The sequence below is a fragment of the Corythoichthys intestinalis genome, chromosome 11 (assembly GCF_030265065.1).
Source record: "Corythoichthys intestinalis isolate RoL2023-P3 chromosome 11, ASM3026506v1, whole genome shotgun sequence".
NCBI classification, from domain to species: Eukaryota; Metazoa; Chordata; class Actinopteri; order Syngnathiformes; family Syngnathidae; genus Corythoichthys; species Corythoichthys intestinalis.
Window position 1 is genome coordinate 56265001 of NC_080405.1, and position 59243 is coordinate 56324243.

The following is a 59243-nucleotide window of genomic DNA, read 5'->3' on the forward strand; positions in this document are numbered from 1 at the left end:
CTCTGATCAGTTTTGTCCTTGTTTGAGAAGAAAGTTTGGAAGGACGGCCTGGTCTTGGTAGATTTGCAGTGGTCTGATGCTCCTTCCATTTCAATATGATGGCTTGCACAGTGCTCCTTGAGATGTTTAAAGCTTGGGAAATCTTTTTGTATCCAAATCCGGCTTGAAACTTCTCCACAACAGTATCTCGGACCTGCCTGGTGTGTTCCTTGGTTTTCATAATGCTCTCTGCACTTTAAACAGAACCCTGAGACTATCACAGAGCAGGTGCATTTATACGGAGACTTGATTACACACAGGTGGATTCTATTTATCATCATCGGTCATTTAGGACAACATTGGATCATTCAGAGATCCTCACTGAACTTCTGGAGTGAGTTTGCTGCACTGAAAGTAAAGGGGCCGAATAATATTGCACGCCCCACTTTTCAGTTTTTTATTTGTGAAAAAAGTTTAAATTATCCAATAAATGTTGTTCCACTTCACTATTGTGTCCCACTTGTTGTTGATTCTTGACAAAAAAATTCAATTTCATATCTTTATGTTTGAAGCCTGAAATGTGGCGAAAGGTTGCAAGATTCAAGGGGGCCAAATACTTTTGCAAGGCACTGTAATTATATTAATTATGTATGCATAAAGAATTATACATAGAGAACATTTTTTCTGTAATTTTTTTTATTTTTTAATATCAAATATATTTTTTTCCAGATTTTTTTTTTCTTTTTAAACAAATGCACAAAGTTTCTTTCACACAAAATAGATTAGTTAGCTTTTTCTTTTCTTTTTTTTGGTAAATTTAAATATCTATCAAAAAATTACAAATATTCAACAAATAAAACGAGAACACTTGCAGTTTTTATGTTCAAGAAAAAAATGACTAATTACATTTAAAAATTCCATTAAATTTGAAGCCTTTCCCATCTTCATTCAAATGTTTTCTGTACATTCAGTACCCAAGAAATCCACTTTTTTTCCAAAACGTCGGGAGGGGTCTAATGATGCGAAATCCACTAAACAAACTCAACTTTGGAGATTGTTTGCACTTTGCAAACACTCCTAAGTTCCTAAAGGGACATCTCATCTCTTCTTAGCGAGTGAGCGTTCGCTGTGAGCTTCCATTGTTGTGGAATTCCGTCTCCCGACGAATGAATTATTCCACAAAAGCTCTTTTGTTTGGCTTGTCTCCCGCAGACATCGGAAGCCACTGAGAAAAGCGCTCCTGGCCTCATTTCAACGTCAACAACGCGGAAAGTTCTTCGTCTGATTCTTTCTCAGTTTTGAATTTAAGCGACTGTTCTCGCCATACTAAGGTTTTCGACCCCATATCAATTACTCAAATTTTAAAAAAATAAATAAATAGGGCTGTCAAAATGATCGCGTTAACGGGCGGTAATTAATTTTTTAAAATGAATCACGTTAAAATATTCGACGCAATTAACGCACATGCCCCGCTCAAACAGATTAAAATGACAGTACAGTGTTATCTCCGCTTGTTACTTGGTTTTTGGTGTTTGGCTCCCTCTTCTGGCGCTCGGTTCCAATTGATTTTATGGGTTAGTGCCATGACTGAGCATTGTGTAATTATTGACATCAACAATGGCGAGCTACTAGTTTATTTTTTGATTGAATATTTTAGAAATTTTAATAAAACAAAAACATTAAGAGGGGTTTTAATATAAAATTTCTATAACTTGTACTAACATTTATCTTTTAAGAACTACAAGTCTTTCTATCCATGGATCGCTTTAAGAGAATGTTAGTAATGTTAATGCCATCTTGTTAATTTTTTGTTATAATTAACAAATACAGTACTTATGTGCCGTATGTTGAATGTATATATCCGTCTTGTGTCTTATCTTTCCATTCCAACAATAATTTACGAAAAAATATGGCATATTTTATAGATGGTTTGAATTGCGATTAATTACGATTAATAAATTTTTAAGCTATAATCAACTCGAATAAAACATTTTTATTGTTTGACAGCCCTAAAAATAAAATTTTCAACATTAAATAATTTTTTAAAAAACTACATTATTACAATTTCTTTTTTAAATACATTTTTTTCAGTGTTTCTCCATTGTGAATTTTTTATTTAATTCTTCAAATTCCTCCAAAAAGAACAGGGAGGGACCCAAAATCAACAGAAAGCTACCCAAAATGAACAGCAAGTCACCTGGAAATGCACTGAAATGAACAGAATGTCAGAAGGTCACCCCAGAATGCGCCATAATGTACCAGAAGTGGCCAAAATTCAACAGCAAGTGACCTACAATGAACAGGAAGTAACCCAAATCAACAGAAAGTGACCCGAAATGAGCAGGATGTGACCTGACATGCACTGAAATCAACAGAATGTACAGAAAGTGACCCCCAGAAGGCACCAAAATGTACAAGAAGTGGGCCAAAATCAACAGGAATGGACCTGAAATGAACAGGAAGTGACCTGGACATGCATTGAAACGACCAAAACGAACAGAAAAGTGACATCAGAATGTGCCAAAACATACCAGAAGTGGCCCAAAATCAACAGAAAGTGACCCGAAATGAGAAGGAAGTCATCTGGAAATGGACTGAAATCAACAGAATGTAAAGAAAGGGACCCTGAGATTGCACCAAAATCTACAATAAATGGCCCAAAATCAATAGGAAGTGACCTGAAATGAACATGAAGTGACCTGGACACGCACTGAAATGAACATAAGGTACAGAAAGTGACGTGAGAATGCGTGAAAACGTACCATAAGTGGCAAAAAATGAACAGGAAGTGACACGGAAGAACCCTAAAATGAAGAGAGAGTGACCCAAAATATTTCAAAAAAGTGACTCAAAATGAACAGGAATTGAACTTGAATTGAACCTGGAACTGCACTGAAATCTGCAGCGTGGACAAAAAGTGACTCCAGAATGCGCCAAAATCCACCAATTGTGGCGCAAAATGAACAAGAAGTACCTTCACCTGTACGAAATGTAAAATGAACAGGAAGTGACCCAAAGACAACAGAAAGTGATCCGAAATCAACAGGAAGGGACCTGGAAATGCATTGAAATCCCCAGAATATGCCAAAATAAACCAGAAGTGGCCCAAAATCAACAGAAAGTGATCTGAAGTGACCTGGAAATGCACTGAAATCAACAGAATGTAGAGAATACAACCACAAATGTTCCAAAATATACCGGAAGTGGCTCCAAATGAACAGGAAGTGACCCGTAAGTAACCTAATGTTAACAGAAAGTGACTTAAAATCAACAAAAAGTCATCCTAAGTGACCTGAAAATGCACTGAAATCGACAGAATGTACAGAAAGCGACCCCAAATGTGCCAAAGTATAGCAGAAGTGGCCAAAATAAACAGGAAGTGTCCCATAAATACCCCAAAATGAACAGGAAGTGACCTCAAATGAACAGGAAGTGATCCGAAGTGACCTGAAAATGCACTGAAATCAACAGAATGTACAGAAAGTGACCCCAAATGTGCCAAAATACACCAGACGTGGCCTACAAATGAACACAAAGTCGCCAAAAAGTAGCCTAAAATTAACAGCAAGTGACCCAAAATCAACGAAAAGTGACCCATAATGAATAGGAAGTGACATGGAAATGCGATAAAATCCCCTGAATGTGCCAAAATATGCCAGATGTGGCCCAAAATCAACAGGAAGTGACCTGTAGGTACCCTGGAATTAACAAGAAGTGATCCAAAAATCAACAGAAAGTGACCCATAATGAACAGGAAGTGACCTGGAAATGCACTGAAATCCCCTGAATGTGCCAAAATGTATCCGAAGACGCCTCAAATCAACAGGAAGTGACCTGTAAGTATCCTAAAATGAACAGGAAGTGACCCAAAATCAACAAAACGTGACCCTAAATCAACAAAAAGTGGCCTGGAATTGCACTAAAATCCAAAGAATGTACAGAAAGTGACTCCAGAATGCGCCAAAATCCACCAGAAGTGACCTGAAATGAACAGGAAGTGACCCCAAATGAACTCATTGTCCCTCATTGACAACACTGGTCATTTAAACTCGGAGGACTGGCTGTGACGGCACTAGCTGTCCAATCCTTTTGGACATGCAAATTTAAAGTTGCCAAATCAGATAAATAAGTGAGTATTAATACTTTTACACTCGAATATTGTATCCGGATACAACATTTCAGTTTGATATTTTTCATCGAGAAACGCTCTCCTGGCCTCCCTTTTCAATGTCAACAACCGGAAAGTTCTTTTCCGTCTGATCCGTTTCGGATTCCCGCTCACGATTGTCCGAAATGTACTCGGCCGATGTTTGTTTGTTTGTCGCTGGAAAGTTCCACAGTGGCAATAAGGCGGCATCTCTTCCAAAAATAACAACAAGTCAACACGGAAAGGTAAAAAAGCGCTTTACTCAGAGGTGACGCAAGAGCCAAACAAAGTGTTTTATTTGGAAAAGTCCCAGTTGCGCTTATAAAGTTGCTTTTTATTTCACAAAAAGCTCTGCTTCGGCCAGGAAAAGTACTTGACATCCAAATCGTTTGGACTGATTTTGACGTTTGAATGTATCAAGGAGATATTATTTTGGTTAAAATTGGTTAGCTTTGGTCAGAAATTGCTAGTTTATGGTTAAAAATTGTGACTTTTGGGGTAAAGATTTGTCATTTTTGGCCAAAAGACTTCATTTTTGCTCATACCTTTGTAAATATTGTAGTCCAAAATGGTACATTTTTGGTTCATAATGGTTCATGTAGGGTAAAAATGAATTATTGGTCCAAAATCGTAAATAGTTTTTAATCCAAAAGGGTTAGTTTTGGTCAAAAACACTTACAGTTTGGTTAAAAATGGTGACTAACACCAAACACTAACCCTAACCTAACACCTAACCCTACCTAACCCTAACCTACAAATTTTTGAGAAAAGAAAATAACACAAAAAAAGTTATGTTTTGTTCTGATTCATTTTTGGTCATACTTTAGTTAATATTTTGGTCCAAAATGATAGTTTTTGATCAAAAATTGCAAGGTTTTGGTTACAAATGGTGGCTTTTGAAGGAAAAAAATTGTCATTTTTGTCCAAAATACTTTTATTGGTCAAACCTTTGTTAATATTTCCATTCAAAATGGTAAATTTTTGGTTCATAATGGTTCATGTTGGGTAAAAATGAATTATTGGCCCAAAATAGTAAATAGTTTTTAATCCAAAAGGGTTAGTTTTGGTCAAAAACAGTTACAGTTTGGTTAAAAATGGTGGTTACAAATTTTTGAGAGAAGAAAATAACACAAAAAAAAGTTATGTTTTGTTCTGATTCATTTTTGGTCAAACTTTGGTTAATATTTTGGTCCAAAATGATAGTTTTTGATCAAAAATTGCAAGGTTTTGGTTACAAATGGTGGCTTTTGAAGGAAAAAAATTGTCATTTTTGTCCAAAATACTTTTATTGGTCAAACCTTTGTTAATATTTCCATTCAAAATGGTAAATTTTTTGGTTCATAATGGTTCATGTTGGGTAAAAATGAATTATTGGTCCAATATAGTAAATAGTTTTTAATCCAAAAGGTTAGTTTTGGTCAAAACCAGTTACAGTTTGGTTAAAATTGGTTAGTTTTGGTCAGAAATTGCTAGTTTATGGTTAAAAATGGTGACTTTTGGGGTAAAGTTTTGTCATTTTTGGCCAAAAGACTTCATTTTTGGTCATACCTTTGTAAATATTGTAGTCCAAAATGGTAAATTTTTGGTTTCATAATGGTTCATGTTGGGTAAAAATGAATTATTGGTCCAAAATCGTAAATAGTTTTTAATCCAAAAGGGTTAGTTTTGGTCAAAAACAGTTACAGTTTGGTTAAAAATGGTGATTACAAATTTTTGAAAGAAGAAAATAACACAAAAAAAGTTATGTTTTGCTCTGATTAATTTTTGGTCAAACTTTACTTAATATTTTGGTCCAAAATGATTTTGATTACAAATGGTGGCTTTTGACGGAAAAAATTGTCATTTTTGTCCAAAATACTTTTTTTGGTCGACCATTTGTTAATATTTTGATCCAAAATGGTACATGTTGGGTAAAAAAATGGGTTAAAAATAATTTATTGGTCCAAAATAGGAAATAGTTTTTGATCGAAAAGGGTTGGTTTTGGTCAAAACAAGTTGCAGTTTGGTTACAAATGTTGGTTGCAAAATTCTGAGGTAAGAAAATAACACAAAAAGTTATGTTTTGTTGTGATTAATTTTTGGTCCAAAATGGTAAATTTTTGGTCTAAAAAGGTCCGTGTTGGGGAAAAATGGGTTAATATATGAATTATTGGTTCAAAATAGTAATAGTTTTTGATCCTAAAAGGTTAGTTTTGGTAATAAACAGTTACAGTTTGGTTAAAATTGGTTAGTTTTGGTCAGAAATTGCTAGTTTATGGTTAAAAATGGTGACGTTTGGGGTACAGTTTTGTCATTTTTGGCCAAAACACTTCATTTTTGGTCATTTGTAAATATTTTAGTCCAAAATGGTAAATTTTTGGTTTCATAATAGTTCATGTTGGGTAAAAATGAATTATTGGTCCAAAATCGTAAATAGTTTTTAATCCAAAAGGGTTAGTTTTGGTCAAAAACAGTTACAGTTTGGTTAAAAATGGTGATTACAAATTTTTGAAAGAAGAAAATAACACAAAAAAATGTATGTTTTGTTCTGATTAATTTTTGGTCAAACTTTACTTAATATTTTGGTCCAAAATGATAGTTTTTGATCAAAAACTGCAAGGTTTTGGTTACAAATGTTGGCTTTTGAAGGAAAAAAATTGTCATTTTTGTCCAAAATACTTTTTTTGGTCGACCATTTGTTAGTATTTTGGTCCAAAATGGTACATGTTGGGTAGAAAAATGGATTAAAAATGATTTATTGGTCCAAAAGAGTAAATAGTTTTGATCGAAAAGGGTTGGTTTTGGTCAAAACAAGTTGCAGTTTGGTTATAAATGTTGGTTACAAAATTTTGAGGGAAGAAAATAACATTAAAAAAGTTGTTTTGTTGTAATTCATTTTTGGTCCAAAATGGTAAATTTTTGGTCTTAAAAAGGTCCGTGTTGGGTAAAAATGGGTTAATATTAGAATTATTGGTCCAAAATAGTAAGTAGTTTTTGACCCTAAAAGGTTAGTTTTGGTCAAAAACAGTTACAGTTTGGTTACAAATGGTGGTTACAAAATTTTGAGGGAAGAAAGTAACAAGAAAAGAAGTTATTTTGTTCTGATTCATTTATGTTCAAACTGTTATTATTTTTTTGGGCCCAAAAAGGTCAGTGTTTGGTAAAAAATGGGTAAAAAAAATAAAATAATAATTATTGGTCCAAAATAGTAAATAGTTTTTGATCCAAAATTGTTAGGTTTTAGGTACAAATTGTGACTTTTGAAGGAAAAAATTGTCATTTTTGTCCAAAATATTTTTTTGGGTCAAACCTTTGTTAATATTTCCATTCAAAATGGTAAATTTTTGGTCCATAATGATTCATGTTGGGTAAAAAAATGAATTATTGGTCCAAAATAGTAAATAGTTTTTGATCCAAAAGGTTAGTTTTGGTCAAAAACAGTTACAGTTTGGTTAAAAATTTTTGAGGGAAGAGAATAACAAAAAAAGAATGGTAAGCTTTGGGTCCAAAAAGGTCCATGTTGTGTAAAAAATGAATTATTGGTCCAAAATAGTAAAGTTTTTTCATTTTTGGTCAGAAAATATTCATTTTGATTTCAAATAGTCATTTTTTGGGGAGGAAAATTGTTCAGTTTTGGTCTGGCATGTTTGACTTTTGCTCAAAATGTTTATTTTTTTAGTTAGAAAATATAAATAGTAATGATAAATAGTTATACATTATGGTCAAACATGGTGAAAATTTGGGTAAAAAAACAGTTATGATTCATTTTTGGTCCAAAAGACTTCATTTTTAGTAAAACCTTTGTTAATATTTTGGTCCAAAATGGTAAATATTTTTTGGTAGATAAAGGTTAATGTTGGGTATAAACAAATGGGTTAAAAATGAATTACTGGTCCAAAATAGTTTTTTTTATCCAAATGGGTTAGTTTTGGTCAAAAACAGTTTAGTGGTGGTTTAAATGGTGGTCACAAATTTTTAAGTGAAGAATATAACCCCAAAAAAGTTATGTTTTGTTCTGATTCATTTTTGGTCCAAAATGCTTAATTTTTGGTCAAACATTGGTAATATTTTGGTCCAAAATGGTAAAAGTTTTGGTCCATAAAGATTCATGTTGGGTAAGAAAAAAAAAAAGATAAAAAAATTAATTTATCAGGCCAAAATGGTAAATAGTTTTTGATCCAAAAGTGTTAGGTTTTGGTAAAATATAGTTACAGTTTGGTTACAACTTTTAGAGAGAAGAAAATAACATACAAAAAAAAATGTTTTGTTCCTTGTCATTTTTGGTCCAAAATGTGTCATTTTTGGTAAAAATAAAAAAAAGATTAAAAAAAAAAAAAGAGAGAGAGAGAGAGAGAGAGAGAGAGAGAGAGAGAGAGAGAGAGAGAGAGATTGCTGTTGGGTAAAAAAAAAATCCAAATTTGGTCCAAAATGATAATTTTTCTTTTTTTTTTGGTCATTTGTTTGGTTACAAATGGTGAATTTGGGAGGGGGTGGGGGGGACAATATGATTTTGTTCAAATTAGCTGCTTTAAAAAAATGATAAAGTAAATATTTATCTTTATTAATTATCAAAATATTTCATTTTAGCGCCATCAATGCCAGCCAATGAGTCAACAAGACAAACACCCAAAATCCAAAATGGTAAAAGTTTTGGTCCATAAAGGTTCACGTTGGGTAAAAAATGGATCAAAAATTAATTTATCAGGCCAAAATGGTAAATAGTTTTTGATCCAAAAGGGTTAGGTTTTGGTAAAAAAAAAAAATGGTTACAGTTTGGTTACAACTTTTTGAGAGGAGAAAATAACACACAAAAAAGTTATGTTTTGTTCCTATTCATTATTGGTCCAAAATTTGTCATTTTTGGTCACTTTTGGTCAATAACAATAACTTTTTTTGTCAAAAATACTTAGTTTTTGTCAAAAATTATGATAGTTTGGTACAAATTGTGAATTTGGGAGGGTGGTGGACAATATGATCCATTTTTGGTTCAAAATATCTGCTTTAAAAAAATAATAAAGTAAAAATATATCTTTATAAATTATCAAAGTATTTCATTTTAGCGCCATCAATGGCAGCCAATGAGTCAACAAGGAAAACGCCCACAAAAAAAAAAAAAAAATCATAATTACCCAATGTCAACAAATTTTAGTTGACCAGTGCAAGTGCAAAAAAATAATAATAACAATACATCAATACTATGCAATCAAATATCATATGCAGATACAACATTTCAATACTTTGATGTTTTTGCAAAGTTTTGACAACCCGCACGAACAAAGTAGCGTCTTTTGGTGGAATTATTTTCCGGCGATTTGACGTCATTTTGCAAGCGGTGCTCACAAAGTTGCCATGGCGACGCGCATTCCTGGGAGTCGAAGTGAACACTAACAGGAGGCTGAGATCAACAAGTCCTTTCTTGACATTCCGAGTCAAACGGACGCGACCCCCCTCCCCCGGCCGACCCCTCTCTTTGCCGATGTGGCAAACCATTCTCAAACTTTGCAACAACAAAGTCAATTTGCCGTTTCTGGGTTGTGAAAAGACAAGAGACATAAGAATCCAGAGCAATTTTTTGGGGACTTTACCTTAGAGAAGCAGTGGACAAGTCAGCGTACGTGCAGCAAGAAGGTCTTTGAAGACTCCTGAAGGTTTTCTTCCCACTCTGGACATGGACTGAGTGCGGTGGGACAGGCGGGACCAGAGTCCGGGACGCCGCCCTGTCCCGCCTCCTCAATCTTTTTTTTTTTTCTTTCTCCAAGCCGCCACCGCAAATTGAGCTGCATGCCCTTGTTGACACTGAAATCCAAGATTCTGACAAAAGAACATCCATATTATTCACGGGCCATTTAGGATTGTGATGGTGTGGATGCTTTGCTCAAGAAGTGTTTTGCTGCCACTCACACACACACACAAAAAGTCCAGTATCACATTTTTATATGATATAGTTATCACGTTTTTACTTGATAAATGTCATGTAAAAACGTCCAAACTATCATGTTAAAATTTGATAGCTATCATGTAAAAATATGCTAACGATGTAAAAACGTGACAATTATCATTTTTACATGATACTTATCACGTTTTAACGAGATACATTTTCACGTTTTTACATGATATTTATCATGATTATGTAAAAACTAATAGTACTCGTTTTCACATGATAATTATCCTAACTACTACGTTTTTACATAACGATCACAGTTTTACATGATAATTATCACGTTTTTACATAAATATGATAGTTTACACGTTTTTACATAATATTTATCTTGAACAAAAGTGATAATTGCCACATTTTTACATTGTTATCATGTTATTACATGAGAGTTATCAAATTTCAACATGATAGTTTGGACGTTTTTACATGACATTTATCATAACTATATGATGTAAAGATGGGATACTGGACTTTTTTTGTGATAAGATCACATAAAAATGTGATTATAATTTTTTATGTGAAAATGATACTATCATGTAAAAACGTGATAATTTTCATGTAAAAATCAGATACTACCAAGTATAAATGTCAAAACTATCATGATAATTATGTAAAGACTTGATAATTATAATAAAACCCATGAATATCATGTAAAAATATGATCATTTTCATGTAAAATTTAGATTATCATGTAAAAACGTGATAATTACCCTGTAAAAACATGATAATTATCATGTAAAACGGGAAATCTATCATGTAAACACATGATAATATCGTGTAAAATTGGTATATTATTACGTGTTTACATGATAGTAATCCTGTAAAAATGAAAACTGTCATGATAATTATGTAAAAAATTTCATGTAGAAATGAGATACTTTCATTCAAAAATGTGACAATTATCCTGTAAAAACATGAAAACTATCATGTAAACATGTGATAATTATCATGTAAAAATTGTATAATTATAATTTTTACGAGAAAACTATCATGTAAACACGTGATAATTATGTAAAACTGGTATAATCACCACATTTTTTACATGATAGTTTTCATGTTTTAACAGGATAATTGTCACGTTTTTACATGATAATTATCCCGTGTTAACATGATAGCTTTCATGTTTTTACAGAATAATTGTCACGTTTTTACATGACAGTATCTCATTTCTAGATGAAAATGATCACGTTTTTACTTAATTATCATGATAGTTTTCACATTTTTACTGGATAACTACCATTTTAAAACATGAGAACTCTCATGCGAAAACATGATTATTATCATCTAAAAATGTGATATGTAGAAACGTGAAAACATGAAAATTATGTGAAAATGTGATAATTTTAATGTGAAAATGAGATACTATCCTGTAGAAACGTGAAACCTATCATGTTAAAATGTCATACTATCATGTAGAAACATAAAAACTATCATGAAAATGATGTAAAAACGTGATCATTTTCATGTAAAAACAACATATCCTGTAAAAGCTAGAAAACTATCATATCATGCAAAAATGTGATAATTATCACGTTTTACATGATAGTTATCAGGTAAAAACGTGAAAACTATCATGATAATTATGTAAAAACGTGATAATTATCATGTAATAACATGAAAACTATCGTGTAAACAAGTGATGATTATCATGTGAAAATGTGACAACTATAATGCAAAAACGTGATCATTATCATGTAAGAACGTGATAACTCAGGTAAAAACGTGAAAATTATCATGTAAAAACGTGAATTAAATTGTCATGTAAAAACCTGATAATTATGTAAAAACGTGATAATTATTATGTAAAAACGCATTATAATTATGTAAAAACAACATACTATCTGGTAAAAACGTGATAACTATCATATAAAAATGTGATAACTATCATGCAAAAATGTGATAATTGTCATGTTAAAACATGAAAACTCTCATACAAAAACGTGATAATTACTATCTAAAAACCTGATATCTGGTAAAAGGTGAAAATGATCATGTTAAAATGTGAATTAAATCATCATGTAAAAATGTGCTAATTATCAGGTAAAACGCATGATCATCATGTAAAACCGTCATCATTTTCATGTAAAAATGAGATTATCATGTAAAAACATGATAAATATCCTGTAAAAACACGACAACTATCATGAAAATTATGTAAAAATGTGATAATTTTAATGTAAAAATGAGATACTACCCTGTAGAGACGTGAAAACTATCATGAAAATGATGTAAAAACGTGATCATTTTCATGTAAAAACAACATATCCTGTAAAAATGTGACAACTATCACAGAAAAGCGCGAAAACTATCATATCATGAAAAAATGTTATAATTATCACGTTTTATATGATAGTTATCATGTAAAAACATGAAAACTATCATGATAATTATGTAAAAATGTGATAATTATCATGTAAAAACATGAAAACTCATGTAAACACGTGATAATTATCATGTGAAAATGTGACAACTATCATGCAAAAACATGATCATTATCATGTAAGAACCTGATAACGATCAAGTAAAAACGTGAAAATTATCACGTATAAACGTGAAAATGATCATGTAAAAACACAAACACTATCATGTTTTGCCTTCAAATCAACAGAAAGTGCTCCTGAAATGCCCCAAAAGCAACAGGAAATGAACGGTAAAATGCCCAAAATCAGCGGGAAGTGACCTGTCAATCCACCAAAGGGAAAAAGGAAGTGACTGAAAATCAACAGGAGATAATGTAAAACGCCCCATAATGAACGATTTGGCTGCCATAGAAGTCCAATCGATTTGAAGTGGGAGGGATTCGTTACCACAACTAAAAACAAGTTCCCCGCCAGTTCAAAAGGATCGGACGTTTATCGCTGTCAATGGCAGCCAACAAGTGAACATTCTCGATCGGGAGAACATCCAAAATGTTTCAAATTCCCTTAAGGAAGAAAAGGCCGTATCGTGATCCATAAAATAAAATCCAAATATTGTTGTTTACCCAGCTGCGCAATGATCCAACATTATTCCTACTTGAGAGCTTTGAGTTATGAGTTGGATGAGATTCTTTCCCCGCAGGAGGAAATGAGGAAACTCCAGAAAAACAAGACTTGATGTTGTTGATTTTTCATGTCAGAACGTGAACCGTATCGCATTAAATCGTGAAAATTATGACTTTAAAACGATTTTTTAACCAAACATTGACCATTTTCATAATATTTAATCAAATTGGGACAAAAATTAACCATTTTTTCCAACCCAACATGAACCTTTATGGAGCAAGTATTAACCATTTCGGACCCAACATAACTATTTCTGACCATAATCCTTATATTTTTGACCAAAGATGAATCAATTTATTTTTGGGGAAAAAAAAAAGTCCAATTCCAAAACGCTACTTGCCCATACGTTTTTTTCCAAATCCAAAATATACACATTAAAAAATCAGAATGTTAAGGAGCACAAAATTTATATTCGGTTTTTGCCCAAAAATTTACGGTTCAAGATCAATAGGAAGTGACCCGATAACAGGAAGTGACTTCGAAAAGCCCCCAAATCAACAAGAAGTGACCCTATTTAAACAGGAAATGACCCCGAATCGACCCCAGATCAACAAGATGTTACACGATAACGGGAAGTTACCTTGAAATGCCCCCAAATCAACAGTAAGTGACCCAATATCAACAGGATGTGACCCCGAAATGACCCAAGATCAGTAGGAAGTGTTCCAATAACAGGAAGTGACCTCGGAATGCCCCCGAATCAACAAGAAGTGGCTGGATATCAATAGTAAGTGACCGCGGAATAACCCCAGATCAATAGAAAGTGGCCCAATAACAGGAAATGACCTTGAAATGACCCCAAATAAACAGGAAGTGACCCAATGTCAACAAGAGGTGACCATGAAATGACCCAAGATCAATAGGAAGTGATCCAATAAAAGGTAGTGACCTCAAAATGCCCCCGATTCAACAGGAAGTGACCGCGAAATGACCCCAGATCAATAGGAAGTGACTGGAGAACAGGAAGTGACCTCAAAATGCTGCCAAATCAACAGTAAGTGACCCAAAATCAACAGGAAGTGACCACAAAATGACCCGAGATCAATAGGAAGTGACCCGATAACAGGAAGTGACCTTGAATGATCCCAAATCAACAGGAAGTGACCCGATATAAACAGGAGGTGACCCCGGAATTCCCCCAAATTAAATGGGATTGACCCAATATCAACGGGAAGTGACCACAAAATGACCCCAGATCAATAGGAGGTGACCCGACAATAACAAGAGGTGACCACGAAATGACCCAACATCAATAGGAAGTGATCCAATAAAACGTAATGACCTCAACATGCCCCCGATTCAACCGGAAGTGACCGCGAAGTGACCCCAGATCAACAGGAAGTGACTGGATAGCAGGAAGTGACCTTAAAATGCTGTCAAATCAACAGCAAGTGACCCAAAATCAACAGGAAGTGACCACATAATGACCCGAGATCAGTAGGAAGTGACCCTATCACAGGAAGTGACCTTGAATGATCCCAAATCAACAGGAAGTGACCCGATATAAACAGGAGGTGACCCCGGAATTCCCCCGAATTAACTGGGATTGACCCAATATCACAAGGAAGTGACCACAAAATGACCCCAGATCAATAGGAGGTGATCCGACAATAACAAGAGGTGACCATGAAATGACCCACCATCAATAGGAAGTGATCCAATAAAAGGTAGTGACCTCAAAATGCCCCCTATTCAACAGGGAGTGACCGCGAAATGACCCCAGATCAATAGGAAGTGACTAGATAACAGGACGTGACCTTAAAATGCTGCCAAATCAACAGTAAGTGACCCAAAATCAACAGGAAGTGACCACAAAATGACCCGAGATCAATAGGAAGTGACCCTATCACAGGAAGTGACCTTGAATGATCCCAAATCAACAGGAAGTGGCCCGACATAAACAGAAGGTGACCCCGGGATTCCCCAAAATTAACTGGGATTGACCCAATATCAACAGGAAGAGACCACAAAATGACTCCAAATCAATAGAAAGCGACCCAATAACAACAGGAATCCATCCATCATCTGCCGTTTAGTCCGGGGTCGAGTCGCAGGGCCAGCAGCTTTAGAAGGGAAGACCAGACTTCCCCTCCCCAGCCACTTCAACCAGCTTGTCCGGCGGGATCCCAAAGCGTTCCCAGAACCAGCCAAGAGACATGGTCTCTCCAGCGCGTCCTTGGGCATCCCCGGGGCCTCCTGCCGATGGGGCATGCCCGGAACACCTCTCCAGGGAGGCGTCCAAACCAGATGCCTGAGCCACCTCAACTGGCTCCTCTTAACGCGGAGGAGTAGCAGCTCGACACCGAGACCCTCCTGGATGACCGAGCTTCTCCCCCTATCTCTAAGGGAGAGCCCGGACACCCTGCGGAGGAAACTCATTTTGGCCGCCAACTCTTGGAACAACAGGAAGTTACCCCGAAACGCCCCCGAATCAACAGGAAGTGACCCAATACAAACAGGAACTGACCCCAGAGCAATAGTAAGACGATCCTCGTAGAATATCGTATCATTGAACAAGAATTCAAGGTTTTATAACATCATGAAATATTTGCAACCTCTCAAGAAGTTCCCCTTTAACCACCCCATAAATATTTTACTAGATCCGCCCATCCCCTTGAGTTTGACACCTGTGATTTAGTAGCATGGACTGCTTGCACTTTTTTTCCAACATTTGAAACTTATTGCACGGAGTATCTCCAGCGTCCCACATGATAAAATTTACAGGGAAGTCTTCAGCAAAGGACCACGTTGTGCCACAGTGGACTAGGGTGGCATCACTGAGCTTTACCAAGGTGCCTGGAATGACCTCACACAATGAGTTTAATATTCCATGTTTAAGTTCAAGTGGAAGCAAGCGCACCTTGTCATTATCTGTGACACGTGACCAAGTCAGTGACCTGCATGGGCGCCACGTAGACATGCCGGCAAGGGCGGAGCCAGACACTTTTTTAAAAAAAAAATGGGAATAGACTGCCTGCCAGCAAAGAAGGGGTCGAGTGAGTGAGGCCCTCCCTCCTGGCCTCCCCTCCCTTCCTCTTGTCAGCCTTTCTGGAAGCTTCGAGGCGGGATGGAAAGCGCCACGTTGCACACCGTCTGCTTCCCGTCGGGAGTGCTCGCTCAGGTGTCATTTAGCGTCCTCTTCAACCTCCTCTGAATGTGGTGCAAATCACGTTTGCCAGCCAGAAAAACTTGCGACAAAACTACAGCGCAGCTCATGTGAAATGATGCTACCCAAAAGCACTACCGAGACCAGAGCAAGGAAACCAGAAATCACTGAGACTAAGTCAAGGTCGAGTTTGATGCTGAAACAAGCTTGAGACTTTTGAGAGTTGAGACCAAAGCAAGAACTGGACTGGGACCAAGACCAGGCCTGAAAGCAAGACAAAAATCTAGACTAACACCTGCCCAAAAACTGATATAAGAGAAAACCAGGTCGAGATCAAGACTTTGAAGCAAAACCAAAACAGAACAACACAAAGACACATATCAAAACAAGACCAAAACCAGATGAAGACTTGCATGAAACCAGAACTCACTGAGATTAAGTCAAGATAAAGGCTTTTGGTGTTCAAGACCAAGACCAAAAGGGAACAAGACACATATCAAAACAAGACCAAAACCAAATCAATAATTGCCTGAAACCAGAACTCACTGAAACTAGGTCAAGATCAAGACTTTTAAGAGTCATAATAACAGGCAAAACAAGACCAGTACCAAGACTTAGACAAGATCGAGTCATACAAAACAAGCAAAACACGACCAGGACCAAGACCTAAACAAGACTGAGATAAAGATAATTACCAAAAACAGATCACAACGAACCTGAAACCAGATTTCAGTTAAGACTAATTCCATATCAAGATTTTTGAGGAAAAACCAAGACCAAAACAGAACGAGACCAAGACAATTATCAAAAAAAGACCAAGACTTGCCTGAAACCAGATTTCATTTGAGACTAAGTCAATCTCAAGACTTTTGAGACAAAACCAAGACCAAAACAACATCAAGAATTGCCTGAAACCAGAGCTCACGGAGACAAAGTCAAGATCAAGACTTTTGGGGCAAAACCAAACCATGGCCAAAAGTGAACAAGACCACAAAAAATATCAATAACAGACACAGACTTGCCTGAAACCCGATTTCAGTTGAGAACAAGTCAATATCAAGACTTTTGCGAGTCATACAAAACAAGCAAAACACGACCAGGATCAAGACCTAAACAAAACCGAGACCAAGACAACTATGAAAAACAGACCAAGATCACGACCGGGACTGAAACACGATCTAAAACTAGACCAACATTTGCCCAAAACCAGAAACCAAACAAGACCAAGTCAAGATCAAAACATTTGAGGAAAACCCAAGACCCAAACAGACCAAGACTTTTGAGGCATAACTAAAACCAAAATAAAACATTACTGAGACAAATATCAAAACAAGACCAAAACCAACTCAAGACTTATCTCAAACCAGAACTCACTGTGACTTGGACAAGATCAAGGCTTTTGGTATTCAAGACCAAGACCAACACTTGCCAAAGCCTGAAATCAGTCAAGATCAAGAATTTTGAGAGTCATGCCAACAGCAAAAAAAAGACCAAGACAACTGTCAAAAACAGACCAAGACAGGGACTGAAACACGACTCAAATCTAGACCAACGTCTGCCTAAAACCAGAAATCAGAGAAGACCAAGTCAAGACTTTAGAAGCAAAACCAAAATAGAACAAGAAACATATCAGAACAAGAATTGCCTGAAACCAGAACTCAATGAGACTAAGTCAAGATCAAGACTTTTGAGAGACACACAAAACAAGCTAAACATGACTAGGACTTAGACCTAAACAAGACCGAGACCAAGACAACTATCAAAAACAGATCAAGACTGGCCTGAAACCATAATTCAGTCGAGACCAAGTCAAGATCAAGAATTATTGGGTTTCAAAAACAAATACCGCGACTTTCGCTACCAACACTCCCAGACAAAACCATTCATTCCTAAACTAAATGAAGATGATATTGTATAATGTCATTACTTGTTCACTTTGACTCCTTCATGACTCTGCAGTTTTTCGCTTGGTATATGAAATTATTTTTCCAGCCGGCGCCAAATGTTTTCCACGTATCATAAACATGTCGGAACACGAGATCACAGCTGCGAGATGAAAAGAATTTGCAGATGCTATCAATACAGCATGTCGGGATAAGACCAGCCGCGTCGGGTGTCGAGACGACAAAGCCAAATCGGCACGTAACATTTAGTGCAAACCAATTCATCATCATCGGAGCGATCTCTGAAAGTCCTCTGAGGGCATTCAAAAGTTGCCTCTCTAGTCAGGTTTGCTTCTGACATGAGTTCATCAAATTTAGCCAAGCGTTCTGGCGCCCTCTGCTGTTTCAGGGTTGCTACAGGTTTCAGCAAATCTCATTTTATGCCCCGTACTGAGCTTTCAAGGGATGGGCTTTGTCCTATATATCATGAAATTCCAAAACAGTGTCTTATTTGGAGAACCAACAAATACTGGTATGGTGTTTTACAAGAAAAATAACTTTTCATCAATCCATCCATTATCTACTGCTTAATCCTGGGTCAGGTCGTGGGGCGGGAGCCCAGACTTCCCTCTACCAAGCCACTTCAACCAGCTCCTCCAGCGGGATCCCAAGGCGTTCCTAGGCCAACCGAGGGACAGTCTCTCCAGCGTGTCCTGGGTCGTCCCCAGGGCCTCCCGTTTGTGGGACATGCACGGAACAACTCTCCAGGGAGGCGTGTGAACCAGATGCCTGAGCCACCTCAGCTGGCTCCTCTCAATCCAGAGGAGTAGCGGCTCGACACTAAGTCCCTCCTGGATGACCGAGCTTCTCACCCTATCTCTAAGGGGAAGCAAAGACACCCTGCAGAGAAATTTCAGCCGCTTAAATGTTCTGTTCTTTCGGGCACGACCCACAGCTCATGACCATAAGTAAGGGTAGGAACGTAGATCGACTGGTAAATTGAGAGCTTCGCCTTTCAGCTCAGCTCCTTCTTCACCACGACGGACCGGTGCAGAGTTCGCATCACTGCAGACGCTACACCAATCCGCCTGTAGATCTTCCGCTCCTTCCTGCCCTCACTCGTGAACAAGACCCCAAGATACTCCTCCACTTGGGGCAGGATCTCACCCCTGACCCGGCACGCCATCATTTTCTGACTGAGGAGCACCGTTTCAGATTTGGAGGTGCTGATCTTCATCCCGACCTCTGCTGCAAACCGCTCCAGCGAGAGTTAGAGATCACGGCTTGACGAAACCAACAGCACCGCATCATCTGCAATAAGCAGAGATGCAATGCTGAGGACACCAAACTGGAGCCTCTCAACGCTTCAGCTGCACCTAGAAATTCTGTTCATAAAAGTTAGAGTTAAGAACAGAATCGGTGACAAAGAGCTTGCCTGGCGCAGCCAGACTTTTCTCCCTGTATTTTTCAAAGACTGTGAGAATAGTCTGGGACCCAGATCCTTAATGGCCTCTGGAGCCAAACCAAATCATCCGTCCAATCAGATTCGATGATTTGCGTGACATCTTAAGGAAAAACGTCACTCTTGCGCGTCAGAAGTAGTCTCCAGAACAACACAGATGGCGAACGGGAGAGCCGAGAATATGTTCCAGTCCGCGGTAAAATCAGTTTTAAATGACCAAAAACACACCGACACAAGTCATTGACAACAGTCTGTCTCGCGTAACCATGTTGAATAAACTTCTTCGTTCTCAACTCGCGCTAGTTTCCTGTTGCTTTACCAACGTCAAGTTCGCCCGTCGCTGATTGGTCCACTCCACTGTCTATTTGCTGTGGCTTGCTCCGCCCTGGAAATTTGATCCGCTCAACAGTCGCCGGACTCCATAGCTGGAACAGCGGTGAGTCTGGTGTACCAGGCTAACAAAGGGCATCCTTGGCAGATTCCAACCCTCACTGGGAACGAATGCGACTTACTGCGGGCACTGCGGACCAAACTCTGACACCTGTTGTACAAGGACCGAACAGCTCTTACCAATGGGCTCGGTACCTCGTACTCCCGAAGCACCTCCCACAGGATACAGTCGAACGGTTCTCCAAATTCACAAAACACATGTTGACCTGTCAGGTGAACTCCTATGCACCTGCGAGGACCCTGCCCAGGGTGTACAGCTGAAACCGTTGCAGAACAAACAAACATTTTGACAGCACAAACGACTAACACTATTATAAACAATTTTTAATCAAAATGGTGCACTGGTTGACCTCAGATTGACTTATAAAAGAATTGTAAATAACTAAAAAGCGACAGCATCAAAAACTATTTACAGCACAAACAGTTGACATCATTTTTAAATCAATTTGCTTCCGATGGTGGACCAACTTCATGGAGGTTAGCCGAACACATCTTTTTGGTGACGCCCGGTCCTCGTCAGAAAACTTTGGACCTGCCGGAAGAAAGGATGAGGTAGCGTTTCAAAGCCTTCACGTGAGACGGCGATCCCTTGGGTGGGCGGAGCTCACCTGGCGAAGCTGGACAACGCTAGCACGCTGAGTAGGAACTGGAGTCCATAAAAGCAAAGCAACACCGAACACAGCAGGAACTCCAGACGCAGCACGAAGGTTTGCAGCAACAGGAAGTAGACGCACAGCGTGACGCACGGTAGAAGCAGGAGCAGAGACAGTATGGTGGTTCCCGCGTGCTCGCACAGGTTGCCCTTCCACCCTGACAGCATCAAGATTGAGTTGGGTTTTGAAGATAGATTGGATGTATACTAGTGACCAACCGTAGAAGACCCGGAGACTTTCCAGACCGAGGAAGAGAACCAGCAGCGCCACATCCAGGATCAGATTATTCGTCGGGTAGGGCAGCAAAAGCCCTGGCGAGAAAGACAACTTTTTGCCGCTCACTGCGCCTCACCAGAATGTTTGCACTAGTGCTGTGCGATATGGAAAAAATCTCCTGTCACGATTGGTGATTGGAATCTCTGGGTAGCTCACGATACGATACGGCGATACAAAAATCATCACACACTACAGGCTGATCTAACTTTGATGGAATGTCCTTTAAACAAGTCAAAATGAGGCTCAGTGTGGCCTCCGCGTGCCTGTATGACCTGCCTAAACCCCCTGGGCATGTTTCTAACCTCCTCCCAGATCTGGACCAGGGTATCACTGAGCTCCTGGACAGTCTGAGGAGCAACCTGGCAGCGCCGGATGGACCTGAACATAAGGTCCCAGAGGTGTTCTATTGAATTTAGGTAAGGCAAACATGAGACCCAGTCAATATTTTCAATTCCTTCGACTTTCAAGAACTGCTTGCATACTCCATCCATGAGGTTGGGCATTGTTGTGGACCAGGAGGAACCCAGGTCCCCTGCACAAGCGCAGCCTATGACAATAGGTCCAAGGATTTCATCCCGATACCGAATAGCAGTCAGGGTGCCATTATCTAACTTGTCTACAACGCCTTGGCATGCTTCTTATCTCTTTCCAGATCCAGACCAGGGCATTACTGAGCTCCTGGACAGCCTGAGAAGCAACCTGGCAGCGACAGATGGAACTAAACATAATGTCCCAGAGGGGTTCTATTGGATTTAGGACGGGCAAACATGAGACCTAGTCAATGTTTTCAATTTCTTCTTCTTTCAAGAAGTGATTGCATACTCCAGCCACATGAGGTTGGGCATTGTCATGGACCAGGAGGAACCCAGGTCCCACAGCACCAGTGTAGCTTATGACAATGGCTCCAAGGATTTCATCCCGATACCGAATAGCAGTCCGGGTGCCATTATCTAACCTGTCTACAAAGCCTGGGCATGCTTCTGATCTCCTCCCAGATCTGGACCAGGGCATCACTGAGCTCCTGGGCTCCTGGACAGTCTGAGGGGCAACCTGGCAGTGCCAGATGGACCTAAACATAATGTCCCAGAGGTGTTCTATTGGATTTATGTCAGGCAAACGTGGGGGCCAGTCAATGTTATAAATTCCTTCTTCCTTCAGGAACTGCTTGCATACTCCAGCCACATGAGGTTGGGCATTGTCATGGACCAGGAGGAACCCAGGTCCCAGTGCACCAGCGTAGCTTATGACAATGGGTCCAAGGATGTCATCCTGATACCTAATAGCAGTCAGGGTGCCATTATCTAACCTGTAGAGGTCTGTGTGTCCTTCTAGGGATATACCTCCCCTGACCATCACCACCACACCGGTCATGCTGAATGATGTTGCAGGCAGCATAACGTTCTCCACGGCATCTCCGGACCCTTCACATCTGTCGCATGTGCTCAGGTTGAACCTACTTTCATCGTTGAAGAGCATAGAGCCAGTGGCGTAGTTGCAAATTCTGGTGGTCAGGATGTCAAGCCCTCAGGCCAGCCCGTTTCTGATGGTTTGGTCAGAAACATTCACACCAGTGGCCTGCTGGAGGTCATTTTGTAGGGCCTCCTTGAACAAAGGAGTGGATACCAATCCTGCTGAGGGTTTAAGGACCTTCTACGGCCCTGTGCAGCTCTCCTAGAGTAACTACTTATCTCCTGGAATCTCCAACAAGCCACCAGGTTGCTCCTCAGCTGTCCCGGAGGTCAGTGATGCCCTGGTCCAGATCTAGAAGGTGCTCCCTCCCTTAAATAGTCATTCAGATCTACACTGTGTCCCCTATATTTTTTTAAGCTGTGTACATCATCATATCCTTCAGCACTAGTGTGAGGCGCCAGCGCCATGCCACCTTTGTAGACGAACATGAGGACATCCGCCAGGAAGAAAGCGCCAAAGTACCAGCAGTTGAGATACAGGAGCACTTGCAGGGGGACCGACGACAGCTGACCAGCGTGTTAAGGTCACGCGCGTGAGGGTCAAGGACACACATAATCATGCCACAGCAGAAGGATACAATTGGCTGCTTACCTGGAGAAAAACGATGACATCAGTCAAAACAAGTTTAAGTTTTTAACATTTATTTCTTATTATTTTTAATGTTTTAATGTTTTTTTAAACATTTTCTAACTTTTAGCCGTATTTCTTTTTTTGTTTTTTAATTCCTATATTTAGTACAGAGCAACCGCCCCGCCCAAAAAAAGTCTAGTATCACGTCTTCACTAGATAGTTAGCACATTTTTACATGATAGCACATTTTAAAATGTTAAATATCACGTTTTTACAGCATGTTTTTACATAATTATCACGTTTTCACGTGATAATTATCACGTTTTAGCATGATTGTTATCACGTTTTTACATGAGAGTTATCATGTTTCAACATGATAGTTATCACATTTTTACATAATTATCACGTCTTTACATGATAATTATCACTAACATAATAGTTATAAGGTTTTCACATAATTATCTCGTTTTAACATGATAGTAATCACATTTTTACATAATTATAACGATAGTTATCACGTTTTCACATGATAATTATCACGTTTTAGCATGATAACAATCACGTTTTAACATAATTATGTACAAACGAGACAACTATCACGTTTGTACATAATTATCACGGTTTTATCATGAAACATAGTATCATGTTTTAGTTTCTACATGACAAAAATCACGTTTTAAATGACGGTATCACGTTTTTACATTATAGTTATCATGTTTTTACATATCACGCATAGGTGTGTAAAAATGTATTTCTTGTTGTTGTTTGTTCCTCTCCTCTTCATAATAGTCAACCAGTACTGTAAGTACTGTAATTTTCGGACTATAAGGCGAAGATTGATGATATTTGTCCTTAGTTTGAGTGTTTTAAGTGGTAATATTCCAAAGTTACTGTGTGGTCAATGTAAAACAGCTCATATTTAAAGCAACTTTCGTTTTTCTCGTAGCTACCTTCAATCACTGCTAATGAGTTAAATTGTCTTAAAGCACGCCGTGTGCATTAAAAGGCGTTCATGTAAGCAAAACATAGATCAATTCAAGCTTATGTGGCGTTAATGGCGCTCTATTTCAATGGTTATCTTCATATTTAACGAGCGTGGAACTTACCAGGCGCCATGTTTGGCTACCATGGAAACGGTTTAGCGGAAGTGACGTTTATTCGCTTGTTTCCTTTGTTTGGCTGCTTACAAACGGCGCCCTTTTTAAGAATGACAAACATTTTCGCACCATGCTTTTTTTTGTTGAATTTCTCCCATTATTGTGTCTTTCTTGTGTTTGAACTCAAAAATATGACAAATATTGAAAATGTTAAAAATGCATAAAAAGAAAAGGCGCTGATTGGCCAGGACTCGGCTTCGCTCGGTTGACGTGGCGCTGCCGCTCGTGCGCAGGCGCAGTCTGTGGCGTTTTCCCCGACAGGCAAGATGGCTGCCGTCAGGATGTGCTCGACTCTCATGACGTTTTTACTTCTCCACGTTTTTTACGGCCTCGTACCTGCTTTGTACTTCCACATCGGAGAAACGGAGAAGAAATGTTTCATCGAAGAAATCCCAGATGATACGATGATTACCGGTGAGCGCCCGTCTTGCTAATGCTAATGTCTAGCTCGCTAACTTTAGAGATTGAAATCATCGTGTTTTTCTTTAAATTGCTGAACATTATGGCAACAAAGTCGACGTCAAACTTGACGTTATTTAACTTTTGAACAATTTAAGTATGCACATTTCCCCTGTGTGATGTAGCGGGTAACTTTAAAGCTATGAAGTACTTTAAAAATTTACTTCTTTGAACAGCATTTAATCTTTTTTTTTTTTTTTTTTTTTTTAATGGGCAACCCAGAAAATGCACGAACACAAATTCATGAACATTTATCAACTTTTTTTCGGGGTTCATAAGTCTGTTAATTAACTAACGTATTGATTTTTTATTTTATTTATCAGAGTGCAAACATATGTTTGAATGTGTCTTATTTTGAAAGACTGCTTTCATGGCGGATGACAGAAGACGCTGACAGCGCGACATTAACATGAACAAAACTTAATCCGATCAGTCTTCAGATTAAAAATATGATCGGGTTATTGCTGCAACAATTAATCGAATAACTCGAGTAATTCGATTAGAAAAAAAAGCTTCGAATCAAAGTTTGCTGCTTCAAGTATTTGTTTAGAGTGACAATGTAATGGTTTTGAAAGTGCATGCATTTAGTTTTATTGGGTGGATACACTGCCCTCTAGTGGCAACAGTAAGTATGACATAAATCATTTAACATGGCTGAATCCAGCTGCTCCCTGTTACAAACAACATAAGGTACGTTTTTGTTTGAGTTAATGTTTTTTTTAAGAATCTGTAATTTAGTTTCAAGGTAAATTTAGTGGCTTATATATATATATATATATATATATATATATATATATATATATACACACGTACATACAAACGTTAGCATTTGATAGCATTTAAGCTAGCCGACTTTTGCTATGCAAGCTTGTTTCTGGTAGTTAGAGGTAGTTTCTGGTAAACATTAGCATTATATAGCATATAAACTAGCCGACTTTTGCTATGCAAGTTAGTTTCTGGTGTGAGCCAGGTAGTTTCTAAACATTAGCATTATACAGAATTTAAGCCATTTAGGCAATTGTTGCATTGTTGCAATTGGCTAACTTGCGTAGCAAAAGTCCACTAGATTAAACGCTATACAATGCTAATGTTTACAATTAATGGCTAACTTAGATTGTAAAAGTCAGCTAGCTTATATGCTATGTAATGCTAATGTTTACCAGGTAGTTTCTGGTGCGGACTAGAAACAGTCTGGTAAACATTAGCAATTGGCTAACTTGCATAGCAAAAGTCCGCTAGCTTAAATGCTATATAATGCTAATGTTTACAACAATTGGCTAACTTGCATAGCAAAAATTTGCTAGCTTAAATGCTATATAATGCTAATGTTTACCAGGTAGTTTCTGGTGCGCACCAGAAAGTCTGGTAAACATTAGCAATTGGCTAACTTGCATAGCAAGAAATCGCTAGCGTAAATGCTATATAATGCTAATTTACAGCAATTGGCTAACTTGCATAGCAAAAGTCAACTTGCTTAAATGCTATATAATGCTAGTTTTTACAACAATTGGCCAACTTGCTTAGGAAAAGTCCACTAGCTTAAATCAGGGGTGTCCAAACTTTTTGCAAAGGGGGCCAGATTTGGTGTGGTAAAAATGTGGGGGGCCGACCTTGGTTGACGTCCTTTATGTAGAACAATATATTTAAGCAAATTTTAGCAAGCCATTCTGTGTGTCACATTTGCTTTATTTTTTTTTTTTTATCAATAATTTCCACAAAGTGTTGGAACTTGCCTTTGTGGCATTCTCTTTCATCTCTTCTCGCTGTAAAATTAAACTAGCTTAAAGTTGCTTCAATTTCTCGCTACGTATCTTCCCTGTAATCTTGTCGTACATGTCAGCGTGTCTGTTTGGTAATATCGCCTCACATTGAACTAATTAAAAACAGTGACTGTCTCTTCGCAAATGAGGCAGACATGAGTTTTTGCGTATTTTAGTGGAGAAATAGTCCAATTTCCACCTATCCTTGAAGCATCGGCCTTCGCAGTCAACTTTTTTTTGTTGTTGATTGTCACCATTTTAGAAAATTGGGAGTAAAATGTCACGCGGGGTAATGTTGCTTAGAGTGCTGCTGCCTTTTAGTGGGTAAATGAGAAGCAGCATTTAGTGTGGAAGCTACTTCATATGCTGGTAGCAGTAATGCTAAGCAATTTTTTATGTCTGTGTGCGGGCCAGACATTATTGATTTCATGACAGAGGCTGGGGGCTGGATGAAATTTGACCACGGGCCGCATTTGGCCCCCGGGCCGGACTTTGGACATGTCTGGCTTAAATGCTATATATAATGCTAATGTTGACAACAATTGGCTAACTTGCAAAGCAAAAGTCAGCTATCTTAAATTCTATATAATGCTAATGATTACAACAATTGGCTAACTTGCATAGCAAAAGTCCTTCAGCTTTAATGCTATATAATGCTAATGTTTACAACAATTGGCTAACTTGCAAAGCAAAAGTCCGCTATCTTAAATGCTCTATAATGCTAATGATTACAACAATTGGCTAACTTTATCGCAAAAGTACACTAGCTTAAATGCTATATATGCTATATAATACTAATGTTTACAACAATGGGCTAACTTGCATTTCAAAAGTCCGCTAGCTTAAATGTTATATAATGCTAATGTTTACATCATTTGGCTAACTTGCGTAGCAAAAGTCCTTCAGCTTAAATGCTATATAATGCTAATGTTTACAACAATTGGCTAAGTTGCATAGCAAAAGTCCTTTAGCTTAAATGCTCTATAATGCTAATATTTACAACAATGGGCTGACGTGCATAGCAAAAGTCCTTTAGCTTAAATGCTATATAATTCTAATATTTACAACAATTGGCTAAGTTGCATAGCAAAAGTCTGCTAGCCTAAATGCTCTATAATGCTAATGCTTACAACAATGGGCTAACTTGCATAGCAAACGTCCGTTAGCTTAAATGCAATATAATGTTGTGACATCATTGCTTGAAACTGGTAGTGCTACTGTCAGCATCTCTGGCAAAAATAATGTCAATATGTAGAATAAAGACGAAAAATGTAACGGCTCTAGTTTAGCCCAAAATAGCGGCGTAGGAGTAGTGTTTCTTCTTCACAAATCTACTTAAATTAAAAAGTATTGTTTGGTAAAACTACTCTAAATGTAACGGAGTGAATGCAATGCGTTACTACCCACCTCTGATCGTGAGACAATCGTTATCGAGGGTCTTGCATGCAAAACGTATGGTGTGCTACCCAGAGGTTCCTACCCCCTAGTAATGACTCCAAATGAGATGTTTGTAAACATTTGGAAAACAATCTTACAGTTACAAAGTGGAGACTAGAGTATGAAAATGCTGTTTTGTTCGCAGGCAACTACCGGACCCAGCTTTACGACAAAAACAAGCAAGAATATCTACCGGCTACTCAGGGTCTGGGCATGTTTGTGGAGGTCAAAGACCCCGATGAGAAGGTGGGTCCATCGTCGGAAAGGAGAGCATCCGCCATAGTAGAGTTCTGATTCGGTTTGGGTATGGTTGTCATAAGTATTGATCCTGAAATACTGTTATATTCAGTTATTTCTTGTTTTTTGCACTACCACATAGGGGTGGGCGATATGGCCTTAAACATGTATCACGATAAATTGAGCAGATTTACCTCGATAACGATAAATGACGATAAAGTCGCCCAAGCAGACTGTTATATAATTTTAAAATCTGAATCAATGCATGAAATACAGATTAACAGTTTCTTGTTCATTTAGTTACCAGCATTCGGTTTGATATATTTAACAATTGTACATGCAGTCTAAACATTAAGTTTATAAAAATGTATTGTAAACAATAAGAATTCAACTTTGAGCATTTATAACGGCGTGTATGGCTTGAACAATGTACATTGTCAAAATCAATATGCCTGTGCAAACATGTCATTGTAACACAAATGACTTGCAGCTTGAACAGTACACTTCAAAAAGACAATTTATTGTTAATGGCTGCTGTGACATAAGTATTCAATACAAGTGTTTACTTTATGGTTTCTGGGTCCCCCCCCCCCCAGTGCATTTTTTAATAAATGCACACATACATGAACCCCCAAACAGACGGACACACATTAAAGCTATATTGATCTTCTGCAAATGAAACACTTAAGATTTTATGATAGCAATAATGACACAGAATTAAGCACATACAGAAAAATAGCTGGGGCCATTTCTCGGTCATATTATAAATTTCACCGTTGGATTGTGCTTTATGCTGCATGCTTTACCATCACAAAAGCTATCAGAGAAATCACACACAGTCAGATACAAAATAACGTGACATAGTAATTGCTAGCTGCAGTCCGTGCCCAATCCACTCATTAAGTTCAGCCGTTTCGACAAGGTTAGAGCCGCTATCCGACTCCATCACGTTCATTTGTAGCGTTAGCGGCTAGCGGCCGCTAGCGTTAGCCTGTGGCCTGGCTACCAGTAGAAAGCACTGAAAGCACCATCTCCGGAAATCGTGAGAACAAGGGAGGACAGCGGGTGAAAGCCCGTCTGGATGCCACCAAGAGTCTACTAAATGTCGGGTGAAAGTTTGGCGAACCTCCGTTAAGCCACACTCCATCACGTTTTGCTTGTAGCGTTAGCTGCTAGCGTTAGCTTACTGGGCTTCTGTTTGATTGGCTTCCTGATGATCACGTGACTCCCTATGTCAGTACATTGACTCCTTTCTTAAAGGGGAATGAACATAGACGAACAACACAGAGTCAAAGCGGGACGAAAAGACTATTTTCTTGTTTTATTAATTTACCGAATTTACCGACATGGTCAAAATTACGTCGGTCATCGTGAAGAATTTCGGTGACGGTAAATTTTCGGTTTACCGCCCGGCTCTACTACCACACCAGAAGTTTGTTGTCATGGGGGCAATTTGGTTTTTTGGTTTTTACATAACTATCACGTTTTTGCATGATAATTATCACGTTTCATGTTTTTTTTTTTTACATCATGGCATCACATTTTTAAATGATGATTATCATGTTTTTATATGGTAGTTATCACGTTTTTACATGGTAGCATCCTGTTTTTGCATGATAATTATCACAATGGTTATGTTTTTACATATTTATCACGCTTTTTCATGACATTACATTTTCACATCGTTATTACATGTAGTTATCACGTTTTACATAATTATTACTCGTAATTATCACACTTTTCCATGATCGTTATCACGTTTTTACATAACTAGCATGTTTTTACATGATATCACGCTTTTACTTGATAGCATCAAGGTTTTACTTACAAATTATCACATTGATAGGTGATAATTTTCATTTTCACATGGTAGCATATTTTTTAGATGATTGCATCACGTTTGTACATGATAGCTATCACATTTTACATGAAAATGATCAAGTTTTTACATGATAGTTATGTGTTTGTCATTATCACGTTTTCACATGATAGCACCATGTTTTTACATGATAGCATCACGCTTTCACATGTTAGCATTACGTTTTGCTTCATAGCATCATGTTTTTACATGAAAATTATCACATTGTTATGTGATAATTTTCACATTTTTACATTGTAGCATTATCTTACATAATTATCACGTTTTTACATGAAAATTATCACGTTTTTACATAATCGTTATGTATTTAGATAATCACGTTTTTACATGATAGCATCATGTTTTCACATGATAGCATCACATTTTTACTTGATAGCATCATGTTTTTACATGAAAATTTTCACATTTTTACGTGATAATTTTCACATTTTTACATGTTAGAATTGTTTTTAAATGATAGCTATAACGTTTTTACATGATAGATATCACGATTTTACATAAGCATCACATTTTTACATGATGGCATCACGTTTGTACATGAAAGCATCACGTTTTTACATGATAGTTGTTTTTACATAATTGTCAGATTTTTAGATAGCATTACGCTTTCACATGTTAGCGTCATATTTTCACATTTTAAAATCATGTTTTTACATCACAGCATCATGTATTTACATGAAAATTATGACATTTATACCCGATAACTTTCACATTTTTACATCTTAGCATTGTTTTTACATAATTATCACATTTTTACATGATAGCATCACATTTTTATGTTAGCATCACGTTTTTACATGATGGCATCACGTTTGTACATTATAGCATCACATTTTTATATAATAGTTGTTTTTACATAATTAACACATTTTTAGATAGCATTACGCTTTCACATGTTAGCATCACATTTTAGAATCATGTTTTTACATCAGATCATCATGTTTTTACATGAAAATTATGACATTTATACGCGATAATTTTCACATTTTTACATTTTCGCATTGTTTTCACATAATTATCACATTTTTACATGAAAATTATCACGTTTTTACATAATCGTTATGTATTTAGATAATCACGTTTTTACATGATAGCATCACATTTTTACTTGATAGCATCATGTTTTTACATGAAAATTTTCACATTTTTACGTGATAATTTTCACATTTTTACATGGTAGAATTGTTTTTAAATGATAGCTATAACGTTTTTACATGATAGATATCACGTTTTTACATAAGCATCACATTTTTACATGATGGCATCACGTTTTTACATGATAGTTGTTTTTACATAATTGTCAGATTTTTAGATAGCATTACGCTTTCACATGTTAGCATCATATTTTCACATTTTAAAATCATGTTTTTACATCACAGCATCATGTATTTACATGAAGATTATGACATTTATACGCGATAATTTTCACATTTTTACATCTTAGCATTGTTTTTACATAATTATCACATTTTTACATGATAGCATCACATTTTTAGATGTTAGCATCACGTATGCATCACGTTTTTACATGATGGCATCACCTTTGTACATTATAGCATCACGTTTTTACATAATAGTTGTTTTTACATAATTATCACATTTTTAGATAGCATTACGCTTTCACATGTTAGCATCACATTTTCACATTTTAGAATCATGTTTTTACATCAGAGCATCATGTTTTTACATGAAAATTATGACATTTATACGCGATAATTTTCATTTTTACATTTTAGCATTGTTTTCACATAATTATCACATTTTTAGATGATAGCGTCACATTTTTACATAATAGCATCAGGTTTTTACTTGATAGCATCATGTTTTTACATGAAAATTCACAATTTTACATGGTACCATTGTTTTTACATAATTATCATGTCTTTAGATGATAGCATCACGTTTTCACATGAAAATGATCACATTTATATGTGATAATTTTCACATTTTTATGTGGTTGCATCTCATTTTTGCATGATAATCATCACATTTTTACATGATAGTTATGTTTTCACATAATGATCGTGTTTTTACCTAACTTTCATGTTTTTACATAGTTATCACGTTTTCCCTTATCATAGTTCAGAAAATGGCATCGAGTATTATTTTTGAGTATTTGATATAAACCTGAAAATTTGAGTATCATGATTGACAACAGTCCGTTTGGGTCCCCTCAGGTCATCCTGTCTCGACAGTACGGTTCCGAAGGGAGGTTCACCTTCACATCTCACACGCCAGGAGAGCATCAAATCTGCCTGCACTCCAACTCGTCTAAGTTCTCCCTCTTTGCGGGGGGGATGTTGGTGAGGACGCGCTGCCGCCGCAGGTGCTTAGCTTTAAAACTAGCGTTGACCGACGTTTTACGTTTGCCCGCAGAGGGTTCACCTGGACATCCAGGTGGGTGAGCACACCAACAACTACGCCGAGATCGCCGCCAAAGACAAACTGTCGGAGCTGCAGCTGCGAGTCAGGCAGCTAGTGGAGCAGGTGGACCAGATTCAGAAGGAGCAGAACTATCAGAGGGTCAGTGCAAGACCTTTATTAGGGGGGACCTTTGGGTAGCTCACGATACGATAGGATTTGCGATACCAGGCTCGCGGTAACGGTGATCACACGATCTGGCGATTATCAGGAAATCATTCTATCTAGGATATTCTACAAAACAACTAATAAACAGAAAAACTAGGTATTTTCATCCTTCTGTTTAACACTAGTAGATGTCCAGTAACTTCAAACTGATTGGACATCATTGGACAATTTTTCTCTTATACTAAAAAAAAAAACATTATTAGAAATACATATACATTCAACATACGGTACATAAGTACTATATTTGTTTATTATAACAATAAGTCATCAAGATGGCATTAACATTATTAACATTCTCTCAAAGCGATCCATGGATAGAAAGACTTGTAGTTCTTAAAAGATAAATGTTAGTACAAGTTATAGAAATTTTATATTAAACCCCTCCTAATGTTTTCGTTTTACTAAAATTTGTAAAATTTTCAATTAAAAAATAAACTAGTAGCTCGCCATTGTTGATGTCAATAATTACACCATGCTCACTCATGGTACTAACCCATAAAATCAGTTGGACCCAAGCGCCAGCAGAGGGAGCCAAACACCAAAAAACAAGTAACAAGCGGACTTTACACTGTACTGTCATTTTAGTCTGTTTGAGCGGGGCATGTACGTTAATCGCGTCAAATATTTTAACGTGATTAATTAGAAAATTTAATTACCGCCCGTTAACGCGATAATTTTGACAGCCCTAATATTAAGCTAAATATTTAGTTTCAACCATTTCCAGATTTAACATTTAGATTTAGTATTTAGATATATATTTAAGATTTACATTTAGGATATAAATTTAACCTTTACATTTAAGATATATATTTGACAATTAGATTTGAGATATATATTTAACATTTAGATTTAAGATATATATTTAATTCAATTCAATTCAATTCAATTTTATTTGTATAGCCCTCAATCACAACAGAGGTCTCAAAGGGCTTTACAGAGGCAATATGATACACAATTAGAAATGAAGCAACAAAGATGAATAGATGCAGTTCAAGTCCTGGGTATCCCCTATCCTTAAGACCCTCCATGCCGGCAAGGAAAAACTCCCAAAACTCCAGAGTCAATTGGGAGAAAAATGAGAAACCTTGGGGAGTACCACAGTCAGGAGAGATCCACTCCCAGGACGGATAGACAGGAACCCCAGAACGGCTAATGGGAATTAGCAAGCGAAATTATAGTCTGTAAAAATACAGTGGAGTAAAGGAGCAAGAAGAAGTCCCTCTAGTCAGATGAGACGGGGGTAGCAGCGAGGACGTCTATCCAGCCAGGGGTCCGGACAGTCAGGAGGCTGCAGCTGAAAAATAGCCCCTCCCCAGAGGGGAGGGGGGAAAGGGGACACCGGGTGACTAGTGATGAAGAGACTAGACAACTAGATATTAACATTGGAAAATAGAAATAAAGTAAGACAAGTGGTAGGTAGAGTAAGAAAAGGAGATAGAACTCAGCGGCTGTACTGCCCCCAGCATTATAGCTTCTAGTGCAGCTTAGCCTAAACTGTGAGTCTACTTCGACTTCAACTAGCCTAACCATAAGCTTTGTCGAATAGGAACGTTTTTAATCTAATCTTAAATGTGCAGACTGTCTCGGCTTCTTTAATACTAGCTGGAAGCTGATTCCATAAAACAGGGGCTTGGTGGTTAAAGGCTCTAGCTCCGACAGTACTTTTATAAACCCTGGGAACTACCAGTAAACCTGCATTCTGAGATCGGAGTGTTCTGTTGGGCCGGTATGGAACCAGAGCATCGGTGAGATAAGATGGCCCCAACCCATTAATGGTCTTAAATGTAAGAAGGAGTATTTTAAATTTAATTCTAAACTCGACTGGAAGCCAGTGAAGTGCCTGGAGCACAGGGGTGATGTGCTCTCTTCTATTTAGGATATAAATTTAAGATTTACCTTTAAGATTTAAATATTTAGTTCTGGATTGAATCATTCAGGTCCAATACTTATTATTTAAAAATATTTAATTTGCTAAATAATGTTGTAAATGCGCAAAAAAAAGTGACTCTAAAATTTTCACACCACATTTTAAACACTGTGTGGCGCTAAATGTGAGAAAATGTTGTCATGATTTTCAGCATGAGCTGCTTTACATACGGCGCCCCCATACTCAATTATCATTCCAATCAAGAGTGAAAATCAAATTCACCCCCCGACAACAAATTTCTGGTGAACAAAACTTCTCCATTTTTATTTTTAACAACCCTACCCAGGAACAAACTTGAAAATAAGCCACGCGTCTGGTTTTGCAGTTCCGAGAGGAGCGCTTCCGTCAGACTAGCGAGAGCACCAACCAACGTGTCCTGTGGTGGTCCATTGTGCAGACCCTCATCCTGGTGGCAATCGGCATCTGGCAGATGAGACACCTTAAGAGCTTCTTCGAGGCCAAGAAGCTGGTCTAAACGCCTCGCACGCAAGTTACTTCAGCCCGTTTTTTGAGATTAAGGCTTTCCACAAGGACTGAAACAAATGTGAAGCGACTCGACACGTCGGGCGCTGTGGCCTTTTTATTGGTGGATATCCAAAAAAACCAACAACAGGATTTTTTTTTAACAGCGAAAAGAACGAGTTACTGAGTCCGGTGTGAATTTCGGCTGTTTTTAATATCGTCTACATTTCAAAGAATCTTTGCAGGCGCTCAAATTTCCAGTGTTCACTGTCGATTTTAGGGTTTCGTTTTCACAAGAAGCTTTGGTGATATTTTTCAGTACACACTGTGAGGGTTTAGCCCCTATGTTCAATATGACAGTGGTCTTTAAACTTTAAATGTGTTTTTAATGTTTTCCTTTTCCTAATGACTTAAATGATGATGAAATAAAAGTTAATTTAAACCGTTTAGTGGGTTTTTGTGTCCTTTTTCTATTCAGGAAATTTGGCAAATCTTGATACAGTGGGGCAAATAAGTATTTAGTCAACCACCAATTGTGCAAGTTCTCGGTCTTGAAAAGATTAGAGAGGCCTGTAATTGTCAACATGGGTAAACCTCAACCGTAAGAGCAGTGTTGTTAATCTTACTGAAAAAAAGTAATTAATTATAGTTACAAATTACTTCTCCCTAAAAGTAATTGCGTTAGTAACTCAATTACCTGAATGTAAGAGTAATTAATTACTTGGCAAAGTAATTGGTGATAATTTTTTTTTTTTTTTCCCCCTCAAAAAAAAAAAACATTGGCCACACTATGTAAAGTTTTTTGTGAAGGTTTTTGGTACAATTGGCCCGAGCCCAATTCTTTACCCTAATTTACCCTTTACCCTGAATCAACTGTTAAAAGTTGTTAAAATTGATCCCATTATTGCATTAGTTCCCTTCTCTCTACTTTTGACATATGAAAGTTTTAAAACTGTTTCATCATTTAAAGATAGATTCAAGTCAAGATTTTGCCGATTTAGAAGTATTTTAGATAAAAAGTTACTTAGGTTCGCTAGGAAGGTTCTGTACAACAGAGCCGTAATAAAAGGTCTACTGCTTTAAGATGGCGGCTGTTTACTAACGCATCTAGTGCCGTGTCTGTCATTTTGCATCTAGTTATATCTATATACAGTACATGTGATATCTACTATATCTACCATAACATGCGGGCGTAGTTTGTACGCTATCGGCTACAACAGGTATTATTGGAGCTACTTAGCATCGCGTTTGCGCGGCGTCACAACTTTCTTGCCTCCTCCCCACTCCTGCTCTGCTCTGTCGTCTCGGTGAGTCAGTCTCCCTCAGACTTTTCGACCAATATAATAACGCATAGTAATGCATGCCTTTCCGTCCTCAGTAACGGCAACGGCGTTGCCAAGATGAGAAAAATAATTAATTAGATTACCCACTACTGAAAAAAATAACGCCGTTTGTAACGCCGTTATTAACAACACTGCATAAGAGAAGGAATGTGGAAAAAAAAAACTGAAAATCACATTGTTTGATTTTTACAGAACTGAAATATTTCCAAATTAGAGTGGAAAAACAGCATTTGGTCACCTACAAACAAGCAAGAGTTCTGGCTATCAAAGAGGTCTAACTTCTAACGAGGTCTGACAAGGCTCCACTCGTTACCTGGCACCTGTTTTAACTCTTCGGTATAAAAGACACCTGTCCACAACTTCAGTCAGTCACACGCCAAACTCCACTATGGCCACGACCAAAGAGCTGTCGAAGGACAGCAGAGACAAAATTGTAGACCTGCACCAGGCTGGGAAGACTGAATCTGCAATAGGTAAAACGCTTGGTGTAAAGAAATCAACTGTGGGAGCAACTATTAGAAAATGGAAGACATGCAAGACAACTGATAATCTCCCTCGATCTGGGGCTCCATGCAAGATCTCACCCCGTGGCGTCAAAATGATAAGAACGGTGAGCAAAAATCCCAGAACCACACGGGGGGACCTAGTGAATGACCTACAGAGAGCTGCGACCACAGTAACAAAGGCTACTATCAGTAACACAATGTGCCGCCAGGGACTCAAATCCTGCTCTGCCACAGGTGTCCCCCTGTTGAAGAAAGTACACGTCCAGGCCGGTCTGCGCCTCGCTAGAGAGCATTTGGATGATCCAGAAGAGGACTGGGAGAATGTGTTATGGTCAGATGAAACCAAAATAGAACTTTTTGGTAGAAACACAGGTTCTCGTGTTTGGAAGAGAAAGAATACTGAATTGCATCCGAAGAAGACTATACCCATTGTGAAGCATGGGGGTCATGCTTTGGGGTTGTTTTTCTGCAAAAGGACTGGGACGACTGATCTGTGTAAAGGAAAGAATGAATGGGACCATGTATCGAGAGATTGAGTGAAAATCTCCATCCGTCAGCAAGGGCATTGAAGATGAGAGGTGGCTGGGTCTTTCAGCATGACAATGATCCCAAACTTACAACCAGGGCAACAAAGAAGTGGTCCGTAAGAAGCATTTCAAGGTCCTGGAGTGGCCTAGCCAGTCTCCAGATCTCAACCCCACAGAAAATCTGTGTAGGGACTAGGGAGTTGAAAGTCCGCGTTGCCCAACGACAACCCCCAAAACATCACTGCTCTAGAGGAGATCTGCATGGAGGAATGGGCCAAAATACCAGCAACAGTGTGTGAAAAGCTTGTGAAGACTTACAGAAAACGTTTGGCCTCCGTTATTGCCGACAAAGGGTACATAGCAAAGTATTGAGATGAACTTTTGGTATTGACCAAATACTTATTTTCCACTCTAATTTGGAAAGAAATTCCTTAAAAATCAAACAATGTGATTTTTTTTTTCCAAATTCTCTCATGGTTGAGGTTTACCCATGTTGACAATTACAGGCCTCTCTAATATTTTCAAGTAGGAGAACTTGCACAATTAGTGGTTGACCAAATAGTTATTTGCCCCACTGTATTCACGTCTCTAAAATATAATGTCAAAGATTTTGTTGTAAAGAATACAGACTCGGTACTCTTCCATGAGGGTGATACCTTAGTTCGAAACTTACAAAATCGAATAAGCTCTCAACGTGCATTAGGCATTGAGTTTTAATATATCTTTGGTCGGAACCTTTCTCCCGCGTGTGCTTTGTTTCAAGTGTTCAAATCAAAGTTGAACCCCACTACATTCGGATTTAATGGGAATTTCATTTCCTCCCTGCCTTACCATAAGATTAAAAGGATGACAGTTAAATGGTGACTATTCAAATTGGCTTTTTGTCCGCCTTGAAGGCGTACATTACATGTCGCCGACACGGAAGCAAATATTGCCTCCAGGCGAAGAATTCGCGGGCAGCTTAGCTAATGCTACATGCCACAGCTGCACTCTACGTGTCCAGAGGCGAAAAGAGAGCCGAGCCTAGCTAATGCTACATGCTAATGCTACACTCTACGTGTCCAGAGGCGAAGATAGCCGAGCCTAGCTAATGCTACGTGCTAAAGCTACACTCTACGTGTCCAGGAGCGAAAAGAAGACAAGCCGAGGAGAAGATCCCATCCCGACATGGGGTTTTCCTTGTATTCTAGTCCGTCAAATGAGAAAACATGTTCAGAATGGCGCCCATGAAAGACTCAGGCGGCATTTTGTGTTGTTTTGGGGAAAAGTGAACTTTTAAGAAGCATGACCATGTTTTCATCGCGGAGGAAACCTGTGCTGTACTTTAAGGAGGAGAGAAGGTAAAGTGGATGTTAAATAAATTCGTTGAAACCAATGATATTTAGCAAACGTCCACCAGGAAGACAAGAATGTGTAAAATACTATCAAATGAGTTGCCTTTCCTGATGAATCGACTATTCAACAACTAATTGGTGATGATATGAATCCGCTATGTTCGTACTCGATTTTTAGAGATATTGTAAATTGTAAAGTTTCTCAATAGGAAGTATTCTCTCATACGTCATTCGTTCATTCAAATGGATTGATTCTGTTGAACTATGTTTGACAATAAAAGCAAACATGAACCACGACAGACCAAGCAAACATGAACCATTTTAAACACCAAATTACCATTTTTTTTTGACGAGAATGAACCATTTTCTACAAAAAAAAACTAACCATTTTTTACCAAACAAACACGGACCATTATGGCCTAAATATGAACCCAAAATGAAAAATATTGGACAAAAAAGACCATTACATACCGAACTTGAAACATTACGGACCAAACCTGAAGCATTTTAGACACCAAATTACCAAATTTTGACAAAATGTAACCATTTTCTACAAATAAAAAACCTAACCATTTTGTACCGAACATGAACCATTATTCCCTAAACATGAAACCTTTTAGACCCGACATGAACACATTTTGACCAAAGTGAACCATTTAAAAAAAAAAAAGAAGAAAAAACCTAACCATTTTGTACTGAACGTGAACATTTACGGACCAAAGATGAATTATTTTGGACACCAAATTATCTTAATTTTGACCAAAATGAACCATTTTCTACAAAAAAATAACCATTTTGTTCTGAACACGGACCATTGTGGCCTGAAAATGAACCCTTTTAGACCCAAAATGAACCAAACTAACCATTTTTATAACAGTACCAAACATGAACTATTTTAAAACCCATTATTTTGACCAAAAGAACTTTTTTTTTTTTTTCCTGAACATGAACCATTACGTGCCAAACATGAAGCATTTTGGACACCAAATTACCAGATTTTGACCAAAATGACCCATTTTTGACAAAAAAACGAACCACTTTTATTACTGTACCGAACAAACCATTGTAAAGCCCAAATGTTGACCAAAATGAACCATTTCTGACAAAAAAATATATATATATATAACATTTTTGTAACAGTACCGAACATGAACCATTTTAGACTCCAAATTTTGACCAAAATGAACCATTTTTTTCCTGAATGTGAATCATTATCGCCAAACATTTTTAGACACCAAATTTTGACCAAATTAAACCATTTTTGACAAAATATTAACCATTTTATTACAGTACCGATTCTACCGGACAAGAACCATTTTAAACCCCAAATTTTGACCAAAATCAACCATTTTTTCCCCAATAATGAACCATGAAGCATGAAATATTTTGGACACCAAATTACCAGATTTTGACCAAAATGAACCAGTTTCCACAAAAAAAACTAACCATTTTCTACCAATATAAACAATTACACATCAAACATGAACCATTTTAGACCCAAAATGACCAAATTTTGTCCAACGTGAACAATTTTTAACAAAAAAAAAAACAAACAAACCACAATATACCGAGCATGAACCTTTACAGACCAAACGTGAACCATTTTGGACCCAACGTGAACAAATTTTGACCAAAATGAGCCGTTTTCAACAAAAAAAACATTTTGTTCTGAACATGAACCATTACGCACCAAAGATGAATCATTTTGGACACCAAATTATCTAATTTTGACCAAAACGAACCATTTTCTATTAAAAAAAAAACCATTTTGTACTGAACACGAACCATTATGGCCTGAAAATGAACCCTTTTAGACCCATAATGACCCAGACTAACCATTTTTATAACAGTACCAAACATGAACCATTTTAAACCCCATTATTTTGACCAAAAGAACAATTTTTTCCTGAACACGAACCATTAAGGACCAAACATGAAGCATTTTGGACACCAAATTACCAAATTTTGACCAAAATGAACCATTTTTGACCAAAAAACAAAAAAAAAAAAAAACCACTTTTATAACTGTACCGATTATGAACCATTTTAAACCCCAAATTTTGACCAAAATGAACCATTTTTGACAAAAACAAAACAAAAAAAACCCCACATTATCCCGAACATGAACCATGAATGACCAAACATGAACCATTTTATAACCCAAATTATCAAATTTTGACCAAAATAAACCATTTTTGACAAAATGCTAACCATTTTGTATCGAAAATGAACCATTGTGGACAGAACATGAACATTTTTTTTTTTAACCCGAAATCACCTAATTTTGACCTAAATGAACCATATTTTCAAAAAAACTAACAATTTTGTACAGAGCATAAACTTTTAGACCCCAAATGACCAGATTTTGACCAAAATGAACCATTTTTGACAAAACACAAACCATGTAATACCGAACATGAACCATTACAGACCAAACATGAACCAATTTAGACCCTAAATTACAAGATTTTGACCAAATTAAACCATTTTTGACAAAATATTAACCATTTTATTACTGTACCGATTCTACCGGACAAGAACCATTTTAAACCCCAAATTTTGACCATAATCAACCATTTTTTTCCTGATAATGAACCATTAGCGACCAAACATGAAGCATTTTGGACACCAAATTACCAGATTTTGACCAAAATGAACCAGTTTCCACAAAAAACTAACCATTTTCTACCAAACATAAACAATTACAGACCAAACATGAACCATTTTAGACCCAAAATGACCAAATTTTGTCCAAAATGAACAATTTTTGACAAAAAAACAAACCACTTTATACCGAACATGAACCTTTACAGACCAAACATGAACCATTAGGGACCAAACAAGAAGCATTCTGGACACCACATTGCCAAATTTTGACCAAAATGAACCATTTTTGACACAAAAAACAAAAAAAAAACACACAAAAAAAAAAACACACACACACACACATTATACCGAACATGAACCCTGACTGACCAAACATGAACCATTTTATACCCCAAATTATCAAATTTTGACCAAAATAAACCATTTTTGACAAAATGCTAACCATTTTGTATCGATCATGAACCATTGTGGACTGAACATAAACATTTTTTTTCTACCCAAAATTACCTAATTTTGACCAAAATGAACCATATTTTCAAAAAAACTAACAATTTTGTACAGAGCATGAACTTTTAGACCCCAAATGACCAGATTTTGACCAAAATCAACCATTTTAGACAAAACACGAACCATGTTATACCAAACATAAACCATTACGGACCAAACCTGAACCATTTTAGACCCTAAATTACAAGATTTTGACCAAATTCACAATTTTTGACCAAAAAATACTAACCATTTTGCTAGGCTATCATTGACAGCGCTAGACGTCCTTCATTCATTCAAATGGATTGGTTCTGTTGGTTTTGGGGCACTTAAGGGTCACCTTCTTTTGATTTTGTCTTTATTAATGTTTTTCTTGCTTTTGTACTCGCAGGATTGCATGGCGGCGCTGTTCCATGTACAAGTTGTTTGGAGTTTTGCTGCTGCTGCTGTTGGCATCGCTGCTGTGGCTCCAGCTCAGCTGTTCATCCGACATGGCCGCATCTTCCTCCTCGTCCTCCTCTTCAAGGTGGGACGGGCGCTTCCCTCAGCAGCCACCCCCGCCTTGCCGACCCGAAAGAGGACAAGAGGCGTCGTGGGGGCCCCACAAGCTGGCACTGGTGGTGCCCTTTCGGGAACGCTTTGAGGAGCTGCTGGTCTTTGTGCCCTTCATGCACGCATTCCTCAACCAGAAGAAAATAGCGCACCAGATCCTCGTCATCAACCAGCTGGACCGCTACAGGTACGAACACTGAAGACGGCGCCCATTTGAACCGGGAGGGTGGCAGCTCGTAAACATGCGTTCATTTACTGCCATTCCTCCTACTTCAAACAGATTGGACGTCCATTGCCATCAGTGGAAGCCAATGCCAGACAATTTGGGGGTCATTTCCTGTCGGTTTTCGCTCACTTCCTGTTCATTTTTGATCACTGAAAAGGAAGTAACTCAAAGTCCTCAAAGTAATAGGAAGTGACTCAATATCAACAGGAAGTAACCTGTAAATACCCTAAAATGAACAGGTAGTGACCTGGAAATGCCTACAAAAGATTGGACGTCGATGGGCGTTAGTGCCAGCCAATGAGTTAATTTTGGGGCAATTCACATCATTTTCTGTTGGTTTTTGGTCACTTCCTTTTCCCTATAGGGCATTTACGGGTCACTACCTGTTGATTTTGGGCCATTTATGGGTCACTTTCAGACAGAAAAGGAAGTATTTTTTTTCTTTTTTGAAGGAAACATTCATGATTTTTTAGTTCACAATTTTGGACCTTAACATTAATCATTTTGGACTCAAAATGATTGTTGAAAGTTTTGACCATATATTAAATATTTTGTAGATGAAAAGTCGTTCCACAGTAAAACATAACATTGGCCAAATTTGACCAAAATGAACCATTTTGGACAAAAAAGACCATTTTATACCGAACATGAACCATGATGGACCAAATATGAGCCATTTGTGGACCCGATGTTACCAAATTGTGACCAGAATGAACGATATATATTCTTTTAAAAACTAACCATTTTGTTGGGAAAATGAACCATTTTGGACAAAACACTTACCATTTTGTACCGAACATGAACCATTATGGACCAAATGTGATTTTTTTTCTACCCGAAATTACCTAATTTGGACCTAAATGAACCCTATTCATATATATATAAAAAGCGAACATGAACCATTTTAGACCCCCAAATGACCAAATTTTGACCAAAATGAACCATTTTTGACAAAAGAAAACTAACTATTTCGAACGTGACATTACAGACTAAACATGAACCATTTTAGACACTACCAAATTTTGACAAAAATGAACCATTTTGGACAAAAGAGACAATTTTATACCAAACATGAACCGTTACGGATCTAAGATAAAGCATTTTAGACACCCAAATTACCAATTTTTGACCAAAATTAACAATTTTTGACAAAAAAAACTAAACATTTTGTACCAAACATGAACTATAATGGCCCAAACGTGAACCATTTTTGACCCCGATTTTTCATATTGTGGCCAAAATGAACCATATTTACAAAAAAAAATAAAATAACCATTTTGTATTGAGCATGAACCATTATGGACCAAATGTGCCATTTTTTGGACACCAAATTATCTCATTCTGACCAAAATGAACCATATTATCAAAAAACTAACCACCTTTTACCATACATGAACCATTATGGACTAAACATGAACCATTCTGGACCCCAGTTGACCAAAATTTAACAAAAATGAACCATTTTTGACAAAAAAACCTAACCATTTTGTACCGAACATGAACCATTATGGACCAAATGTGATTTTTTTTCTACCCGAAATTACCTCATTTGGACCTAAATGAACCCTATTCATATATATATAAAAAGCGAACATGAACCATTTTAGACCCCCAAATGACCAAATTTTGACCAAAATGAACCATTTTTGACAAAAGAAAACTAACCATTTCGAACGTGACATTACAGACTAAACATGAACCATTTTAGACACTACCAAATTTTGACAAAAATGAACCATTTTGGACAAAAGAGACAATTTTATACCAAACATGAACCGTTACAGATCTAAGATAAAGCATTTTAGACACCCAAATTACCAATTTTTGACCAAAATTAACAATTTTTGACAAAAAAAACTAAACATTTTGTACCAAACATGAACTATAATGGCCCAAACATGAACCATTTTTGACCCCGATTTTTCATATTGTGGCCAAAATGAACCATATCTACAAAAAAAAAAACTAACCATTTTGTATTGAGCACGAACCATTATGGACCAAATGTGCCATTTTTTGGACACCAAATTATCTCATTCTGACCAAAATGAACCATATTATCAAAAAACTAACCACCTTTTACCATACATGAACCATTATGGACTAAACATGAACCATTATGGACCCCAGTTGACCAAAATTTAACAAAAATGAACCATTTTTGACAAAAAAACCTAACCATTTTGTACCGAACATGAACCATTATGGACCAAATGTGATTTTTTTTCTACCCGAAATTACCTAATTTGGACCTAAATGAACCCTATTCATATATATATAAAAAGCGAACATGAACCATTTTAGACCCCCAAATGACCAAATTTTGACCAAAATGAACCATTTTTGACAAAAGAAAACTAACCATTTCGAACGTGACATTACAGACTAAACATGAACCATTTTAGACACTACCAAATTTTGACAAAAATGAACCATTTTGGACAAAAGAGAAAATTTTATACCAAACATGAACCGTTACGGATCTAAGATAAAGCATTTTAGACACCCAAATTACCAATTTTTGACCAAAATTAACAATTTTTGACAAAAAAAACTAAACATTTTGTACCAAACATGAACTATAATGGCCCAAACGTGAACCATTTTTGACCCCGATTTTTCATATTGTGGCCAAAATGAACCATATCTACAAAAAAAAACCTAACCATTTTGTATTTAGCACGAACCATTATGGACCAAATGTGCCATTTTTTGGACACCAAATTATCTCATTCTGACCAAAATGAACCATATTATCAAAAAACTAACCACCTTTTACCATACATGAACCATTATGGACTAAACATGAACCATTCTGGACCCCAGTTGACCAAAATTTAACAAAAATGAACCATTTTTGACAAAAAAAACCTAACCATTTTGTACCGAACATGAACCATTATGGACCAAATGTGATTTTTTTTCTACCCGAAATTACCTAATTTGGACCTAAATGAACCCTATTCATATATATATAAAAAGCGAACATGAACCATTTTAGACCCCCAAATGACCAAATTTTGACCAAAATGAACCATTTTTGACAAAAGAAAACTAACCATTTCGAACGTGACATTACAGACTAAACATGAACCATTTTAGACACTACCAAATTTTGACAAAAATGAACCATTTTGGACAAAAGAGACAATTTTATACCAAACATGAACCGTTACAGATCTAAGATAAAGCATTTTAGACACCCAAATTACCAATTTTTGACCAAAATTAACAATTTTTGACAAAAAAAACTAAACATTTTGTACCAAACATGAACTATAATGGCCCAAACGTGAACCATTTTTGACCCTGATTTTTCATATTGTGGCCAAAATGAACCATATCTACAAAAAAAAAAACTAACCATTTTGTATTGAGCACGAACCATTATGGACCAAATGTGCCATTTTTTGGACACCAAATTATCTCATTCTGACCAAAATGAACCATATTATCAAAAAACTAACCACCTTTTACCATACATGAACCATTATGGACTAAACATGAACCATTATGGACCCCAGTTGACCAAAATTTAACAAAAATGAACCATTTTTGACAAAAAAACCTAACCATTTTGTACCGAACATGAACCATTATGGACCAAATGTGATTTTTTTTTCTACCCGAAATTACCTAATTTGGACCTAAATGAACCCTATTCATATATATATAAAAAGCGAACATGAACCATTTTAGACCCCCAAATGACCAAATTTTGACCAAAATGAACCATTTTTGACAAAAGAAAACTAACCATTTCGAACGTGACATTACAGACTAAACATGAACCATTTTAGACACTACCAAATTTTGACAAAAATGAACCATTTTGGACAAAAGAGACAATTTTATACCAAACATGAACCGTTACGGATCTAAGATAAAGCATTTTAGACACCCAAATTACCAATTTTTGACCAAAATTAACAATTTTTGACAAAAAAAACTAAACATTTTGTACCAAACATGAACTATAATGGCCCAAACGTGAACCATTTTTGACCCCGATTTTTCATATTGTGGCCAAAATGAACCATATCTACAAAAAAAAAAACCTAACCATTTTGTATTTAGCACGAACCATTATGGACCAAATGTGCCATTTTTTGGACACCAAATTATCTCATTCTGACCAAAATGAACCATATTATCAAAAAACTAACCACCTTTTTCCATACATGAACCATTATGGACTAAACATGAACCATTCTGGACCCCAGTTGACCAAAATTTAACAAAAATGAACCATTTTTGACAAAAAAACCTAACCATTTTGTACCGAACATGAAGCATTCTCGGCACCAACTTACCAAATTTTGACCAAAATGAACCATTTTCTACAAAAACTAACTATTTTGCACCGAACATGAACCATTATTGCCTAAACATGAACCCGTTTAGACCTAAAATGAACAAAGTTTGACCAAAATGAAGCATTTTGGACAAAAAAAACACCATTACGCACTTAACATGTACTAAATATTTGACAAAAAATTGAACTGATCTATGCTAGCTTGTTCTGTAGCGATAAACTCATTGGCAACCATTGACGGCGATAGTCGACCACTCCATTTTGACTGGGCCTGTCAAATCGGATCGGACGTCTACCACCGCCAATAGCGTTAAAAGAAAATCATTCAATACCAATGAAAATGGATTGGACGTGTAATGGCGTCAATTGCAACGAAGGAGTTAATGGTGGCGTCCCTACCGATTTGCCCAAGGTTCAACCGAGCGTCCCTGATCAACGTGGGCTACCTGGAAAGCGCCAACGACACGGACTACCTGGCCATGCACGACGTGGACCTGCTGCCCCTCAACGACGCTCTGGACTACAGCTTCCCTGCCGACGGGCCCTTTCACGTGGCCTCCCCTGACCTGCACCCCATCTACCATTACAAGAGATATGTGGGCGGGATCCTGCTGCTCACCAAGAAGCATTACAAAATGGTAACGACAGCACACTACCACTTCAAATGGATTGGATCGCTATTGATATTTACTGACCTGGCATGCTAGATTGATTGATCCATTGATACACTACAAATAGAGATGCACGATAATATTGGTCACCGATAATTATCGGCCGATAATGGCAATTATGACGTCACACAGATAATCCAGATAAAATGAAATTCAACCGATAATTATATACTTGATTTAGCCGCCAAATGTGCGCAATCAACTATTTTGTCCAATTCTGCTAGTTTTAAGGAGGTGTTTTTGCAGTGTAGTAATGTGATATATGTTAGGAATGGCTTACTTTTAAAGGCATTTTTGTGCAACTTGGGTGTTTACTCTCGAAGTAATTGTTGCCAAAAGCTTACCATTACACAATGTCATTGTCATTGTTTAGATGTTGGAATTTACTACTTGTTCATATTTGATGTGGAAAAAAATAGCACTAAATTACATTTTTGCACAGTAACATTTGATCTTTGTATACTTTAAAATAGTGATGCACGATAATGCATTTTTCAACCGATACCGATAACCAATAATCACCTCCTCCTTCCAGCCGATAACCGATAATGTCAAGCCGATAACTCTTTTGAAAAGATATACATATACACTAATTTAAATTATAAAAAAGAGGAAATGTTACTGTGCAAAAATACAATTTATCACTACTTTTTCCACATCAAATGTGAGCATGTAGTAAATTCCAACGTTGAATCATTGTATATTGATTAATATTCATAATGCTTACAAATTAATGACTTAATTGCACAAAAAAATACCTTTAGGAGGGGTTGGGGTGCCGGCCCAGAATTCGACAAAACTGTGTCGGTTGCACACATTTGAAGGCTAAATAAAGTATAGAATTATCGGATTGCATTATCGGTTGAATTTTTAAAAATCTCTATTATCGGTGTGACGTCATAATTGCCATTATCGGCCGATAATTATCGGTAACCGATATTATCGTGCATCTTTACTTTAAAATTTTACATACATATTTGAATAGAATTATCGGCGTGACATTATCGGTTATCGGGTGGAAGGGGCAGGAAATTATCGGTTATCGATATCGGTTGAAAAATGTATTATCGTGCATCACTAACTACAAATATATTTCACATATTAAAGAGGGTTAACGTTTGTCACTGTCTGACACGCAGTGTAACGGGATGTCCAATCGTTTCTGGGGGTGGGGTCGCGAGGACGACGAGTTCTACCGCCGTCTGAGGAAGGCCAATTTGCAGGTGAGCCGACGTCCGTTTCATCCTCGTCCTAAAAGCTCTCCCGGAGACATTTTTAAGTCTCGCCACCTGCTCTTCCGCAGCTCTTCCGGCCCAGCGGAATCACCACGGGCAACAAAACCTTCCTGCACATGCACGACCCGGCCTGGCGCAAGCGGGACACCAAGAGGGTGGCGGAACAGAAGCAGGTTCGCAAGGGAGAATGTTTATTGTCATATACTAGTCCTTCTCAAAAAAATTTGCATATTGTGATAGAGTTCATTATTTTCTATAACGTACTGATAAACATTAGACTTTCATATATTTTAGATTCATTACACACACACTGAAGTAGTTCAAGCATTGATGATTTTAGCAAAAAAGTAAAGAAAAACCAAAACTCCCCATCCCAAAAAATGAGCATATTTCATTCGACCAACATAAAAAAGTTGTTTTTTAATACAAAAGAATCAATATTCAATGAATTATATCAGCTATGCACTCAGTACTTGGTCGGGAATCCTTTTGCAGAAATGACTGCTTCAATGCGGCGCGGCATGAAGGCAATCAGCCTGTGGCACTGCTGAGGTGTTATGGATGCTCCGATAGTGGCCTTAAAGTGCGTGTGACACGAAAAAGCATGTTTATTTCATAATACACGCGGTATTTTATGCCCCTGAATGATATGGGCCGCTTGGATGTGTGTGGAAGCGATCGCTATTTTTATTTAGTTTTTTGAATCCCGCGCCATGAAAATGAGTGACTTCCGGCTTCGGTCTTGCATTGAGGAGGAGGGCGCTGTGACGTGTACGGTAGAAGACGTCCTCTTCACGCTACAGTGTACTGTTGTGTATGAGGACGAAGGATTCAGCTGATTTTGCGGATGAATACGTTTATTTTTCGCATCATGCCAGCCAAACGGCTGCAGAAAAATCATTCTGTATGAGGGAGAGGCGTATGCGCCTTTTTGGAGTTTCAAAAGGTTCCCATTCACCGTGGATATTTACTGTGGGACCATGGGACTTACGAGGAAGTGAGTAAACATCTTGTTTTGTATTATGTCAAATACCAATACAGCGATTACAAAGTAAACACTACAAACTTCCTTTAAATGAAGGACTACTTACGTTTGATCGTTGATAGGCATGTAAAAAGCTCTCCTAATGCTTATTAGCAGCAGCACGTTAGCTGCACAACAAATCCAGCCACCCTCCTCCGGGGAACTAACTGTAAATTGCTCTCCGCCGGGCGGTTTGCCGATCCACTAAGACAATCGACAACCGGGGTCGTCATGTCAAATAATCCAGGATAGTTATGTGTGATTTTCCACTTCGAAGACTTTGAAACATCACTCGGTTCGGGTTAGCATGTCGGCTAGCTTTCACGGCTTCTGGTTTGTTTACATTCTCCGAAACCGGGGAAGGGAAATGACATATGTCCGATTTAGGTGTCATAAAATATCGTTCGGGGGGTGCGACAGTAAAGGTGAAGTCGACATTTTTGACCATTATGGAGTAATTTTGCCATGTCGTCCTGAATAAATGCATTTTTATTATTTCATATTCCATTCAGCACAAGACTGTTATTTGTCATGAACATGCCATTTATTTAGCAATTGGGGAAAATACTTGGATAAAAAGAATATCCTGTAAAAATATTGAAGTAAAGAGACAGAAACAATGACATTTTGCCGCTCTCTTCGTCGCGTTTCCCTCGTTGTGAATAGTTCCCCCTCGACGGGCTGACTGGTCCTTCTCAAGCCATTTATATAGCTATTGGGGGGAAAATACTTGGATAAAAAGAATATCCTGTAAAAATATTGGAGTAGAGAAACTGAAACAATGACATTTTGCGGCTCTCTTCGTCGCGTTTTCCTCGTTCTGAATAATTCCCCCTCAATGGGCTGAATAGTAAAACCGATGAGCACAGTCTACCGCTGACGTCATCCACCCGTTGGGGACGCTAAAGCCCTATAATGGTAGGCGTGGCTAACCGGCAGATTAAAAGACTAATTTCTCGTCATCTGTGCTTTTCTAAATTGTTGTATATAGTCGAATCGTCTCAAAATATGATTCTAATTCACATAATAATGCCATTTAAGACTTTTTTTCTCGTGTCATATGCTCTTTAAGCTCGTCCACAGTGTTGGGTCTGGTGTCTCTCAACTTCCTCTTCACAATATCCCACAGATTCTCTATGGGGTTCAGGTCAGGAGAGTTGGCAGCCCAATTGAGCACAGTAATGCCATGGTCTGTAAACCATTTACCAGTGGTTTTGGCACTGTGAGCAGGTGCTGAAAAATCAAATCTTCATCACCATAAAGCTTTTCAGCAGATGGAAGCATGAAGTGCTCCAAAATCTCCTGATAGGTAGCTGCATTGACCCTGCCCTTGATAAAACACAGTAAACCAACACCAGCAGCTGACTGTGGGTACTTGACATTTTGGCATTTCCTTCTCCCCAGTCTTCCTCCAGACTCCGGGACCTTGATTTCCGAATGACATGCAAAACTTGCTTTCATCTGAAAAAAGTACTTTGGACCACTGCGCAACAGTCCAATGCTGCTTCTTTGTCGCCCAGGCCAGGCGCTTCTGCCACTGTTTTAGGTTCAAAAGTGGCTTGACCTGGGGAATGCGGTACCTGTAGCCCATTTCCAGGTTTCTGCAAGTTCCCCAAGGTCTGGAATCGGCCCTTCTCCACAACTTTTGTCAGGGTGCGGTCACCTTTTCTGGTTGAGCAGCGTTTCCTGCCACACTATTTCCTTCCCACTCAGGTGCCTTGATACAGCACTCTGGGAACAACCTATTCGCTCAGAAATTTCTTTCTGTGTCTTAGCCTCTTGCTTGAGGGTGTCAATGATGGCCTTCTGGACAGCAGTCAGGTCGGCAGTCTTGCCCATGATGGCGGTTTTGAGTGATTAACCAGGCTGGGAGTTTTTAAAAGCCTCAGGAATCTTTCGCAGGGGTTTTGAGTTAATTCGTTGATTCAGATGATTAGGTTAGTAGATTCTTTAGAATACCTTTTCATGATATGCTAATTTTTTTGAGATAGGGATTTTTGGTTTTTCTTGACTTTTTTGCCAAAATCATCAATATTGAAACAATAAAAGGCTTGAACTACTTCAGTTGTGTGTAATGAATCTAAAATATATGAAAGTATAATGTTTATCAGTACATTACAGAAAATAATGAACTTTATCATAATATGCTAATTTTTTTAGAAGGACCAGTATTTCGCTCACACCCCTAATTGGAACTAATAAAAGAAAAATATTGATATTTTAGGCGCAGTTCCAAGTGGATCCAGAAGGGGGCCTCAGCAACCTGCGCTACCACGTGGAGTCCCGACAGGAGCTGACTATAGGGGGCGCTCCCTGCACAGTCATCAACACCGTGTTAGACTGCCAGCAAGATGAGACACCATGGTGCGTCTATGCTTAGACGCCTTTTATTTTGAAAGCGCTCCTAAATTAGGAAGAGGGCGGCCATTTTGCACAGGGGGAAGTGAGTGTCTTCCATCTTTTTCATCTGCAAACTTTTATCGGACTTTCTAGCATCTCGCGTACCCGTTTGCAAGCCGTTTGTATCAGTATTAATTTATCGGCTGCTACCGATGGCGACAGACGTCCAATCCGTCCATTCATTTCCCGTCGGCCCTCCCACGTCAAATGGATGGGACGTCTACTAGTGTCAAACTCATTTCACTTCACAGTAGGATGATTGGACGCCACGTGATCAGACGTCTATCGGCGTGAACGCCTCTATGAACAATGTTTCTCCGGCAGTCAGTCTTATTTATTTGTTCATGTAGTTTTTACGTCAGTTTTTATCGCGGAACGCTACGGACGGACGTCTTGATGATGAAAATAATAATCATGAAAAGCTTGGTCATCCATTTCGTCAGAAATAAAACCATTCCAATGTAACGAGCCCTTTGATTTATTCCTTCTACTGCTTCTATTCTTCATAAGTTGACTATTAGTCGTATCTTTAACTAGTGTGATGTCTGAGAGTGACCTTGTTTTCTCTTATTGATCATCTACTGATGTTTGACACAAAGTTAGTGCCCTCCTAAGTCCGCAAGCGATTTTAATTGACCATTTTTTTCTTTTAAAGCGACTAGTGATGTCTAAAAGTGACCAGGTTTTTTATGATTGTCTAGTGATGTCTTAAGTCTAAAAACAGTTTCACAATGACCAAGATTTAAGTCGACTTATTACGTCTTGATGGAGTTCAAGTCTTTATGATCGTCTAGTAATGTCTGACAGTGACCTGGTGACCTCATAAGTCAAGCAATTCTTATCAGTTTTCATTTGACTAATGATTCTCTGACAGTGACTTAGTAAGTCCACGAGAGATTTTTTAACAGTAACCAAGTTTTCTTTCAAGTTGACTAGTGATCATCTAGTTATGTCTAAAAATGACCTATTGCCGTCTTAAATCATATTCAATTTAACAATGATCACATTTTTAAGTTGAATAGTGATAACTGATGGAGGTCGAGTGTTTATGATCATCTAGTAATGTCTGACAGTGATCTGGTGCCCTCGTAAACCCATGAGCAATTTTTAGCATCGACCAAGTTTTTTTAAGTTGACTTGGAATCATCTAGTGATGTCTGACAGGGACCTCGTACCCTTTTAAGTTCGCGAGAGATTTTTTAACAGTAACCAAGTTTTCTTTCAAGTAGACTAGCGATCCTCTAGTGATGTCTGACAGGGACCTTGTTCCCTTTTAATTCCATGAGATATTTTTTTTTTTTAACAGTAACCAAGTTTTCTTTCAAGTTGACTAGTGATCATCTAGTAATGTCTAACAGTCACATATTGCCCTCTTCAATCCAAAGCGATTTAACAATTATCACATTTTCTTTTAAGTCGAGCTTTTATGATCATCTAGTCATATCTGACAGTGACCTTGTTCCCTGGTAAGTCTATGAGCAATTTTAAATAGCGTCCATGTTTTAGATCAACTTCTGATTTCTGATGGATGTCGAGTGTTTATGCTCATCTAGAAATGTCTGACAGTATATCTGGTGCCCTCGTAAACCCATGAGCAATTTTTGACATTGACTAAGTTTTTTTTAAGTTGACTAGTAATCATCTAGTAATGTCTGAAAGGGACCTCGTACCCTCTTAAGTGCACGAGAGATTTTTTTAACAGTAACTCTTTTCTTTTAAGTTGACAAGTGATTGTCTAGTGATGTCTAACAGTGACCTTTTGCCGTCTTCAATCCATAGCGATTTAACAATGATCACTTTCTCTTCAAGTCGAGTGTTTATGATCATCTAGTAATGTCTGACAGTGATCTGGTGACCTCGTAAATCCATGAGCAATTTTTAACATTGACCAAGTTTTTTTAAGTTGACTAGTAATCAGCTAGTAATGTCTGAAAGGGACCTCGTACCCTCTTAAGTCCATGAGATTTTTTTTTTAACAGTAAAGTTTTCTTTTAAGTTAAAATGTGATCGTCTAGTGATGTCTAACAGTGACCCTGTTACCCTCTTAAATCCAAAGCGACTTAACAATGGTCACATTTTCTTTTAAGTCGAGGCTTTATGATCATCTAGTCATGTCTGACAGTGACATTGTGCCTTGGTAAGTCTATGAGCAGCTTCAAACAGTAGCCAGGTTTTAGATCAACTTGTGATGTCTGATGGATTTCGAGTGTTTATGATCATTTAGTAATGTCTGACCGTGACCTAGTTTCCTCATAAACCCGCAAATGATTTTTAACAGTGACCCAAGTTTTTTTTTTTTTATTACGTTGATTGGTGCGTATAGTGATGTCTAACAATGGCCTAGTACCCTTTTAAGTCCACTTTTAAGTCAAAAAGTGATGTCTGACAGAGGTTAAGTCTAAGAGATCATCTAGTAATGTCTGACAGTGACCTAGTGCCTCGTAAGTCCGCAACGGATTTTTAACCGTGACCAACTTTTAAGTCAACTTGTGATGTCCAACAGAAGTTCCTGTCTTTATGATCATCTAGTAATGTCTGACAGTGAGCTAGTTCACTGGTCAGCCATTTTTACAAACATTTCTAAACTTGTCAAACAACGTTCGTCATCAGCTGACAGGAAGTTTGTTCTCAAAGGTGACACGGCAAAGAAAAGGAGCAGCAGACGACTGAGATGCACCCGAGGCCGTTTCCGTCCCATATTTAGACGCTAGACGGGCGTCATCTGTTTCCCACGTCGGGCCGCCATCTGCTCAAAACATTGGGACTTTTCAAAGCAACACTTTCCTACATATTAATGTATGTTTTCCAAACATTTATTGATTGATTGATCATTTATTGAACCAAAAGAACAATTTTCTACTTAATATAAACCTTTAGGGACCTAACATGAATTATTTGGACCCAAAATTAACAAACTTACAAAAATGAATCATTTAAGACCAAAAAAGTTACCATTATTTATTTATTTATTTATTTAATTATTTTTACCCAAAATGAAGCTTGATGGAGCTAATATTAACCATATTAGATCCAAAATGAACAACCCGCAGCAAAAATTAATATTTTCAGACCCATTTTTCACCCCACAATTTTTGACCAAAACCGATCATTTTTGGACCAAAAAGTAACCATTTTTCCCCAACTCGAACTTTTACGGATAAAAAAAAAAAAAAAAAAAACTATGAATTTTGGACTTAAAAAAAAACTTTCAATAATTATTTGTTTCAGACAAAAACCAGCTTTAAAAAAAACCTAGCCATTTTTGACAAATTTACTAATTTGGACAAAAAAAAATGAAACACCTTTGCCCAGAGTAAACCTAATATTAAGAATTTTGGATTGAAAATGACCGAACAACCCCTTTCATTTTTTTTTCTTTTTCTCTCTTTTTTTTTTTCCACTAAGTAAATAGTCAGCATTTTTGACAAATTTACTAATTTCGGTTAAAAAAGTGAAACACTATTTAACCAAAATGAACCTAATATTAACCATTTTGGACCCAAAACTAAAAACTTTTAAAAATTAATCATTTCAGGCTTTTAAAAAAAACAAAAAAAATTATAAATTTTTTTAAAAATCCCAATTTCTGACAAATTAACCAATTTTGGACCAAAAAATAACATTTTTTCCCCCCAACATGAACTTTGATGGACGAAAAATCAACCAAGTTTGGATCTACAGTTGACAAGTTTTGACAAAAATTAACCAAGGTTAAACAAAAAGTAATCAAGAATAGCCCAATTTTGGACCTGAAGTTGACAAGTACTGACGAAAATGAACCAGTTTTGGACCTAAATTTGACAAATTTTGATGAAAAATAACCAATGTCAAACCAAACATTATTTCTCTAACATGAACTTTCAGGATAAATAGCCCAATTTTGGACCTAAAGTTGACAAATTTAGATGAAAATGAACCCATTTGGGAACATAAGTTGACACATTTTTATGGTCCTAACATTAACCATTTTGAACCCAAGACTAAAAGATTTCAAGAATTAATCATTTCAGACCCCCAAAAAAACATTTTTGACAAATTACCTATTTTGGACCAAAAAGTAACAACCCCCCCACCCCCCACCCCCAACATGAACTTCTATGGATCAAAAATCAACCAATGTTGGATCTAAAAATTACAAATTTGGACAAAAATTAACCAATTTTAAACAAAAAGTAAACAAAAATGTGCCAATTTGAGACCTAAAGTTGACAAATTTTGGCAAACATTAACCAGTTTTAGACCTAAAGTTGACAAATTTTTATGGTCCTAACAACAACCATTTTGGACTAAAAACTAAAAAACTTTCAAAAATTAATCATTTCAGACCAAAAATAAATAAAAATTCACAATTTTGGACAAAAATTGACCAATTCTGGCCCTAAATTTGACAAATTTCTATGGTTCTAACATTAAGCATTTTGGACCCTGTGGTAGAAAGAAAAAATCAATAATTAATCATTTCAGACAAAAAAAAAAACAACCATTTCTGACAAATTAAAATTTAAACATTTTGGACCAAAAAGTAACCCCCCTCCCCCCCCCAACATGAATTTTTATGGATCAAAAACCAACCAATTTTGTACACCAAGTTGACAAATTTTAATGATAAAACAAATAATTTGGACCAAAAATGAAGCATTTCAGACCAAAATGAACCATTTTGGACCGAAAGCTTTCCATTGAATCCCTTTGACCGTCAGCGTTAATTCACATGAACTTTCAATGCTATTGATGATGATCGATGCCTCATCAAAATTCTCCAAAAAAGATGAGTAGCACCCAAACACTACTGAGTTCCAGTAACGAGAGTAAAAGCAATTGGTTGCGTTCCACCCCTGCTGGCCAAAATAAGGTGTGATTGCTCGTCTACCCAAACAATAATCCTTTATGGTCACATGCCAAAATCTAATTGGTCTTTCATTCAAATTCATGTCACCTGCTTGAATGAGAGGCCAAGTTTCACACAAAAAGCCCAAATGGTGGCTTCTTCTTCTTTTCTTTTCAACCAACCCCGCTCCTTTTCTTTCCTTCTCCATGCACAGCAAGTGGAATAAATTCACAAGGTTGCATGGGGAGGAGGGCGTTTCCACACCATGCATTCCCAAAAGACCCCGCGCGGTTAGCGCGCGAGTTCGACGCTACGTCTCTTCCCCTCGTGGACTGGTTTGTACACTGCTGCGAAAATTTACAGGAACACTTTGAAATTGGATGGGAAAATTTTGGATGTTTGTTTGAAGGCTCTTTAACCCCGCCCCCTCATGCAAACGAGCAGAGCGATTTCCCTCGACGTCACGGCGTGGCCTCGCATTCAAAAAGCCTCATTATGACACGCTCGTGTGTTTCTTGGGGGGCATTTTCCTAAGTGGTCCATGCAAATGATGCTAAGCTTCACTGTTGAAGTCAAAATTCAAATATTCGCTTCAGTCAAAAAGACTTGACTTTACATAATTGCGTGATAGCATTTTTGCACTGCTACGTCAATATCTATGCACAAACGGTCATTTCCCTAAATCTCGTTGTACTCTGTACAACAGTGGTCTCCAAAATTATTCCACATAGGGCCGCAGTGGGTGCAGGATTTCATTCCAACAAAACAAGACCACACATTTTCACCAATCTGGTGTTTTATAAGTGTAATCAGTTGATTGGAGTCAGGTGCATCTTGTTTTAGTAGAAACCACATTGGTTAAAAGGTCTGCGCTTCATCGGTATGAACAAAAACCAGGACCCACAGCGGCCCTCGAGGACCGGTTTGGAGACCCCTGCTGTACAATGACAATAAAGGCTTTCTATTCAGTTCGATTCTTCCCCAAATCAACAGAAAGTGACCTTGAAATGCCCCAATTCAACAGGAAGCGACCTGATATCGATGGGAAGTGACCCCGCAGTGCCCCCAAATCGACGGGAAATGGCTGTTATCAACAAGCGACCCTGAAATGTCCACAAATCAACAGGAAGTGACCCTGAAATGCACCCTAATCAACAGGAAGTGACCTGATATCTACAGGAGTGACATTGAAATGCCCCAAATTAACAGAAAGTGACCCTGAAATCCACCAAAATCAACAGGGAGCAACCCGATATCAACAAGAAGCGACCCTGAAATGTCCCTAAATCAACAGGAAGTGACCTTAAAAGGCCCCAAATCAACAGGAAGTTTCCCAAAATGAACAGGACGTGATGATGAAATGCCCCTAAATAAATAGGAAGTGACCTGATATTGACAGGAAGTGACCCTTAAATATCTCCAAATCAACAGGAAATGACCCTGAAATTCCCCCAAATCAACAGGAAGTGACTCCAAAATGCCCCAAAATTAATAGGAAGTGACCCAATATCAACAGGACGTGACCCTGAAATGTCCCCAACTCGACAGGAAATAACCTGATATTGACAGGAAATTACCTTGAAATGCCCCAAAATCAATAGGAAGTGACCTGATATTGACAGGAAGTGACCCTGAAACATCTCCAAATCAACAGGAAGTGACCCTGAAACGCCCCCAAATTAACAGGAAGTGACCCTGAAATGCCCCCAAATCAACAGGAAGTGACCTGATATCAACATAAGATGACAATGAATGCACCCAAATCAACAGGAAGTGACTTGATATCAACATAAGTTGACCCTGAATGCACCCAAATCAACAGGAAGTGACCTTGAAATGCCCCAAATCAACAGGAAGTGACTTGATATCAACAGGAAGTGACCCTTAAAAGCACCCAGATCAACAGAAAGTCACCTGACAACGACAGGAAGTGTCCCTGAAACGTCCCAAAATCAACAGGAAGTTACCTGATATCAACAGGAAGTGAACCTGAAACGCCCCCAAATTAACAGGAAGTGACCTGATATCAACAGGAAGTGACCATTAAAAGCACCCAGATCAACAGGAAGTGACCCTACAACGACAGGAAGTGTCCCTGAAACGTCCCCAAATCAACAGGAAGTTACCTGATATCAACAGGAAGTGACCTTGAAATGCCCCCATATCGACAGGATGTGACCTGATATCAATAGGAAGTGACCCTGAAATGTCCCCAAACCAACAGGAAGTGACTTGATATCAATATAAGTTGACCCTGAATGCACCCAAATTAACAGGAAGTGACTTAATATCAACATAAGTTGACCCTGAATGCACCCAAATCAA

The 59243-nt window shown here is 37.6% G+C and overlaps 4 protein-coding genes across 4 annotated transcripts in view; 2 read left to right on the plus strand and 2 right to left on the minus strand.

Moving 5' to 3' along the window:
* sparc (secreted protein, acidic, cysteine-rich (osteonectin)) overlaps nucleotides 1–9834 on the minus strand; it is a 35154-nt gene extending 25320 nt beyond the window's left edge. Inside the window, exon 1 of the mRNA XM_057850703.1 lies at nucleotides 9691–9834. The gene's annotated coding sequence lies outside the window, so the exon portion shown is untranslated. The remainder of the gene's footprint in view (nucleotides 1–9690) is intronic.
* Nucleotides 9835–19363: 9529 nt separating this feature from the next.
* On the minus strand, nucleotides 19364–24088 carry tmem216 (transmembrane protein 216). Its single transcript, XM_057850704.1, has 6 exons — nucleotides 24064–24088; nucleotides 22965–22978; nucleotides 22800–22893; nucleotides 20860–20952; nucleotides 20597–20798; nucleotides 19364–20520 (listed from the first exon to the last, which is right to left on the minus strand). The coding sequence occupies exons 1-6, from the start codon at nucleotides 24071–24073 to the stop codon at nucleotides 20505–20507; spliced, it is 429 nt and encodes a 142-aa protein (XP_057706687.1). The 5' UTR covers nucleotides 24074–24088; the 3' UTR covers nucleotides 19364–20504.
* Nucleotides 24089–24327: 239 nt separating this feature from the next.
* On the plus strand, nucleotides 24328–35310 carry tmed9 (transmembrane p24 trafficking protein 9). The gene is made up of 5 exons (XM_057850457.1): nucleotides 24328–24528; nucleotides 27916–28016; nucleotides 32064–32189; nucleotides 32263–32409; nucleotides 34728–35310. Exons 1-5 carry the CDS (start codon nucleotides 24381–24383, stop codon nucleotides 34875–34877), a joined length of 672 nt encoding a protein of 223 aa, XP_057706440.1. The 5' UTR covers nucleotides 24328–24380; the 3' UTR covers nucleotides 34878–35310.
* Nucleotides 35311–37915: 2605 nt separating this feature from the next.
* b4galt7 (xylosylprotein beta 1,4-galactosyltransferase, polypeptide 7 (galactosyltransferase I)) lies at nucleotides 37916–55438 on the plus strand. Its single transcript, XM_057851250.1, has 6 exons — nucleotides 37916–38580; nucleotides 42059–42406; nucleotides 47173–47398; nucleotides 48571–48654; nucleotides 48735–48839; nucleotides 51915–55438. The coding sequence occupies exons 1-6, from the start codon at nucleotides 38525–38527 to the stop codon at nucleotides 52068–52070; spliced, it is 975 nt and encodes a 324-aa protein (XP_057707233.1). The 5' UTR covers nucleotides 37916–38524; the 3' UTR covers nucleotides 52071–55438.
* The last annotated feature ends 3805 nt before the right edge of the window (nucleotides 55439–59243 follow it).

Bases quoted from the DNA above. Each gene is read 5' to 3' on its own strand.
- tmem216 (XM_057850704.1), bottom strand. The intron at 20,953-22,799 runs GTGGCATGGCGC...CTTTCTCGCCAG, and splicing joins CCTCATGTTCGTCTACAAAG to GGCTTTTGCTGCCCTACCCG. The intron at 20,799-20,859 runs GTTGGTCACTAG...TGATGCTGTCAG, and splicing joins AAGTCTCCGGGTCTTCTACG to GGTGGAAGGGCAACCTGTGC.
- tmed9 (XM_057850457.1), top strand. From the start codon at position 24,381: ATGGCTGCCGTCAGGATGTGCTCGACTCTCATGACGTTTTTACTTCTC. The intron at 24,529-27,915 runs GTGAGCGCCCGT...TTTTGTTCGCAG, and splicing joins AGATGATACGATGATTACCG to GCAACTACCGGACCCAGCTT. The intron at 28,017-32,063 runs GTGGGTCCATCG...GGGTCCCCTCAG, and splicing joins TCAAAGACCCCGATGAGAAG to GTCATCCTGTCTCGACAGTA.
- b4galt7 (XM_057851250.1), top strand. From the start codon at position 38,525: ATGACCATGTTTTCATCGCGGAGGAAACCTGTGCTGTACTTTAAGGAG. The intron at 38,581-42,058 runs GTAAAGTGGATG...TTGTACTCGCAG, and splicing joins TACTTTAAGGAGGAGAGAAG to GATTGCATGGCGGCGCTGTT. The intron at 42,407-47,172 runs GTACGAACACTG...GATTTGCCCAAG, and splicing joins AACCAGCTGGACCGCTACAG to GTTCAACCGAGCGTCCCTGA.